The 72,089-nt window shown below is 39.7% G+C and overlaps 1 protein-coding gene across 4 annotated transcripts; it reads left to right on the forward strand.

Moving 5' to 3' along the window:
- The first annotated feature begins 16,340 nt into the window (after nt 1-16,340).
- Nucleotides 16,341-44,049, forward strand: ZDBF2 (zinc finger DBF-type containing 2). Of its 4 annotated transcripts, XM_070770795.1 has the most exons (7): nt 16,341-16,629; nt 19,687-22,743; nt 23,048-23,098; nt 23,431-23,509; nt 25,098-25,202; nt 26,536-26,663; nt 30,403-44,049. In XM_070770795.1, the coding sequence occupies exons 5-7, from the start codon at nt 25,143-25,145 to the stop codon at nt 37,478-37,480; spliced, it is 7,266 nt and encodes a 2,421-aa protein (XP_070626896.1). In that variant the 5' UTR covers nt 16,341-16,629; nt 19,687-22,743; nt 23,048-23,098; nt 23,431-23,509; nt 25,098-25,142; the 3' UTR covers nt 37,481-44,049. The 4 variants fall into 4 exon arrangements, with proteins under 4 accessions (XP_070626896.1, XP_070626894.1, XP_070626904.1 ...); XM_070770793.1 differs by having other exon boundaries at nt 19,687-23,098; XM_070770803.1 differs by lacking the exon at nt 23,048-23,098.
- The last annotated feature ends 28,040 nt before the right edge of the window (nt 44,050-72,089 follow it).

A 72,089-nucleotide genomic window follows, 5' to 3' on the forward strand; every position in this document is an offset into this window, starting at 1 on the left:
CACAACTGAAGCGACTTAGCAGCAGCAGCAGCAGCACACACTAGCAAAGTAATGCTCAAAGTTCTCCAAGCCAGGCTTAAGCGATATGTGAAGTGTGAACTTCCAGATGTTCAAGCTGGTTTTAGAAAAGGCAGAGGAACCAGAGATCAAATTGCCAACATCCGTTGGATTATTGAAAAAGCAAGAGGGTTCCAGAAAAACATCTATTTCTACTTTATTGACTATGCCAAAGCCTTTGACTTCGTGGATCACCACAAACTGTGGAAAATTCTTCAAGAGGTGGAATACCAGACCACCTGACCTGCCTCTTGAGAAATCTGTATGCAGGTCAGGAAGCAACAGTTAGTGGGACAACAGACTGGTTCCAAATCGGGAAAGGAGTATGTCAAGGCTGTATGTTGTCACCCTGCTTATTTAACTTATATGCAGAGTAAAATGCTGGGCTGGATGAAGCACAAGCTGGAATCAAGATTACTGGGAGAAATATCAATAACCTCAGATATGCAGATGACACCACCCTTCTGGCAGAAAGCAAAGAAGACCTAAAGAGCCTTTTCATGAAAGTGAAAGAGGAGAGTGAAAAAGTTGGCTTAAAGCTCAACATTCAGAAAACGAAGATCATGGCATCTGGTCCCATCACTTCATGGCAAATACAGGAGGAAACAGTGAAAACAGTGACAGACTTTATTTTCTTAGGCTCCAAAATCGCTGCAGATGGTGACTGCAGCCATAAAATTAAAAGATGCTTGCTCCTTAGAAGAAAAGTTATGGCCAACCTAGATAGCATATTAAAAAGCAGAGACATTACTTTGCTAACAAAGGTCTGTCTAGTCAAGGCTATGGTTTTTCCAGTAGTCATGTATGGATGTGAGAGTCTGACTCTAAAGAAAGCTGAATACCAAAGAATTGATGCTTTTGAACTGTGGTGTTGGAGAAAACTCTTGAGAGTCCCTTGGACTGCAAGGAGATCCAACCAGTCCATCTTAAAGGAAATTAGTCCTGAATATTCACTGGAAGGACTGGTGTTGAAGCTGAAACTCCAATACTTTGTCCACCTGACTCATTGGAAAAGACCCTGATGCTGGGAAAGATTGAAGGCAGGAGGAGAAGGGGACGACATAGGATGAGATGTTTGGATGCAATCACCAACTTGATGGACATGAGTTTGAATAAACTCCAGGAGTTGGTGATGGATAGGGAGTCCTGACATGCTGCAGTCCATGGGGTGGCAGAGTTGGACACGACTGAGCAACTGAAATGAACTGATTCCACAGCTGCCAGGGTAAGCAGAGAAGTTCAAACCCTCACACCTTCCCAGTGGTGCTGGGTTTTCCACAGCCTCAGGCCTGGTTTTCCACGGTGGCCAAAAGCCTGAAGAGGACCCTGGCAGGCTTCCCCTTCACCTGCCCACTTCCCCGCGGTACTTCACGACAGCCAGGAGCCCAAAGTGTGTCTGAGCCCCAGAAAAAGGGCCCAGGGGATTACCCCACCACCTGCCCAGTTCCACCGGATCTCTCACGGCACAGGCCCCACAGTGGCTCAGTGGTCTTAACCCCCTATCACAACTTCCCCAGTTCCCCACAGTCTTCCACATTGGCCATAATCCCACAGAGGAGCTCAGAGGTCTTCTCCCCTTCACCTGCCCAGTGCTACCCAGTCTTCCATGGTGGCCTGGAGCCCAAAGAGGGGTCAGCGGGTTTCCCTCAAGTGTCCCATGCCAGCGTGTCCTCCACATTAGCCAATGCAATATCATGTTTGTTTCAGATGTTTCTAATAGTGATTCAGTATTTTTACAGATTATACTCCTTTCTTCCATGTAATCTTTTATAAATTGGTCCACCTCTTGGGGAGTTTTGTGGCTAACTTGAACCAGTTACTCCTTCCCCTTCTTTTCATTAGCTTAAGTCTCCAAAGATGCAATCCCTCAATCTCACTGAGTTGGGTGACGATCACAATAGCAGCAAGGCAGAGAACAAGTTTCACAGCATTTGTTCAGATCCCTTATGCTTAAAGTGGTGTGTGACGACTCTGTGTGTCTCTGGGACCAAAAGTGATAGAGATTGAGTAGGATGATCAAAATAGTTAACTTAGAAACCCCATGAGGGAAGCTCCCATTGGCGATAGAGAGAGGGCTTTGGGGTATCCCAAAAATTCTGAAACAGTGTATGCTTGCTTGACTCATAAAGCGGAACAAATTGCTGAGCACCAAAGCCAGATTGGCTTGCTTAATTAATCAAGCTAACTTGCTTAGAAACTGCCGACTAAAAGATACAGTCATAACCTGAACGTAGAGAGTCATTTTATTTGGTGATAATGTTTAGGACTCAAGCGCAGGAGACAATATCTCAGAAGCTCTGAGAAAACTGCTCCAAGGACACAGGAGGGGAAGTCAGGCTGTCTGCAACAAAGGGAGCAGGCAGTCAAAACATCAAAGGTCAGGTATTAAGATAAGGAATTTAGCATCCTTTGTATGGGAAGATTCAAGCCTCTGGGCTCACTGAATTCATTCCTTTCATATGCACCTCAGCTACCTGGTCAGGGCGAATCCTATTTCCTTATTCACCTTGTTTCTTGCATTCCCTCCGCTCCTCAACAGTCACTGTGGGGAGTGGCAGCAGGCACTGGATTGCAGTTTTGGGAGCCCTCATTCACTTTTGGAGGCCGGAAATCACGATGGCTGTGACATTTCTTGTTTATTAATATGGCGGGTGCGTGCTAAGTCGCTTCAGTCATGTCTGACTATTTTTGACCCGATGGACTATAGCCCTCCAGGCTCCTCTGTCCATGGGATTCTCTAGGCAAGAATACTGGAGTGGGTTTCCATGCCCTCCTCCAGGGGATCTTCCTGACCCAGGGACCGAACCTGTGTCTCTTATCTCTCCTGCATTGGCAGCCAGGTTCTTTACCACTAACATTTTCATTTCACACAACCAAACTATGCAACAGAGTAGGAAAGATGCCCCCAAACAATAAAAAGATGCTGGCATGAGCCATCCTGTCCAGTAGCCTCACCAAGTTAATGAACCCCAAAACATGCTATGTGCACACAGAAGAACAATCATTTATGGAAAGATGACTTTTAAAAATGAAAGACCCTCATTGTACAGAGACCTGAAAATATTTTTCCAAAGTGTTATCTATGACAGTCGTGACCTGACCATATAGGGACAAGTAAACTTTCCTGCCTTACCTGAGGGAGGGCCTGATGAGGAAACATGATGTCTACTCGAGAAATACAAAAAAGATCTTCTCTCCCTCCCCTCCCTTCCTTTGATTATAAAAACGTAACCCACTGAGAACTTGGGAAGCGCAAACCTTGCTTGCATCCTTGTGAATTCTACAGAGGTGCTATTCTAATAAGTCACTTTTTATCTATCACTTTGTCTCTTGCTGAATTCCTTTCTGTGTTGAGATATAAAGGACTGTGGTGCCATGAAAACTACACCAAATGGTTTCAGGTGGCGACCACGGCAGGACCATGGTAAGATAAAAAGGTTGGAGTCAGGTCCTAGAAGGGTCGTGGGTCGCCACAGGCCAGGAACATCAAGGAAGATGCTCTGCCACAGCTGACTGCAGTTTTCAGCCTCAAATGCTTTGGGGCTCTGATTGGATACGGACAGGCCAGAGGAATGATTATACGGATATGGATATTTAAGATAGGAAACTGGAAGAATGGTGGCAGTCAGCATGGGTTGCCATAGAACGGTGGTGTGGAGATGTGGAAGGGATCTTATTACTGGATCAGGAGATGCAGGAGAAGGTATATGAAGAGGAAGGAATTTCACTCCCCGGGTTGCTTTGGCCAGGTTCAAGTCCTGGCAGCACACAAACATAAAAAGACTTTGCAAAAGGATGCTGTGCATATCCAACCGCCAAGTCTGGAATAAAGTCAGATGCTACATGATGTTATAGGATTTAGCAATCTATCTCTTTTCCTCTGAGGTTTTCCTGCTATGCTTTATAGCTGTTTCTGTTCCATTTCTTTTCTTTTAACTCCAAAAGACCTGTATGATCACTGAGATATAATAATTCATCCTTCTCTGTCAGTTTATGTGACAGGGAACTAGCTTACAAGACTTAGAGTACTTTTCCTTGATTACTAGGAATGCCCAACGGAGGACCTACCGGGTCCTGATGTCAGTCATTTTCCTCCCTCTGGCTCTTGAAAATGTTAACCCTTTTATTTCTGACTTGCCGCTAGACTGGTTCCAAGTTGTCGTCTGAGGACCACTGGGGACCTCTTCCCTACTATGCCTTTGTGGCAATTTCTTGGCCACTAACATCTGGTTGGGAGACTGTTTTGGAAGCTATACCATCTACCACTTACGTACTTTGTAAGTGCAAATCTTGATCATATTGCTTGAGAACAAAGCTTGTGGAGACTCAGAATCAGAGAGGTTTCCTCAGGTGATGGGTCAAACTCAATCACTCTATGTTGATACCCCTCTGGGATGCATACTCCAGTATTGGAAAAAACCTGAACAACAAGATTTGAAGGAAAAAAAAAAAGCATATTAGGCTACATAACCACTTTTGGCTGCAACATAAGTTAGAGAGCCAAGAAAAGTGGCCAGAATGGGTCTCTAAGTTATAATACTGTATTGCAATTGGACTTATACCATAGAAGGGAATCAAAATGGAGTGAAATATCCTATGTTCAAGTTTTTATGACCTTGTTTCTGTAAAATATAACTGGAAGGGAATCTAGTATATGTGTAACCCAGATGGCTAATTTAAGGAAGGAACCAGAGGACATTTTAGCTGACCCAATGTATGGGCTGTGCAAAGACCAGATCCCCAACAGGAAGAAGCTGCTGCTCCTACCAAAGCTGCCTGCCCAGTGGGAGCTGTTCCCCACCCTCCTGGAGGAGATATTGTGCCAGCAGAGGCTCCTTGCTTCTGCAAGAGCTGCTGCTCCAGCTGAGGCCAAATCCCAGGGGAAACTGTACCCAAGGCTGAGGAGAGGTCACCACCATATTCTGGAACTCCTGAGTTACACAAGGGACCCTAATCTTAGCCCAGGGCATTGGCAGAGCAGATGCCCCAGACACCAGTGAGCTACATGGGCCCCTTAGTCATCTTGTCACTGCAGGTTTCACAATCAGAAGATTGATAGGGCCAAGACCTGAAGAGGCTCTGCCTAGAGATGTCATCTACATAACTAGTGCCAAGTCTTGAGTGATCATTGAAGTGGCAGGTCACTTAATAGAATTTCTTATAGACACTGATGCCACCTTCTCTGTCTTAACCCAAAGAAATGGAAATCTTAGCAGTCATAAAGACTATGTTATGATCATATCAGGAAAAAGACAGGGACATACTTTCCTGGAACTCCTTATACGTAACATTAATGGCCAACTACTTTTACATTCCTTTTTGTTTATGCCTGATTGCCTTATCCCTTTAATGGGAAGAGATTTATTAACCAAGTTGGGAGCACTCTGTTTCTCAAGGGACAAATGGAACAGACTGAATCTGCAGTTGAGATAGAAGCCCTAGCAAACCCTGAAGTTTGTACATTGAGGTTTGGGCTTAGTCAAAGGCATACAGCCGGTAGTTATCAGGCTAAGTGCTTGATGATGATATCCTTGTAAAAAACAATAGCTCCTGAAGCTAGAAGCCTAGAGAGGAATTTCTCCTGTAGTGAAGAAGTATTTTTCATATGGATTATTGGTATCTGTCAGTTACCATGTAATACTCTAATATTGTTGTTTAGTCACTTAGGTCATGTCTGATGCTTTGTGACCCCATGAATTGCAGCACGCCAGGCTTCCCTATCCTTCACTATCTCCTGGAGTTTGCTCAAACTCATGTCCATTGAGTCAGTGATGCAATCCAACCATCTCATCCTCTGCCGCCATCTTATCCTTTTTTATTCAGTCTTTCCCAGCATCAGGGTCTTTTCCAGTGAGTCGGCTCTTCACATCAGGTGGCCAAAGTATTAGCGCTTCACCTGCAACATCAGTACTTCCAATGCATATTCAGGGTTGATTTCCTTTGGGATTGACTGGTTTGGTCTTACTGTCCAAGGACTCTCAAGAGTCTTCTCCAGGACCACAGTTTGAAAGTATCGATTCTTTGGCACTCAGTCTTCTTTCTGGCCCAACTCTCACATCCATCCATAACTACTGGTAAAACCACAGCTTTGAATATATATACCTTTGTCAGCAAAGTGATGTCTTTGCTTTTTAATATGCTATCTAGGTTTGTCATAATTTTCCTTCCAAGGAGTAAAGTCTTGTAATTTTAGTCACCATCTGCAGTGATTTTGGAGGCCAAGAAAATAAAATCTGCCACTGCACCTAGTTTTGCCCCATCTATTTGCCATGAAATGACGGGACCATATGCCATGCTCTTAGTTTTTTGAATGTTGAGTTTTAAGCTAGATTTTTCCAATCTCCTCTTTCACGCTCATTAAGAGGCTCTTTGGTTCCTCTTCGATTTCTGCCATTAGATTGATATTATATGCATATCTGAGGTCGTTGATATTTCTCCCAACAATGTTGATTTCAGCTTGTGCTTCATGAAGCTCAGCATTTAGCATGATGTACTCTGTGTTCTTGCCTGGAGAATCCCAGGGACGGCGGGGCCTGGTGGGCTGCCGTCTATGGGGTCGCACAGAGTCGGACACAACTGAAGCGACTTAGCAGTAGCAGCAGCACTCTGCATGGAAGTTAAATAAACAGGGTGACAATATACACCCTTGCTGTACTCCTTTCCTAATTTTGAACCAGTCAGTTGTTCCAAGTACAGTTCTAATGGTTGCCTCTTGACCTGCATACAGATTTCTCAGGGGGCAGATAAGGTGGTTTGGTATTCCCATCTCTTTAAGAATTTTCCACAGTTTGTTGTGATGCATAGTCAAAGGCTTTAGTGTAGTTGATGAAGCTGAAGTAGATGTTTTTCTGAAATTCCCTTGTTTTTTCTATGATCCGATAAATGTTGGCAATTTGATCTCTGGTTTCTCTGTCTTTTCTAAACAAGCTTGTATATCAGGAAGTTCTCAGTTCACATACTGTTGAAGTTTACCTTGAAGAATTTTGAGCATAATCTTTCTGGCATGTGATATAAGAGCAATTATACAGTAGTCTGAACATTTTTGGCATTGCCTTTCTTTGGGATTGGAATGAAAACTGACCTTTTCCAGTTCTGTGGCCACTGCTGAGTTTTCCAAATTTGCTGGCATATTGAGTACAGCACTTTAACAGCATCATCTGTTAGGATTTGAAATAGTTCAACTGGAATTCCATCACCTCCACTAGCTTTTGTGTATAGAACCTCCTCACACAAAAATGCCAGGAGTCTCGCACCCAGTCCCACAGTGATTAGGGCAGGGGATAGAGTCCTAGACGCAGAGGTCTGGTAAAAAAATCCACCTGGGTAGGGGGTATGCATGGACTCTGAATTGGTTTGCTTGCATATCAAAGTTTAGCTGGCAGGCATGTTGTTAGCAACACTGATTCAAAGGACTTGAGTTTGAACAAACTCTGGAAGATAGTGGAGGACAAAGGAGCCTATCGAGCTGCAGTCCATGGGGTCACAGAGTTGACACGACTTAGCGACTGAACAACAACTAAGTTTTTTGTCTCCGATTTAGTTAACCCTGGACAGTGGGTTCCCACCGTCCACAAATGGATCAAGAGTACATTAAATAAGATAGTACAGTTAATACAATTGACTCTGTTGTACTCAAGCATTTCTTAGAGTTTTGGCTGTAAGGATACAAAAAATGAACAAGTTTTAGAGACCTGGTGGGCAACACTGTGCCTACAAATAAAAATGTAGTATTGTATATTGGTTAAGGGGCTTCCCTGCTGGTTCAAACTACTGCACAATTGCATTCGTCTCACACGCTAGTAAAGTAATGCTCAGAATTCTCCAAGCCAGGCTTCAACAGCACGTGAATTGTGAACTTCCAGATGTTCAAGCTGGATTTAGAAAAGGCAGAGGAACCAGAGATCAAATTGCCAACATCTGTTGGATCATAGAAAAAGTGAGAGAGTTCCAGAAAACATCTACTTCTGGTTTATTGACTATGCCAAAGCCTTGGACTATGTGGATTACCACAAACTGGAAATTTCTGAAAGAGATGGGAATACCAGACCACCTGACCTGCCCCCTGAGAAATCTGTATGCAGGTCAAGAGGCAACAGTTAGAACTGGACATGGAACAACACACTGGTTCCAAATTGGGAAAGGAGTACATCAAGGCTGTATATTGTCACCCTGCTTATTTAACTTCTATGCAGAGAGAAGGTCATTTCCACTCTTGCCTGGAAAAAATCCCATAGACGGAGGAGCCTGGTGGGCTGCAGTCCATGGGGTTGCTAAGAGTCGGACACGACTGAGCGACTTCACGTTCACTTTTTACTTTCATGCATTGGAGAAGGAAATGGCAACCCACGCCAGTGTTCTTGCCTGGAGAATCCCAGGGACGGGGAAGCCCAGTGGGCTGCTGTCTATGTCTATGGGGTCGCACAGAGTCGGACACGACTGAAGCGACTTAGCAGCAGCAGCAGCAGAGAGTGGGTTTCCCTTATAGCTCAGTCGGTAAAGAATCTGCCTGCAATGCAAGAGACCCGGGTTCGATTCCTAGGTCAGGAAGATCCCCTGGAGAAGGAAATGGCAACCTACTCCAGTACTCTTGCCTGGAGAATCCCATGGACAGAGGAGCCTGGCAGGCTACAGTCCATGGGGTCACAAGAGTCAGACACGACTTAGCGACTTAACTACTACTATTACTATGCAGAGCTTACCATGTGAAATGCCGGGCTGGATGAAGCACAAGCTGGAATCAAGATTGCTGGGAGAAATATCAATAACCTCAGATATGCAGATGACACCACCCTTCTGGCAGAAAGCAAAGAAGAACTAAAGAGCCTTTTGATGAAAGTGAAAGAGGAGAGTGAAAAAGCTGGCTTACAACTAACTCAACATTCATAAAAAGGAAGATCATGGCATCTTGTCCCATCACTTCATGGCACATGGGGAAACAATGGAAACAGTGAGAGACTTTATTTTCTTGGGCTTCAAAAATCACTGCAGATGGTGACTGCAGCCATAAAATTAAAAGATGCTTGCTCCTTGGAGGAAAAGTTATGACCAACCTAGACAGCATATTAAAAAGCAGAGACATTACTTTGCGAACAAAGGTCATTTAGTCAAAGCTATGGTTTTTCCAGTAGTCATGTATGGATGCGAGAGTTGGACTATAAAGAAAGCTGAGCACCGAATAATTGATGCTTTTGAACTGTGGTGTTGGAGAAGACTCTTGAGAATCTCTTGGACAGCAAGGAGATCCAACCAGCCCATCCTAAAGGAAGTCAATCCTGAATATTCATTGGAAGGACTGATGCTGAAGCTGAAACTCCAATACTTTGGCCACCTGATGTGAAGAACTGACTCCTTTGAAAAGACCCTGATTCTGGGAAGGATTGATGGCAGGAGGAAAAGGGGATGACAGAGGATGAGATAGTTGGATGGCATCACCGACTCGATGGACATCAGTTTGAATAAGGTCTGGGAGTTGGTGATGGACAGGGAAGCCTGGAGTTGGACACGAATGAGGAACTGAACTGAACGGAACTGATGCTGGGAAACACTGAAGGCAGGAGGAGAAGGCCACGACAGAGGATGGTATGGTTGGATGGCATCATGGACCTGATGGACATGAGTTTGGGTAAACTCTGGGATTTGGTGATGGAAAGGGAAGCCTGGCATACTGGGATTCATGGGGTTGTAGAGTCGGACACAACTGAGCGACTGAACTGACTGAACTGAACTGAGCAACTGAACTGACTGACTCGTACGTAGTTCAGCTGGTAAAGAATCAGCTTGAAACAGAAATAATAATTTTAAAACCCCCTTATTTCTTAATTTTCTATTTTTATTTGTGCCGCGCTGCGCGGCAACAAGTTTAAATTTAGCTGATATTTTATTTTTATATTTATTTATAATTTTTCTTTCTTTACTTTTGGCTGCATCGAGTCTAAGTTTCAGCGTTTGGAATCTTCCTGCAGCACTAGGGGTGGTGCACAGGCTCTGTAGCTTGTGGTAAGAAGGCTTAGTTGCCCAGAGCCCTGTGTGTGTGTGCTCTGACACAAAGTGTCTTAACTCTTTGTGACTCCTTGGTCTGTAACCCGCCAAACTTCTCTGTCCTTGGGATTCTCCAGGCAAGAATACTGAAGCAGGTTGCCATCTCCTCTTCTGAGGGATCTTCCCCATTGAAGGGTTAAGCTCCACCTCCTGCACCTCCCACACTGGCGGGCAGATTCTTTACCACTGTGCCACCGCGGAAGCCCCTGGCTAATATTTTAAACAGAAAAAAATTCAGATGACTCATAAACCAGAACACAACGAGCACCATCGAAACATTTCAATCTCTAAACATTCATTTTTCCTGTTTAAAACAACGTCAACTCTGGCACAGAGGATTCTATTCATATCCTGAGTTTCATTTGAGTGTCATTGTGAAAATACAATTACTGTGTAACTTTATATTCCTAGTTCTTTGTTTCTAATTTAGACTTTTTATACGTTGCTTTTTTCTCTTACAATATTCTGGGGCTCTTTTTCAAATAATAGTCAACTGTCACCAGGAAAGTTTTTAAAAATAGGGCTTATGGAATTCATATTAGACTTTAAATTTTTCCGTATAGCAACTGTATTCCCTGGAGAAGGAAATGGCAACCCACTCCAGTGTTCTTGCCTGGAGAATCCCAGGGACGGGGGAACCTGGTGGGCTGCTGTCTATGGGGTTGCACAGTCGGATACGACTGAAGCGACTTAGCAGCAGCAGCAGCAACTGTATTCCAATGAAATCCTTCTATATTGTTGCAGGTCAATCAATGAAAACACCTGGGAGCTTAAATAGAGGAAAAATCTCAAGAATATAGTTCTCATATTAATAACTTTATCATATATAAAGGCCATTGTCGGGAGCCGGTGAGGCATTCCACTCGTGAAAAAGGTCATGAGGAAGGAGGCTCGGCATACGCAAAGGCGGGATCGAGCCTTAGGAGTCCCCCTGGATATTCTCGAGCATCTACCCCCAAAAAACCAGAGTCTGCCTACTTTATTGCTTTGTGCTCTCACCTCTGACTTTACTGGGGGCTGTCCCCTACCACCATCTCGCTCTCTCTGTCAAAGAGTTAACTTACAGCTCCAATTAATAAAGTTCCTGGGCAATTAGGACTGTTTAAATCCAAACCCCTCAGAAAGCTCTCTAACTCGCCTGACAAATTTACCCGGACTCCTACAGCTATGCATACGATTGTTTACAGTCTCCCAGCCTCGAGAGGCACGGGAAGCTTAAGATAGTCAAATAGCTTAGAGCCTCTCAGAGAGTTAGAAACTGTCAGAATAAAACTAGTAAAAGATTTCATTGATGAGCCAATGCTTGCTGCCAAGTTTCCACATCCCCTGAATTGTATCCTTGAATGTGTATTAATTAATATAGTTGGTACATAGAAAAAATAAGTAGTGGCCTTGGTGTTAGTAACTTTAGACCCTTAAGGTAATAAATTCTTTCCTTTGTTGTAAACCCATTACACATCCGCCCTATAGGAATGCAATTTTATCTTGGGAAGATGGCGCCAAACCTTAAAATAATTACTCTTAGAGAAAATAAGTCTTTGTTGATAAGTCCTTGTCAAGAGTCATAAAATGTTAATAGGCCTTCTGGCCAGAAGATGATGTAAAGCACCTAAACCATTTGTATACGATGAATTTGCAGGAAAGAAACCCTGGTTTTTGATAAGGATCAAAAACTGCTGACTTTGCATCCCCTATTATCCTCTATGTTTAACTTAGGGTATAAAAGCCCCTGTTGAAAATAAAGCTACGGGCCTTGCTCACCAGAGCTTGGTCTCCCCATGTCATTCTTCCCCTTAACTTCCAGCTGAGTATCCATTTGGAGTGTGGATATCCTCTGCAACCATTTATTTGCCTGGGCTTCTAAGACCCACTTGAGAAAGTGTCTAAGGTGGGGCACCTTCCGCTATTCGAGAGAGCGCCTGTGGCCTCCGTGGTCAGAGCTAACTTGGTGTCACAGGTTATATTGATTTTCCGCGTAAACCAAGCTACTCAGCCTCTTTTCTCCACTGAATTTTCCCACTGAGCTATCCTCATTCTATTACTCTTTATATCTCTAATTAACATTTGAATAGGTCGCCGACACCGTCTCCCCTTCGAATACCCTGGATCAGCCGGGGCTGGACCTCAGCAGGCCATAGTAATTATTATTATTTTTTTAATTTAAACACCAGAGAACATGAGCTTTGCAATGACATTTGAGTTAAAGGAAGGGAAAAGTGTTAAGTAATGACATTTTCAGTCCTTATCAGTGCCTGAAGTTGAAAGCACTGTTTTTGAGGAGTACAACCTGTTTCTGTGCAAGAAAAAAGGAAGGAAAAGAAAAATGGGCAGGCAGAAGCAAAAGAGGGGAAGAAGAGAAAGGAAAAAAGAGAAAGGAATAGAATATAGTAAAAATTAGTCAAGAATTCTTGCGAACTAAACAGACTGGTTCCAAGTAGGAAAAGGAGTACGTCAAGGTTGTATATTATCACCCTGCTTATTTAACTTATATGCAGAGTACATCATGAGAAACGCTGGACTGGAAGAAACACAAGCTGGAATCAAGATTGCTGGGTGAAATATCAATAACCTCAGATATGCAGATGATACCACCCTTATGGCAGAAAGTGAAGAGGAACTAAAAAGCTTCTTGATGAAAGTGAAAGTGGAGAGTCAAAAAGTTGGCTTAAAGCTCAACATTCAGAAAACGAAGATCATGACATCTGGTCCCATCACTTCATGGGAAATAGATGGGGAAACAGTGGAAACAGTGTCAGACTTAATTTTTTTGGGCTCCAAAATCACTACAGATGGTGACTGCAGCCATGAAATTAAAAGACACTTACTCCTTGGAAGGAAAGTTATGACCAACCTAGATAGCAAATTCAAAAGCAGGGACGTTACTTTGCCAACAAAGGTCCGTCTGGTCAAGGCTATGGTTTTTCCTGTGGTCATGTATGGATGTGAGAGTTGGACTGTGAAGAAAACTGAGCGCCGAAGAATTGATGCTTTTGAACTGTAGTGTTGGAGAAGACTCTTGAGTCCCTTGGACTGCAAGGAGATCCAACCAGTCTATTCTGAAGGAGATCAGCCCTGGGATTTCTTTGGAGGGAATGATGCTGAAACTGAAACTCCAGTACTTTGGCCACCTCACGCGAAGAGTTGACTCATTGGAAAAGCCTCTGATGCTGGGAGGGATTGGGGGCACGAGGAGAAGGGGACGACAGAGGATGAGATGGCTGGATGGCATCACTGACTCGATGGACGTGAGTCTGAGTGAACTCTGGGAGTTGGTGATGGACAGGGAGGCCTGGCGTGCTGCGATTCATGGGGTCGCAAAGAGTCAGACACGACTGAGCGACTGAACTGAACTGAACTGATGCCAAACATGTCCCAAACTTGTCTTGGTATGAAGGCATGTTACAGGTGTTTCCACAGGATGTAAAAGTGGAATAGAGTTGATCTGATTAGAATGAAGGAAGAAAATAGGATGGGAAGGCTATAACAGAGAAGTTAAACCTTACTGTACATAATTTTAAATTGCTTTGGGGGAAAACGCTATGATGTTAAAAGTGTAGTCATTTGCCCTGCTGCTATGCCTTTGCCTACGTCCACTCCTGACGAGCAGAAGTAACCAGCAAAAAATGTTTTTGGTCCTCATTTCTGAAGGATAATCTGTAAGTCTTCTTAGAAATAGGTTTACATTGCTATTTGGTGATATGCCAACTTCAGACATTATGCAGGGGTTAGAGGTACTGACTCTTCTCCTCCAACAGTTCAAATCTGTGTTGTCTGAGAGTCAAATCTGAGGGTCAATTGTGTATTAAATTCTTACACGATAAACGAAGACTTAACTCATCTGCACAATCTCTCCTGAGCTCTCCTCCCCAGGGTTTATACTGCGATTTTCCTAGGTCCACCATAGGAAAGCTATATACTTTGAAGCTATATACTTTAACTTTCATTTCTTTTCTCAAATCTCTTTGTTCTTTCTTGTTCCAACAATCAGAAAGATGAAGACGTCAGCACTATTCTTCTTTCCTTATCCCTCCTTCTTTTGGATGAAACTTTTGTCAAAGATGGGAAATATAAGAGGGGATCAAGAAGCAGATGAAATGGGAGGTATTTTTTTTTACCATTCTCATTAATTCTTAAATAGTCATTTGGATGAGGCATGTGAATGAATTCTTTTCCCTTAAAGATGACATTATACCCTTTAAAGAGGTAAAATGCCAAGCTAATGATCAAAAGCTTCATAATGATCTGAACTAACTGTAAATAGGTAGGTAGGCACAACAACAGAACTTGGGGGAAATGTAATTCAAACTCTAGATGGATGGAATCTTAATTCTTTTATGACTTAGGAATGAGATCTAGGTTTTCCCTGTAGCCATCTCCCTTAAGACACTAGTCTAATGTTAGCTTACACGGCTTACAAAGTACAGGTATTTGTGGACACAGAAGAACAGCTTTTTTACTTCCTTTGAAGAAAGAAGATTATGAAATTATATATATATATATATATAGTCATTTTCTCCCTGAGTAGGGAGTGAAATGCATACAATTGGAACCTTGATTCTTAACATCTTTTAAACAAGTATTTGCTGAATGTATGGGTTTATATCTATAATGGGTTAATAAAGGATTGGGAGGAAATTATTACTTCTGAGCTTAATCTTAAAAATAATTAAGTTCTATTGAAAATGCACCCAGTGCCACTAGACCGAATCTTGTCTGGAAGGACTGCTAGTAAGTAAAATTGGTTACAGTGTTCCTCAATTTTCTTTACATTCCAACTTTTCTAAATCACTTTCTGAATCAGTTGTTGATGGCTGCAATTTTCCACACAGTACTTTGTGTGTGTGTGTGTGTGTGCAAAAGTGTTAGTGGTGTACATCCTTCCTCTTAGGGTTGCGAGTTTTATTAAACAATGCACTTAACTCAGTTGAAGTAAGGACAATGTGAACAGCTACATTCAAGTTTCTATGTATGGAGGGAATGAAAACTTGGTTAATATAACCAGCTGGCCAATAATATTGAGACCAGTTTGTAAAATGCACCCCAATTTCAGAGATGTTAAACAGTGGAAAATGTGTGTCGTAGCATCTGCAAAATACATCATGTTATGGTGGCTGGGTTAATGTGTAAAGGGTTTTCTTTCATCATTTCCAAGGTTAGGATTTGGAAAGGGTTTGCCTCAAAGGAGCACTTTTTGGTGTGTCAAAAAAATCTAAACGGGTTTTAAACGAACAGTTGCAATAATCCCAAGTTTAAAGCGGGAGAAAGATGTAGTGGGGGAGGCAAGAGCTGAGAAATACAAAAAGAAAGGAAACTATGGACGCCACTTCAGTGGATACTTGAAAAAAAAAAGGGGGGGGGGTTTGCAATGTCACAAGTTTACCAAAAAGTGTAATGACAGTTATAGCAGCAACTAAAGAGAAGAGTAGCTCATGCCAAGGTTATTTTTATATAAGACATGCTCTCCAATTGGAGACCCTCTCCATTTTGGGTATGATGATTTTCCTCCTCACAAATTATTATGATATATTCAATACTGTGGTTGATTTAGGTTTGCATTTCTCATACACAAAACTATAGTGTTTTTTCCACTCCACTATATTCGTAGTGAGTAGCAGTGCCGTATGACGAAGTGGATTCTGGTTAGTTTTCATAACCTTTTCATGTGCAGTGCAGGTCTCCAAATATCTAACTTTAAATCTCACTTTTCTTATTTGTCAACTGAAAGTTGTTCAGTCCTGTTGGACTCTTTGCGATCCCATGGGCCACAGCCCACGCTCCTCTGTCCATGGGATTCTCCAGGCAATAATACTGGAGTGGGTTGCCATTTCCTTCTCATTTGTCAAAGCAGGTATTAATAGGATTCGTCTTAAGATCCTATAAAGGGGTGCCTTGAGTATACATTGCAAGAATACACAAATAAACCTTGAACAGCTCCATTTTCTTTTCTACAGTTGCTCTGCGGCTTTGAATAGGCAAGCAGCTTCTATGGGGGTCCTCAAAAGCTAAAACCTCATAGTCCATCCTGCGCTGGGAGTCTAGTCGCTCGGTTTAGAACAGGTTTGATCTCACAAGCTCCGGACTGGGGCCCTGACCCTGGAGGAAGTATTCCTTCGGAAGATGTGGGGAGGGGACACTAGGGCGGGAGGAAGGGGCATTCCAGCAACAGGGGCGAGGGGTGGGCAGGGGGCGGTCCCGCGGCTCCTGCGTCAGTGGGGCTCCTGTTCTCGCACCTTCCTTGACGTCAAACCTCAATGAGAGCCGCGAGGCTGCATTCCCCCGGGATGTCTACGTGGGCTCAGTGGTGATGCGGGACGGGGGACCTGCGAGTGACGCTCCCGCTCTGCTTTTCCTCCCGCACAGGCGGGAGAGACGGCGACTCCTATTTCTGGCTCCGCGGGCGGCGGGCAGCGGCTGCTGTCTGGCCGACCTTGGGGTCCGGACGCCGCGGTAGAACCGAAGTAGAAGGGAGCGCAGTTCCCCAGGTCCTGAGCCTTCACCCCAGGCCGGGAAGGAATTGGGGAATCTTTCACCGAGGTGAGAACGGCTGCGGGGCGGAGTGGGGGCGGAGCGGGCGCGGGCCGGGCGGAGCCGGGCGACACCGGCGGGCTCGGGCCGGGCGCCTTCTTCCTCTCGACGGACGCGCAGACGGCTCGCCAGTCTCCGGCGCCTACCGCGCAGGTCCTCGGCTTCCCCTCGCCCCGAGTTCCCTTCTGCCCCTCCTGCGGGAGCCGGGCCGGCATCTCCGGGCCGGGATCCAGGGGGCCTGGGTCGTGGGTGGAGGTGGCGAGCTGGCTGCCTTGCGCTTCTGTCGGGGGCCCTGGATCAGAGGGGCTCCGGGACGAGGCCTGAGAGTGGGGCTGGGGAGGGGCTACCTGTGGAGGTCGGATTTAGGGCTTTGTGCCCGCGGGGAAGTGCAGAGGCGCCTGTAGAGCCGAGACCCGGAGCCACCTGTCCACAGATGCCAGTGTCCACTCTCTCTTAGTGTCCCGCGTTGTGTGCAACTGTCCCCAAATCTAGGCCTTCAGCGGCCTCTGGCGATCAGAATTTGCTTTGAAAACGTTAGATTTTTGTGTTAATGATCGTTTTACTATTACCGTGCAACGGTTGTGTAAATCTGGCCAGATCACGGCGTCATTTTCACGAGCTCCTAAGGCCCTTTCCAGTTCCTAACATGATTCTGGCAGCGCGTGGAAGAGATACCAGCTCTCATGGAACGAAAACACTTTTTTTTGCCCCCTCAAATTGAAATTTTGTGTACTTTTTTTTTTTTTTGCAGGAATTATGTACTATCAGGGAGGGAAAAACGTTGAAAAAAGCTATAAAACCCTTATTCTCAAAAGAGAGTCACTATTAACTGTTTGAGACACAAAACATATATTCGTGTTACATGAATGGGTTGCTAATATGATGTTTTTTAATACAAGAAAGACTTTTCCTATATTAATGTGTGAACATCTTTCTACTGCCTTCCCAAATTGCACTGATTTGGACCCAAAGCCTGAACAGCAAAAATTTTCTTCTTCAATCTTGACCAGTGACTAACCTTAGTAGAGAAACTATTAAAAAGCTTAATAAATGTCACTGCAGTGGCCAAGATGTTGGATGGAAATAAACTGAATTCAGAGTACCAGTCATTTTCTATAAAATATTGTTAGCTTTGTTTAATCACTTGAGATAATGTTTTTTAAAATGGCAGCTTTCAAACCATTAGTGAATTGTGAAATGAATTTAGTAGATCATAACTACTAAATTAATTTCATAAGCCAAAATAAGATAACATAGAAATACCAGAGCTCATTACATGTAATGAAGGTATTGTTTTGTTAAGCTGTTCTAATGTGTGTGTGGTGTGTACATATGTGTTTACATATACTGGGTTATGATATAAAATGTGTTGCTTCCCGTGTGCCATGCTAATTAAATTTGGAAATCACTAATCCAAGGTCCTGTCAGCACTCATCTCTGAATGGGAGGGGAAAAAAATGAAAAAGAAAAAAGAATGGGCGAAATGATGCAATTAAGATTAACAGTAGTTTTACTCTTTTCTTTGGTCTATGTGACCTTGTGTTTTGTAGCACATTAGATTCTTAATTACGTGTTTTCACGTAATATTAAAACAATCAATTAGCATTCCTGAAAATACAGAGAGAAAGCCTTTGAAAGAAGTTCACAGATTAAGAGCACATAAACTGCTCAGATTGACAGAGTCATTTCGGAGCTACACTGGTTATTGGTGAGTGACTGGAATAAGATAGTGCTTCTCTCTGAACTTCCTGATTTGTAATGTGGGAGTTATTGGAACACCAACCTTTTAAGGGTGTTTGATATTCACATGCAGTAATGCATGTGAAACTTGATTTAGTGCCTGGAACATATTTGATTAAGTATTCACTAGAAGTTATCTATTAAGACTGAGTGAAGTTATCCAGGATAATTCTTGTCATCAGAGGTAAACCTCTATAAGGCAGATAATGCAAAAAAGTGGGAAATTGAAAATTAGTTAATAATGTTATAAAGAAAGGTACCCTGAATTAAGATGGTCTTTTAATATCATTTGGTCATTATTTTGTGATTGCTCCCCTATTGTTTTCCTATTGCTAGAAAAATATTTTAGATTTTCTTATTCAGTAGACCAAATGCCCTTGATAGCTCAGTTGGTAAAGAATCCGCCCACAATGCAGGAGACCCCTGTTCAATTCCTGGGTCAGGAAGATCCCCTGGAGAAGGGATAGGCTACTCACTCCAGTATTCTTGGACTTACCTTGTGGCTTAGCTGGTAAAGAATCCAAATGCCTTGCGTGAGACCTGGGTTTGATCCCTGAGTTGGGAAGATCCCCTGGAGAAGGGAAAGGCTACCCACTCCAGTATTCTGGCCTGGAGAATTCATGGACTCTGTGGTCCACGGGGTCGAAAAGAGTCGGTCGAGACTTTCACTTATTAATTTATTTATTTTGGCCCCTCTGTAGGGCATGTAGGATCTTACTTTTGTTACCAGGGATCAAACCTGTGCCTCCTGCATTGAGAGCGCAGAGTCTTAACCACTGGACCATCAGAAAAAGTCCCAGTCTTTCCTTATTTGCTGTTGAGCTGATGTCTCTGTTGTCGGGCAATTGAAAAATATTTCTCACAGGGATTCTGGATTTGGTTCTTATTCAGTGTCACAGCTTGAGAAACTTACATGCTTCTAACTCAAGGCATTTCAGCAATGTGTTTATTTATCTCTGCAGTAGGTACAGATCTTAGATATGCAAGAAATAGTTCTGGGGAAAAAAAAAAAGCACAACTTTACTTCTGTTTTGAGTTAGTTCTGCTGGTTATCTCAAGCACTTCAGAGATCTCTATTCCCTGCCCCAGATTGTTTTTTGCAGTTTTAAATATTACATAAATCAATGAAAAAAGAGTGTAAGCACTGTCATTTTTTTGTAGCATTGTTATTTTTATGAAAAATAAATGCTTTGGCCTCAAAAAAAGGCTGTTGCAAAAGTACTTAATTGGGTATCACAACTGTAAAAGGTTTGGGAAATTCTTAAGCATTAATCGTTATAGTGCTTTCGGTTTTGAAAATGTCTTTAAGTTCTTATTCTGTTTTAGAGGAACCAAAATGGAAATGTTACCGAACCGAACTTGGGTCTGCTCGCCTGCTGCACAGCAAAGCCAGTCTACTGACACCAGGTTGTAAAGGAAAGTACAGCGTTTATTTGCAGGGTGCCAACCAAGGAAAAAAGGCAATTCGTGTTCAAAAGAACCAAACTCCCTGATGACTTTCAGGAAGTGTCTTTTAAGGACAACATTTGGGATGAGGGTTGATGGACTTTTTTCTGATTGGTTTGTGGTGAGATAATTGGGTGATGGCTCAGAACTTTTAATCATTAACCTTCTGGTTCCAGCCAGTCTACCTGCTTTCAGTCTACTTACTTTCAGCATGTAGTCAGCTACACCCATCCCTGGCCTGGGTATGGGAGGGCTCTTAGTTTCTGCAAAAAAAAAAAAAAAAAGCTGGAAGTTATGCTTCAGATTATTATACACACACACACACACACACACACACCCCCCCTACGATTGTTTTATCACTGAAATATTGTTTAAGCTATACTTAGTTTTCTTGACTAACTGCTTTTCCTTTGTTTCTGCATTCTCACTTCCCTCTTTGCTTTTTGGAACTCAGGGAAGGTCTAGGAGACTAAAGCCTTTTTCTACAAACAAGAAATTGGAGACATGGAGAGGCTTTTGCACCTGGGAGGGCCCCTCAGGGTCCTGCTGGGTCTCAGGACCCCCCTTTTCTTTGATACTTACTTCAATCCTAAAGGGAGCAGGGGTGGGATAAGAAAGGGAATAAAGTTTTGGATAGAGAGGTTAATTATAAAAGTCATCTGAGGAACTCAGTTTTAGGGGGACTTGGTTTCAGAAACTCCTTGAGGGTAAATCAAATGTGTTTATGAAAATATGAAAAAAGACTCGGAACTCAAGCTGACTTGTCCACAAAGAGACCTCAGTGAAGCAAAAAAGCCCATCTTGATCTTAAATCAAGCGTGTATTAATTTGTATGTTTTAAGTTGGATAAAATATTAAGGTTATATATGTATGTATTTTACAAATCATCTTATTGACTAATTTTTAAAAAGTTAACTCACCAACTGCTGGGTCTTTTCTTGTTAGGCAAGAGGACTTTTATCTTACACTGATAAAATGAAATAGTATATAGTCTAAATATTCTGTTTTAGAATTATATATATTATCATACAGAGGTATTCATCATCTATGGTTAAAAGAGAGGAGACTATAAAATAGAATGGGTAGTATCATTCCATTTTTGTAAAAACATGTTTGGAACAAGATTATATGGCAAATTGAATGGTGGGTAGTGGGATTATGGCTGATTCCTATGCTTTTTCTTTCTTAATTTTTATAATTGTGCTATAATTTTCTTTTACTTTCATAATAAATAAGTCAATAAATCTCATAATAAAATTAATAAAAGTCATTTCTTAAAAAAAGTTAATGTGTGTTTTCCTAATTTATAAGCATAAATGGGACTAAGTCTTTGCTTTAAGGGATACTGACTCTTTGAACTTAAATGTTTTGGGTATTAACTAATTCTTCAATATTCTAGGAAATGGTGCTGAATAGTTTAAAGCTATATTCCTAATCCTGTGAAAAACATCTTGAGTAGGGAAGAACTGTTTTTCTAGAATTTTCTTAAAGCACTCTCTGAATATACTGCTTTTCAAAAAATTTATATGCTGCCTAAAGATATGGTCTAAATCAGGGGTCCCCAAACTTTTTGGCACCCGGGACAGGTTTCGTGGAAGACAGTTTTTCCACAGACAAAGAAGGGGGTGAGGGAGATGGTTTTGGGATGATTCAAGCACACTGCGTTTATTGTGCACTGATTTCTTTCTTTGATTATTGCATCAACTCCACCTCAAATCATCAGGCATTAGGTCCCAGAGTTTGGGGATCCCTGGTCTAAATCTTCGGTCTGCTTTTAAATCCTATTATGTCAAACTTCAGTCTACTTTTCTTGCTCTAATGCCCCTTAAATTCTTAAGTGAAAACGTAGCTCCAGCTGAACTTGTCGACTTACCATCTCCAAAGGTACCTCGTGCTTTCTTGCTTTTGTACTTTTACCTCTGTGATACTTGGAATATCTTTTCCTGACAATTGTGTCAGCAAATTCTGTGCGGTTCCCAGTGTCCAGTTATAAAATCGTATCTGCTGTGATATCCTGGTTCCTACAGCTAAAACTGAAATTTGCAACTAAACCCATTTGCACGTATTATTTGTGCCTAGACATTTCTCAGATACCACCTCATATTTTTATATTTATTTCCCAGTTCCATTTAAACTTATTACGAGCAAGAAAGCTTGTCTTATATTTCCTTCTACCCCTTCATGCTCCTAGCATGGAGCTTTAACCAGGGTAGGAGCTAAATGTTTATTTCTTGATCAGACAATGGTGTCAGGTGTTGAGTCCAAGTGTTGGAATTTTTTTGCTAACCAGTGATTCTGGATAAGGGATTGGGGGAGGGGGGGGTCAACACTTAGCTCACAACAATGTGGAGGAATAAAACATTGATAATTTGGCTGAATTGTCAATTGATATAGATAGCTGATAGGGAATTGACAGTATTTTTTTAAAAAACTAAAACTAACACAAGAGCTAAGTGTTGGCGTGGTTAGTACAAGACCCAAACTTAAATTTCACATAAATATTTCTTTGAAAAGTTTCTCATAAAGTTCGTTTTGGGTTTGATGGCGTCTTTGTTCTTAACCCTACCAGAGGCACAGTTGTGCCTTGCGTTCTTACAGCTACTGTTCCCAGAACCCAGAGATCTGACGTATTTGACGGTGGGTTCAGTGAACCATCAGAGTTGCTCTGTTCCAGAACGTCTTAAGAGGTCATGTGGGATTCAGTGAGTCATAGTATATAAAGTGCTTTGTGTTCAAAAGTTAATTTTCTTCTGTTATTGAATACATAATTGTGTCACTTTTCAAATTTAAATTGTGACTTCAAGGTGTTTATTTAGTTAATGGTAGACACTTAGAGGGCTTATCTTTTTTTTTTTTGTTAAACAGTTTTATTTTGATTTATAGATGTTTGCCAGGACTAAATATAGCTGATGAAATATCTGATCTTTTCTGCTCAAGGTAAATGATTTGTTACTTTATAAAAATACCAGGTACCAATAGAATTCAGAGTTTGTATAAAAAGAGCCATTTGGTCATTTAATATTATCCCAGGCCCCAAAGAAATGGTACCTTTAAGGATTTTGTTACTACATGAAAAATGACATGTTATTGGTTCAACCTATATCAGAATCATCTTGGAATGTTTTAAATTTGTGTAATATGCATGTGCCTGCTTCCTACTAGGGGATTTTGGTTCCATGTTTTTGGGGTCCTAGCATGTGAATTTTTCAAAATGCCAATGGGTGCTTTTGGTTTATTGTAGGTCTGTTTCATTGTGGCATATATATGGCACTAGAGATAATGGAAATGGCAGGTAATAATGCCTTGGGAGTTACCATAAGGGTTAAAGATAAAATTTAAATTTTGCGCGCATGTGTGTGACATGGTAGACTCATACTTTCATTTTGCCTTTTATTCAATGAATGTTTTAATTATATTTTAAATAAAGCACTAAAAATTTTATTTAACTATCTTCAGAGTTTAGGTTTAAACTCTATAGAGTTATCTCAGCCTGAAAATTGCCATATCTGTGAATGCAACTTAAAATTTCTTTCATTTTGTTGCTTCAGGTTAATAAGTAAAGGAAATTAAAGGAAAAAAGATCAAATTTTAAGTAAATAATTTCTTTAATATTCTTTATTTCAGAGGCTGATTTAATTGGTTTATTTTCCTTATAAGTGAGACGTCAGACACTATCAAAGTTTCTCATAATAAAAAGTAATGGGTAAGTGAATGTTATGATCGAATTTTGATTTAATGAAGCTTTGTTATTCTCATTGGTTTTAAGGTTGTGATTTCAATGTTTGAACACTGATTTTAGTGAATAGACTTTTTCTGTTGCACACAAGCTTATCAGAAATAATATTACAGAGTCATTCTCTTTATATTTTTTGACAGTAAAGAGTGTTTAAAATAATTAGAATTAAAATCTTAATGAAATTATTTCTTAAAAATCCTATTTTCACTTTCACAAAACAGCAAAAAGCTACATTGTATTGGATTTATTACTTAAATTTGTCACATTTTGTATAAATGAGTATGTAAATAAATTTTAAAAATTCTAAATTCTAGGCTCTATTCTCAGATTTACTAAATCAGAATTTTGGAGGATGATTTTTATATTCAGCCTGGCTTGGAAATCACTATATTATGAAGTGTTGAAGGATTATAGTTTTGGGCTTGAGGGTTGAACCTTGGAAACTCTTCTTTATTTGTTTAATAAATAAACTGTTCCTGTTTAACAAATCAACTATTCCTGTGTCTCTTACTGTTTCTCATTAAGAGAAATTTTTGTTGGATTTCCACTAGTTGGAAAAAAATCTTCATGTTTGGTTTATGTAATTGTCAGAAGAGAAATATCTTTTGCTTCAGAAGCTATATTGGTTGCTATTTTGTTTTTTAGCAACTTCGTTGGATAAATTACTTTAAAATCTTCCTCTTTGTGGATTAAGCAGAAAATAAATGTGGTATCTTTACTCTCATGATAGAGAATAAGATGTTATATATGACACTGAGTGTTCACATGATCTGGGATTTTGTGTAGAAGCATGATGGAAAAATTAATGAGCTTCATTAGAGTATAGTAAGTATACTATAGTAACAATTTAGGAATAGTAATTTTTCTTTAAAAATTGAGTACTGTATTCAATACTGAACCACTTCCCAATAATTCTTAACAACTTACCAGGAAATCAGTAAAAATGTAGTCATCTAGGCTTCAAATATTGGCAACACACTATTCTTTTAGAAGATGCATAGGTCTCAGTGAAAGACAAATACTGTATGATATCTCATATATCCGCATACATGAGGAATCTAAAAAATAAACTAGTGAATATAGCAGAAAAGAAACAGACTAGCAGATACAGAGAAGAAACTAGTGGTTACCAGGTGGAAAGGGAAGAAATGAGGGACAAGATAAATGCAGAGAATTAAGAGGTACAAAGAATTGTATATAAAATAGGGAAGCTACATGGATATGTAGTACAACACACAGAATATAGCCAATATTTTATAACAACTATGAATGGAATATAGCCTTTAAAAATTGTGAATTGTGCTGTGTTGCACACCTGAGACATATATTGTGCATCAAATATTCCTCAATTTAAAAAAAAGAAGAAAGGTCTCAGTTAACTGCAGGCTCACTGATTGGTTTGGTAGCACATGGTAGCCCTTTCTATTCTCATAATTATTAGAAATACTAGTGAGTAGGACTCAAGAATGAAGTTCTCTTCTATGGTGTTATCATGGCTATCTTCTTCATGGTAGTAAGGAATTATTGTGTTTTTGTCATTTTTCTTTTCTTACAGTTTGAGTATTCAAGGACAATAGCCATCTGACTTTGGTTTTTCAACATGCAGAACAGATCAGGATATTGCAGTTTTTGTTGTGTATTCTATAATAACCTGGAGCAGGTGAGAAGATCCTATTACTATGGTTATACCACAAAGGACCTACTCATAACTTTCGCTTCTTTTACACAATCAAATTCATTTAACAGACCATATTGAGAATCTACTAATGAGGAGATGTGGCTTGTAGGGATATGGCTGTGAACAAAAGCAGTTTCTTTTATTCATGAAGCTTACAGTTTGATGCACTAAGACAGAAAATAAGTAGTCACATAAATTTAGTACATGGTGTGTCAGACTGTGATAAATGATATGAGGAAAATAAAATAGGGAAGAAGGTGCGGTTTTAGATTGAGTGGCCAGGTGAGGTTACAGAAATGACATTTGAGCTGAGATTTGAATGCAATGTGGGGATCAGGCTTGCTTATATCTTGGGGGGCAGAATTTATAGGTTAGAGGGACAGGATAGCAAGGATAGAGACCCTGAGGCAGAAGGGTGGGATTACATTTCTGATAATAATTTGAAAGTCTCTTAAGTTGATAATGCCTTTAATACACCTAACTTACTGAATTCCCTGGTGGCTCAGACGGTAAAGCGTCTGTCTACAATGCGGGAGACCCAGGTTCGAGCCCTGGGTTGGGAAGATCCCCTGGAGAAGGAAATGGCAATCCACTCCAGTACTATTGCCTGGAAAATCCCATGGACAGAGGAGCCTGGTAGGCTACAGTCTATGGGGTCGCAAAGAGTTGGACACGACTGAGTGACTTCACTCAACCTACTGAATATCACAGCTTACCTAGCCTACCCTAAAAGTACTTGGAATACTTACATCAGTCTACAGTTGAGCAAAATCATTTAATGCAAAGCCTGTTTTATAATGATTGGGTAACATGTAATTTATTGAATACTGTACTGAAAGTGAAAAACAGAATGGTTGTATGGGTCATTTACCCTCCCGAGAGACTGGTCTCCCTTTGCCTTTGAATCCCCTCCCCTAAGCACAGGTACAAACCACTTGCTTGTTTTTCTTCCCTTCGTACCCTTCCTACCCTTCCTGTGTATCTTTCTTACAGCCATGGTTGTGCAGGAGTCCTTTTACTCATTTCCAGTTAGTTTTCAGGAAGAATTGTTTCACATGTAGATGTATTTTTGATATGTTCATGGGGAGAAGTGAGCTGCATGTCCTCTAATATTCTGCATTGATTTGCGCTCCCCTTAAATGGTTTTCAGATGAGTATTTTAGAATTGCTTTATATAAAGGGTATATCAATTTATACTTTTACCAGGAGTATGATGAATCTATATTGTGATGCTCTCACTGCTAATGAGTATTACCCATTAGTATGTTTACCCATTAGAATATTTAGAAACATTCATTTTCTTTTTATTTCCCAGCATCTATCCAGTGACTATCACAGATCCTTGATCACACAGAAAAGACGACGGATGGGTGCTGCTAGTTTGATGGAACGTTTCTTGCAGGATGTACTGCAGCACCACCCGTGTCGTTATCAGGAAAGCAGGTAGAGTAACTGAGTGAAATAATATTAGTATATTCATGTGTGCCAAGTTGCTTCATTTGTGTCCAACTCTGCGCGACCCTGTGGACTGTAGCCCCACCAGCCTCCTCTGTCCGTGGGATTCTCCAGGCAAGAATACTGGAGAGGGGTGCCATGCCCCTCTCTAGGGAATATTAGTACGTAGTTATATATTACAGTGGATGTTTGTGTTAACATCCTAATATTTCCTAAAGTGAATCTTTGAATCAGGGAATATACCGTGAACCTTTATCTAGTAACTTATCCTTGCAGTTGTTTAAACATTTTTCCTAAGTTAAGTAAAAAAAATCTCACTCTAAAAGATATGGACTATACTATGCTTTTTCTAAAGAAAAGTCAGGCCAGTAAATATGTATCATCAAGGATGCCACAGGATTAAGCAGGGTAAAAAGGTGGGAACAAACATAACTTTAACAAGATTAGTAACCAAAAGTTGGTGATAGTAGCTAAGTAAGGATAGTCAAGGTAAAAATTTATTCCACATTAATGGAACTATTTGCTAACTCTGTGCTACTCTGTAAAACGGAATTGATTATTTTTATAATTTGTCAGTATCTTGATAGCTTACTCTTTTATTAATACATTTTGCTTGTTTTAATAAAAAATCTTTTGATAACATTTTAAAAAGTTAATGTCCTATGTTGAAGAAGAACTTTGGTAGAAAATCAGATTATGTACTTGGATGAGTTTGCTGCTACAGCTGTTAAGGTAAAGCAACATAGATCATTAGCACACCTGTACAGTATTAGTTGACTTTAGTCCTAGCAGCAGAATAAAGGGTAAACTTCTTGCACACTTTGCAAGTCACCAACCTAAAACTTAGCAAATGACGAAAAAGTTATGATGGGGAAAAGTTAGGAAAAAATATTTGTTTTCTTAGCTGGTGGAAAGATGGAATTAACCTATCTTGAGGTCAGTATAAATTACCAGTTTATAGTGTATATAAAAAATGCTTCAACAAACATATTTGTACATCCAGCTCTTTCTGTGGGGTAGACTTCTAGACTGTGAACTTTTGGGCTAAAGTTTATGGACATTAAAATAGTTTTTATTTTTTAACTTTTCATTTTAGAATAATTTCAGACTTAAAAAATTTAGTTGCGAACTGGTACAAGGGATTTTTCTTGTGTAATGTTCACCTAGCTTCCCCAAATGTTAAGTCTAAAATAACCACAGTGGACTTCCCTAGTGATAGTGGATAGGAATCTGCCTGCCAGTGCAAGGGTCACGGGTTTGATCCTTGGTCCGGGAAGATTCCGCATGCCATGGAGCAACTAATCCTGTGTGCCACAACTAGAGCCTATGAGCCGCAACTACTGAAGCCCGCGGGTCTAGAGTCTGTGCTCTACCACAAGACAAGCCAGTGCAGTGAGAAGCCCGTGCCCCTCAAGGAGTAGCCTGTTCCCTGAAACTAGAGAAAGGCTGCACACTAGCCAGGAAGACCCAGTGCAGCCAAAAATAAGCAAGAAAAATAAAATAACCACAGTATAGTGATCAAATCCATGAAATCACCATGATACCACACTACTTATAGAACTCATTCAGATTTTGTCAGTTGTGTTTACTAATGTCCTGTTTTGGGGACCAACATTCCATCCAGGACCACTCAGTGCATTGAATTGTCACGTTTCTGTACTTTCCCATAATCTTGAGTTGCTCCTTAGTCTGTCTCTGCTTTTAAGACCTTGACACTTTTTAGAAGAGTACTGACTGGCCGGTTATTTTGTAGGATGTTTTCTAAATTTGAGTATGCTTGATGTCTTTTTATTTTGTTGATGATGTCCTTTGTTGTGCAAAAGTTTTAAAGTTTAATTAGGTCCTGTTCATTAATTTTTGCTTTTATTTCCATTGCTCTATGAGATGGATCCAAAAAAATATTGCTGTGATTTATGTCAGTGTTTTGCCTATGTTTTCCTCTAGGAGTTTTATAGTATCTGGTCTTACATTTAGGGTTTTAATCCATTTTGAGTATATTTTCGTATATGGTGTTAAGAGAAAGTTTTAATTTCATTCTTTTTCATGTAGCTAGCTATTCAGTTTTCCAAGCATCACTTATTAAAGAGACTGTCTTGCCTCCTATGTCATAGATTTGGGCTTCCCTGGTGGCTCAGATGGTAAAGAATCTGCCTGCAGTGCAGAAGACCCAGGTTCGATCCCTGTGTTGGGAAGATCCCCTGGAGAAGGGAATGGCAACCCACTCCAATATTCTTGCCTGGAGAATTCCATGGACAGAGGAACCTGGCCGGCTACAGTCCATGGGGTCCCAAAGAGTCAGACACAACTGGGTGACTTCCACTTGTCATAGATTGAGCATAAGTGTGTAGGTTTGTTTCTGAACACTGTTCTGTTTCATTGATCTATGTATCTATTTTTGTGCCAGAACAATACTGTATAGATGACTGTAGCCTGAAGTCAGGAAGCATGATTCCTCTAGCTCTGTTCTTTCTCAAGATTGTTCTGGCTGTTGAGAGTCTTCTGTGTTTCCATACAACTTTTAAAATTATTTGTTCTAGTTCTGTGAAGAAAACCTTTAGTGTTTAGATAAGGATTACAGTGACTCTGTAGATTGCCTTGGTAGTATGTTCATTTTAACATTGATTCTTCCAGGAACGCAGTGTATCTTTCCATCTGTTTGTACCTCTGTCAGTTTCTTTCATCAGTGTCTTATAGTTTTCTGAGTACAGATCTTTTGTTTTCTTAGGTAGGTGTATTCCTAGGTATTTAATTCTTTTTTGATGTGGTGGTAGATGGGATTGTTACTTTAACTTTTCTGATAGTTTGTTGTTAGTGTATGCAGTAGATTTCTGTATACTAATTTGTATCCTGCAACTTTATCAATTCATTGATGAGTGCTAATTTTTTTTGGTGGTATCTTTAAGATTTTCTATGTATAGTATTATGTCATCTGCAAACAATGACAGTTTTACTTCTTCCTTTGCATTTTGGATTCCTTTTGTTTCTTTTTCTTCTCTAGATTCTGTGACTAAGACTTCTAAAACTGTTCAATAAAAATGGTGAGAGTGGGCATCCTTGTCTTGTTCATCCTTTTCTTGTCTTAGAGGAAATGCTTTAGACTTTTCACTGTTGAGTATGATGTTAGCTGTGGATTTGTCATAAATAGCCTATTTTGTTGAGATATCTTCCCTTTATGCCCTCTTGCTGGAGAGTTTTTTTGAAATCATAAATAGATGTTGAATTTTGTCAAAAGCTTTTTCTGCATCTACTGAGATCATCATATGGTTTTTATTCTTCAGTTTGTTGATGTGGTATACCACAGTGATTGATTCTGCAGATATTAAAAAATCCTTACATCCTTGGGGTAAATCCCACTTGATCATGGTGTGTGATCCATTAATGAATTGTTGGATTTGATTTGCTAATATTTTGTTGAGCATTTTTATGTCTATGTATCAATATAAGTGATACTGACCTGTAATTTTTTTTGTGTGTGTGATATCTTTGTTTGGTATAGCATCAGGGTGATGCTGGTTTCATAGAATCCTTTGGGATTTTCAACTTGTTTGATTTTATGATTCTACCTTCCTTTCTGTCCTTAGCCAAATGTTACAAAATTAATTTATTTTGAAACTCTCTGTTGTAGGAATCTGGCCCAGGATAGAAAGAACATAGAATTTATTATGCATTGAAAAATCTTAAACGGATGTCAAAATATTTTAATGGAATTTTCCCCCTTATTTTTTAGATCAATGCAAAATGAGAGACTTCATATGACTACTGTGTCACCTTCAGAAGTGGTTCCTAATGATGATTTTAGTCCTGAAATAAAGACTGAGGATGCTGCTGGAGTCAGAGAAGAGATATCTACCAAGGCATCTGAACCCATTGAAAAGGTGTATTCTAGGCCTCAGGAATATATGCATAGTGTTTCAGATCGACCATCAGTTATTCAAAAACTGGAAAAAGGACAACAGCATCCCTTGGAGTTCATTCATAAAATTGGGAGCAGTGTGAAAGAGTTTAATCCAGTTGGTATTAGTCACAGTACAAATAATAGACAAAGTGTAATATGTTCGTCAGTGATTTCTAATGCTCCTGTTAGTTGTTCACCTGAAAGTTCTCATGAAAGACCAGTTACAACTGACACTACTTCTGGTTTGTCACTTGGAGTCCATTTGGATTTAGTTAACAAATGTGACCCAAACAAAGCTGACAAATACCTTAAACAGCTAAACAAGGGCTCTAGAAACCCTATGCTACCATCCCATCCAGAAACTTCTTCAATTCCATATCAGAAACCTAAAGAGTTAAACAGAAAGTCTTTATGTGTAAACTCAGATAAGTTGACCTTACGGGAAGATGTAAATTCTCAGACTAAAGCTTTGTCAACTGACTTTAAAGTCCATGAATTTGTGAGTACTGAAAACTCTTTAAAATTGGAATCTCTTTCTAAATTTGCAGTGAATCCAGTAGTCAACCTGAGTAAAACTGACATGCCTTCTAATAAAGGAATCTTTGAAGATGACATTCCAAAGCACCATGAGAAATTCTTTCCTAATATGGATCATAACCAGGAAGGAAAGCATTTGGTTTTTAACAAGTCAGCCTTTTGGGAACAGAAGATCGAAGTGAGTTCTGAAATGAAGTTTGCTGGTGGCTCTCCTCAGTCAGCATCTGATCACTGTGAAGAGGCTGAACCAGACCTTGGCAAGGGGGAGCAAACTGACCAAGATAAGAACTGTGAATCAAGAGATTCTGCAGTAAGTTTTGATGGCAGTTCCTCTTTTTATTCACTGATGGACCAATCCAAAGTGACTGTTGAAGAAATAAACCTTTCAAAGGAAGTACATACTGATTTGCAATATAAGAATAATACATCTTATATTTCTGAAAGAAGCTCTGATTGTGATGACTCCTTTCAGGTGACTACCAGCAAAACTCAAGTGAAAGATGAAAGTGTTCATAAGGTAATGCATATTAGGCTGGTTGATGAAAGCTATGAATCCAGCGATTCTGAGATGAATTTTGATTGTGATGCTTCACTTCAGTCAACTGATGACTGCCGCCAACAGCCTGAGAAAGAAGTAAACCTTCCTAAGGGGGTGCTCGTTGGCTTGGTTGATATGAACTATGGATCTAGTAGCTCTGAAATAAGTGCTGATTCTGTTTTCTTGCTTCAGTCAATGCCTGGCCAATTCCCAGTGACTGTCACAGAAACAGAACTTCAGAAGAAGGTTCACATTAGCTTGGTTGATAAGAACTATGGATCGAGTTGTTCTGAAACAAGTTTTGATTGTGATGTTTCTCTTCAGTCATTCTTCGACCATCCTCACATGGCTGTCAGTGAAAGAAACCTGGAGGATAGGCCTGTCTCTCTAAAAGATAGTCATTATAAACCCAGTAGTGCTAAAGCATATCTTGATTGTGATGTCTCTCTTGAGACCTTGTCTGATGGACCTCAGAAGGATGTTGAAAATATCAATCTTTGGAAAGAAAAGAATGACCTTGTGGATATGAACTGTGAATTTCATGGTCCTGAGATAAAGTTTCATTTGATGAAAACAGATCCTCAGTTGGTGCCTGCCCAATCCCAAGTTGCAGTTAAAGAGGTAAATGCTCAGGAAGTAGCTATTGACCTGGAGAACAAGAGTATTAAGTCTAGCATTTCTAATCTCAGTTTTGATTCTCACCCTATGGGCTCTCGTGGTGAAATAAATCTGAAAGCATTAAATGTTGACATGGAAGTTAAGAGCTATGGATGTTCCAGTTGTAAGTCCACTTTTGACTCCGATTCTTCTTTTATGTCAGTTTCTGAGTATCCTGAGATGGATGTTGAAGAAATAAATAAGAAGCATGTTAACTTGGAAGATGAGAGCTTTGAATCAATTAGTTCTGAAATAACTTTTTATTCTGATAGTCCTCTTCACCCAGTAGTTGACCAATCTCAAGTAACTGTTTATGAGGAGGATCCTATTGATCTGGAAAATAAGAGTAATGAATCTCGTGTTTCTGAAATAACTTTTGATTCTGGTGTGCCTCTTCATTCAGGGACTTATCAACCTGAAGTAGCGGTGAAAGAAACATTCATTCAGAAAGAAGTGTGTACACACTTAGGAGAGAAAGATGATGCACCCACCAGTTCTGAAATAAGTTTGACTTCTTATATCCCTTTTCACTCAGTGATTAAGCAGCCAGAAGAAGCTGTTAAAAACCTAAATCCTCAAAATGAAGAGTGGCTACACTTAGAAAATAAGGGAAATGAATCTAGTGATTCTGAAATGTTTGATTATGATATTTTTCGTTCAATGACTGGACATTCTGAAGATCCTATTAAAGAAAGAAACCTTCAGAAAGGGGAGAATATACACTTAGAAAATAAGGATAATGTACCTGTTGTTTCTGAAAACAGTTTGAAATCTGGTATTCCTTTTCATTTAGTGACTGGTCATCTTTCCATAGCTATTAAAGAAATAAACCAAAAAGAAGAACATGTAAATTTAACAGATAAGAGTAATAAGTTAAAAGTTTCTGAAACAAGTTTGGATACTGATATCCCTGTTCAGTCAGTGACTCACAAACCGGAACTGATTGTGAAAGAACTAGGGCTTCAAAAAGAAAAGCATGCTAAGTTAAAAGGTCAAAGTGCTGAATATAGTGGTTCTGAAATAAGTTTAGATTCTGATTATTCAATGACGGAACCTCAAATAACTGATAAAGAAGTAAGTGTTCAGAAAGAAGAACATGTTTTTCTAGAGAACAAGAGTGATAAATACAGTAGTTCTGAAATAATTTTGGACTCTGATGTCCCTCTTCAGTCAATGAATGAAAAACCTCAGACAACTGTTTTGAAGGACGACCATGTTGACCCAAAAGATGAAAGTACTGGACCCAGAGGCTTTGAAAAAAAATTGAATACTAATAACCTTCTTCATTTAGTCATTGACCAACCTCAACTAGGCCTTTTGAAGGAAAAACATGTTCATTTGGAAGATACAAACAATGAATCTAGTTATGGTAAAATGGATTTTGATTCTGCTGACCCTCTTCAGCCATTGACCGAACAATTTCAGGAAGTGGTTGAAGAAACAAAAGTGCAGAAAGAAGAGGATATGAGCCTGAAGAATAAGGTTGATGAACCTAATGATTCTGAATTAATATATAATTCTGATGTTTCTCTTCCATCTGTGTCCAGTCAACCTAAAGTGGCTGTTAAACGAATAAACCTCAAGAATGAAAATCATGTGTACTTGAAAGATAAGAACAGGCAAGATAGTGGTTTTGCAATGAGTTTGAATTCTGATCTCACGGATCAGTCAGTAGTTGATCATCCTCAGATAACTATTTTGGAGCAAAAGCATACTGAACTAGGAGATAAGCACAATCAATCTTGTGGTTCTGAAATAAATTTTAATTCTAATGACCCCTTTCAATCAGTGGCCAACCAGCTTAGACAAACTGTTAAAGAAATAAGCCCTTGGAGGGATGAAGTTGACATGGAAGATAAGAGAGATGAACCTAAGCATTTTGAAATTGTATCTGACTCTGATGTCTGTTTTCAGTCAGTGGCTGGCCAAACTGAAGTTGTTAAGGAGGTAAACCTTCTGAAGGAGCATGTTGACTTGGAAGATAAGGTTGTCAAACCTAGTGATTCAAAAATAGACTTTGTTTCTGATGGACCTCTTCAATCTGTGGCTAATGAAGTTCAAGAGGCTGTTACAGAAATGAATCTTCTGAGGGAGGGACCTGTTCGTCTGAGTGCTAAGAGCTATGAACCTAATGATTCTGAAATCATTTTTGTTGCAAATACCCCTCTCCAGTCAGTGGTTGAGCCACACCACGATTTGGAAGAGCAACAAACCAGTTTGGAAGACAAAAGCAATGATCCTTGTGGTCCTAAGATAAATTTTGTTTCTGAATATCCTCTTCAGTCAGTGACTGGCCAGCTTCAAAGAAAAGCTGTTAAAGAAATAGGTCTTTGGGAGGAAGACCATATTTACCTGGAAGATAAGAGATACAAACTAGGTGATTTTGAAGTAAGTTATGATTCTGATGTTGACTTTGTAGCTGGTCATTCTGCTGTGGCTGTCAAAGAAATAAACTTGCAAGAGGAGGATCAGAATGACCTAGAAAATAAGAACTGTGAACTTAGTGTTTCTGAAATAAAATGTGATTCTGGTGTTCATCTTCAGTTAGGAGTTGACCAACCTCAGGTGGTTTGCAAAGAGAGAAATCTTCAGATGGAAAAGTATCTTGGCATGGAAGAGGTTAGTGAACCTAGGGATTCTGAAATAATGTGTGGTTCTGATGTTCCTCTTCAAATAGTGATAAACGAACTTGAAGAGTCAGACAGAGAAACAGATAAGATGCTGTTTATGGACCTGACGGCAAGTGATAATGACTGTGAAATGATTTCAGATTCTGATGTCCCTTTTCAGCCAGTGATTGACTCGCCTCAAAGGACTGTCAAAGAAATCAGCTGTATAAATGCAGAAAGTTTTGACCTAGATGAGAACTGTGACTCTTGTGATTCTGAACTAAGATATGTTTGTGAAGCCTCTCCTCAATCAGTGACAAACCATTCCAAAAAGGTCTTCAAAGTAGTAAAGCAGAAGCAAGACTATATTATTCTGGAAGAGACAAGCTCTGAGCCTTATGTTTCTGAACTGAGTTTTCAAATTGATTCCTCTCATCAGTCCATGACTTACCAGTCGCAAGAATCTGAAAAAAAAAAGGCAAAATACAGTGACCCCAAAGACAAGAGCTGTCAATCTAGTGGTCCTAAAAGAAACTTTGAATGGGAGGAGACTTCTCAGCCAGTAACTCGGCAACAGCAGAAGGTTGACAAAGGAGTCAGCCTTTGGGAAGATGTAGAAAATATTGGCCTAAAAGATAAGAACTGTGAATCTGGTGTTTCTGCGATGGATTGTAATGCATCTCCTGGATTGGTGATCCATCAAATGCCTGATCAAGAAAACCTTTTGAAGTTAAAACATACTGATCCAGAAAGTATGAACTGTGAAACTTGTGGTTCTGGGGTGAAGTTTCAGCGTGATCCTTCTCTCCAGTCTGGCAATGGCCGGCCTCAAGAAGCTGTTAATAAGATCAACCTATTTAAGAAGATGTCTTTTGACCAGAAAGAAACAAATCATAATAATTCCCATTCAGACTCTGTTCTTGTGGTTGATTCTATAAGGAACTTGGAAAAAGCAAAGGAGGTCATAGAAGATGATCTTCATGAACTACTTCCTGAAGACTTGCCTCCTGTCCCTCCTTCATTTGTGGGGAAAACGCGGTCTCAGATATTGAAAGAAGATGATGTGCAAATGAGTGCTCTTGTGAAGGAATTTAAGAAAGATCATTTCTACTGTTACTTTGTTAGCGACTGTGAGATGAGAAAAAGGAAAAAAAAATTTTTGAATGAAGAAAAAAAGATGACCTGGACTGACCTCAATCAGGACACCACATCAATTCAAATTCTCTCAGATTGTGATGATAAAGAGGGTGGTACTTCACATATTGATGACTTTTCAGTGGCTTTAGATAAACCTAACCATCATCCTTCAACAGAAAGGAATCATGAACAAACATGGCAAGTGGCCTCTCAAGACCAAGCTATAAAAGATAGGCATGGAACTCAAACCAATCTCACAAGTCAACGAGGGACAAAAAGAATCAGTGGACAAGAGAAAGACTCTCCAGTAAGGAAGTATTTACTTTTACAAAACAACTGGAAAACAAGAGAGAAAGTTAAAAAAAAAGAATTTCCTGAATCATGTATTGGCGTTTTGAAGCCTTTGCAATCAAATACCTTAATTTATATTCTTTCTTCAAATATTAAGTTGGAGAAAGGTGAATCCAACCGCGTCTCTAAAAGGGGGCACTGTAGTAGAAATAATTGGGATATTAACATACAGTACAAATTTAACCAGACTTCCTTTAATTGTTATGACCCATTGAATAAGCACATTGTAATTGATCCTCCTCTGAACATAGAAGTACCAGGGTCTGACAGGAATAATTGTGTTGAAATGCATGTTAGCCACTTAAATTCTAATGCAGAAGATAACGATCCTTATGTACAAAGCTCTGCTTCAGTACCTTTTATGACAGTGTCAGTAGGACATGAACTAAAGTCAGGTCAGGAGGCCAGTGAATCTTCTGTGTTTCCAGAAAAATCCAAGATTTTTAGTTCTAGTGAAATTTCGAGGGAAAGTAATTTCCAGTCAACTTTTTCAAGTCGTGATGTTGCCAAAACCTCATCAAAATCATTTAGAAAAAAGTTTTTGAAAAGTAAAAGCAAAAATCAGAGAAGGAAGGTATCAACTAATAATAAGCCAGATTTTCCCAAAAAAGGTTGTAGATCAGTTATTCCCCAGCAAAATATCAGAATTGCTTCAGAAAAACGGTCGATTTGGATTCAGAGCAAACTAAGTGATATAATTAAAAAGTATATTCCAAAATACTCTGTTTTTTTGCGTCACAAATATCAGTCCAGGAGCACTTTTGTTAGGATGCATATTAAGAAGAAAAAACCTAATGTTAGTAGGTTAAAGAAGGCAAAGAAACCAGCTAATACGCTCTCAAACACCTCAGTTCTGTCAGCAGGAGCTGAAGAGCAGTCACGAGCTATAGCAAGCTCTTCTAGGCAACGTGTGCAGACCTCTTCCAGCGTTGCACGAAGTAAGAAGAATGATAATAAAAAACACCCTAGAAGACAACAGAGAAAGCCGTGTAGACCTATCAGAACATATGATTTGAGAAGTTTGTTTTCTGGTGTACCGTATTCGGATAGAATGAAGACTCGATTCTCTAACAAATTATGAGGTAATGAAGTAAACTAAAGGTGTTTCTGTTAAGGGCTGGTTGAAGAGTCAGTGCTTCAGTTGAAAATACATTCGGCACTTGGTGTACATAGCTTTCCTAACTGGTGGAAAAAATGAACCTTCATCTATTTTGCTATAGCCTTATTTTTCAGGACTTTTAATATTCATTTAAAATTAGTGTTAGGGTGTTTTTTTTTTTTTAATGCCCTTTGTCCCTTTGTTGTGGAAGAGCTTCATCTTAATTTATATTACATAATTTAGCACAATATATATACCCTTTTCTGCCTTCAATCGTGTCCCATTTATTTTTTATGATTGTGTCTCATGTCAGCAGCTTAAAATACTGCAAGGATGAATGTGGCAAACATAAAATGCTATCTTATTATTTACTTTTTAAAAATTGGAACAGATGAATATGAATCGAGTCTTCTGTGTGTTTCAAAGTAGTGTTGTCAATGTCATATTCTAACTGGGTAGTTAAAAAGAAGTTCTAATAGATTATCTCAGCTTTTGAATGGGATTAACCTAAATAATCACACACAAAATACAATTTATCTTTCTTTCAGAAGCGTTACAGAGAATGAGATTTCATTAACTTTAATCCAGTTTTAAAAAAACTGCCTGGTGATTTAAATACATAACAGACTCCTGTTTCTTTTAAACTGTATCTGCAGGCCTTCAACTTTCTTCATTGTATATATACAATATCTGTAGGTTTTTCTTTAGCATTACTAGATCTTATGGGGAAAAGGATCTTGCCAGTGTGATTATGCTTTTCTACCAGCTTGCCTGGTGGCTCAGGTGGTAAAGAATCTGCCTGCAATGCAGGAGACCCAGGCTCGATCCCTGGGTGGGGAAGATTCCCTGGAGAAGGAAATGGCAATCCACTGCAGTATTCTTTCCTGGAGAATTCCATGGACAGAGAAGCCTGGCGGGCTGCAGTCCATGGGGTCGCAAGAGTTGAACACGACTTGGCAACTAAACCACCAACACCAATAAAACTGATAACCTAAGTGTAGCCCCATTTTGCTAGTGAAAAGCTGTATTTGTACATTGGTTTGGCCTTCCTTCAACTTGCTAACTGATTTTAATAGTTCAAATGAAAGATGTCAAGATATGCAGTTTAGGTCTGACATACTCAAAAAATCTTTAGATCTTTTATTCAGGGACACTGGTTGTGCTGATACAGATTCATTCAATTATCCTACTAAGTCAAGGAAACTGGATCCTTTTCTGTCATTGATGCTAAAAGGGAAACATGACTTTTAGCTTCTATATTGTATAAACCATATTTGAAACTTGATCAGTATACCATGATTTCAGAAATAAAAATGTGTTACTTCAGAATTAAGTACAGTGTAACAGTTAGTTCCTAAATGTAGCTTTATTTCAGGGGCCATTATTTAGCCTGTGGGTATGTTATGGACATTGTATTGTATTAATAATTTCTTTTAGTTCTGTTCAGTTGCTCAGTTGTGTCTGACTCTTTGCGACCCCAGCATGCCAGGCTTTCCTGTCCATCACCAACACCCAGAGCTTACTCAAACTCATGTCCATCGAGTCGATGATGCCATCCAACAATGTCATCCTCTGTCCTCCCCTTCACCTCCTGCTTTCAATTTTTCCCAGCATCAGGATCTTTTCCAGTGAGTCAGTTCTTTGCATTAGGTGGCCAAAGTATTCCAGTTTCAGCATCAGTCCTTCCAATGACTATTCATGACTGATTTCCTTTAGGATGGACTGGTTGGATCTCCTTGCTGTCCAAGGAACTCAACGAGAGTCTTCTCCAACACCACAGTTCAAAAGCATCAATTCTTTGGCACTCATCTTTCTTTATAGTCCAACTGACATCCATGCATGACTGCTGGAAAAACCATACCTTTGACTAGACGGACCTTTGTCGGCAGAGTAATGTCTCTGCTTTTTAATATGCTGTCTAGGTTGGTCATAGCTTTTCTTCTAAGGAGCAAGCGTCTTTTAATTTCATGGCTGCAGTCACCATCTGCAGTGATTTTGGAGCCCCCCAAAATAGTCCCTCACTGTTTCCACTGTTTTCCCATCTATTTGCCATGAAGTGATGGTACCATATGCCATGATCTTAGTTTTCTGAATGTTGAGTTTTAAGCCAACTTTTTCACTCTCCTTTTTCACTTTCATCAAGAGGCTCTTTAGTTCTTCTTTGCTTTCTGCCAGAAGGGTGGTGTCATCTGCATATCTGACGTTATTGATATTTCTCCCAGCAATCTTGATTCCAGCCTGTGCTTCATCCAGCCTGGCATTTCGCATGATGTACTCTGCATATTAGTTAAATAAGCAGGGTGACAATGTACAGCCTTAACGTGTTATTTTCCTGATTTGGAACCCATCCGTTGTTCCATGTCCAGTTCTAACTGTTGCTTCTTGACCTGCGTACAGATTTCTCAGGAGCCAGGTCAGGTGGTCAGGTATTCCTCTCTGAGAATTTTCCACAGTTGTTGTGATCCATACAGTCAAAGGCATTGGTGTAGTCAAAGTAGATGTTTTTCTGGAATTCTCTTGCTTATTCTATGATCCAGTGGATGTTGGCAATTTGATTTCTGGTTCCTCTGCCTTTTCTAAATCCAGCTTGAACATCTGGAAGTTCACTATTCATGTGCTGTTGAAGTGGCTTGTTGAAGTACACTATTCATGTGCTGTTGAAGTGGCTTGTTGAAGTACACTATTCATGGCTTAGAGAATTTTGAGCATTACTTTGCTAGCATGTGAGATGAGAGCAATTGTGTGGTAGTTGTACATTCTGGCATTGCCTTTCTTACTGATTGGAATGAAAACTGACCTTTTCTAGTCTTGTGGCCACTGGTGAGTTTTCCAAATAATTTCTTCTAGATTTAAAGCAGTAATTAGATTAAAAAATGGACAAATGTTTATATTTTTAGTTGCAGAGCAACTTCAACTTACCCTATATTCAAATATTTTAATTTCTTTTCTTAAAATATCACTGTCAGCTGCTAATTTGGAATAATCCTGCAATTTTAATTTAGAAAGAAAACTGTCTTACTGATTAGGAAGTAAATAAACTCCAGTACTCTTGCCTGGAAAATCCCATGGACGGAGGAGCCTGGTAGGCTGCAGTCCATGGGGTCGCTAAGAGTCGGACTCGACTGAGCGACTTCATTTTCACTTTTCACTTTCATGCATTGGAGGAGGAAATGGCAACCCACTCCAGTGTTCTTGTCTGGAGAATCCCAGGGACGGTGGGGCCTGGTGGGCTGCCGTCTATGGGGTCGCACAGAGTCGGACATGACTGAAGCGACTTAGCAGCAGCAGCAGCAAGCAATTAATTCATAAAAATATTCTACTTGTGGGTATTGGTGTTTTTTTTCCCCTATGAAGTAGACATGTAATTCTCTTGAGTACTGTTAATAGGCATTCTGCAAGCTTTTAGTGTCAGTTTAAAAGCAAGAGATCATATGGAAAAAAAATGTACCATGTAATTGTGATGTATCATATCTACTGTGATTACATCATTCAGAGAGGAAAGTTCTTATAATTCAACTGATCAAAAACTTGAAGAAAATTTACTACCATTTTTCACATTGGAAACTCTTCTAAGTACCTTTTTTTTTTTTTTTCCTTAAGAAGAAAAGGTTTATATCTAAAGTTTAAAGTATAAAATAGTCCTGATGATTTTAAAAAGCACTTTGAAATGTTTACTGAGTTCCTGTAGTCATTGTTATTTTAGACAGGCTTGAAAAGTTGAAATTGTAAATTTTATAATTTAAATAAGTAGTGAATAACTTTCAGAGTTTGGTAGGATACAAGAGTGTACCTTTGTCAAAATTTGTTTGGGCTTAATTTACATATTAGATAAAAATTGGATTTTTCTGTGTGTATTCAAGTATGCATTAAATTCTTTTAATAGTAAAAAATCAAATGATAACCATAGTGAGTGTTTTATTAATCTTGTCCTTGCATAAATGTTTTCTATAATTATTCCAAATTTTGTAGTATGTAGACAATGTGTAAAGTGTGTTTTGGACTTGTGTGTTTACATTTTTGTGTAACTCAGGCTCTGAGTGACATGATTTTGCTAAAGAGAAACTATATTTAAATACTCAAATGATTATATATTTCCATGTAAAATGAATGTGAAGAGTAATGTATTTTTTATAATGCAATTTAAAGAGTAAATTTGTTTTCAAAACTACCATGATAAAATTTATCAAATATTGAAATTTGCCTCTATTTTCTCTTCACGTTAGGAACTTTATCTGGGAATACTTAAGAAATGATAGAATAAGGAAAACAGAAATTCATTTTATAAACGTCATACAGATAATATAGGGGAATATAAATGTTGATGCCGGTGAGAAAATAATTTAACCAAAGATACATAGGCTATATTCGATGAAGTAGTTATTTCAAAGGAGTAGAATTAAACAACTTTGTCTTTGTCTGCTGGAGTGGTGTGTTAGCAGTTTTTCACTTTGTATACCTGTATGGAAAGAGTCCGTGAACAGATTGAATTCAGGAGGCAGTACCTGTGTCATTATTTGACGCCTACTGGAAGATAACTTGGTGCCTCCAATACCCTAGGGCATGTTTTAAAGAATGAGAAAACATGGAAGAGTGTACGTGTCTATGTCAGTGCCTTTGGCCTCACCAGTATTGGTTTCTAGAGTTTTGGTCCAGGATTATATTGGATTATATAAGGAGAAGTCTCTCTTATATATGTCTCTTAAATAAGAGACTTCTCCTTATATAAAAATGTTAATAAAGTAAAAATGTTAGTTGGAAGCCAATTTTCAATAAAGGACTTTTATGTATAGAAAAAATGTGGAAAACTGTGAAAAATCATGTAATTAAAAAAATCAGGAAATTACCCATCAAAATGTCAAGAAGATGAAAGGCTGAGGAGGAGTCTCAACATTTCCTTATACTTCATTGAGACCAAAAATCTTAGGGAAATAACAGTGTATTTAATAATTTTCATGTGTTCTTATACTTGATTGTACATATTTAAAAAGTTCTCCTAAAGTCTTTTATTTACCTTGATTAGGACGAACTGTACTTTAATGCTGAATCTTTAAAGTATGAACTTGTACTTTTCTCTGTGTTTACCATTTATTACATGCATATTTGTTTACATGCGTTTTATTTTCTGAATTTTTAAGCTGGGCATGTGTATGTACATGTTGAGCCCTAAGTACCAGACTTGTTTGGTACTTTTGACCTAAATTGTTCTAAACTTTTGACCTGTGTTGTCTCATTTGATCTTCAGAGGGCCCTTTTGAGTTAGGAACTGTAATTGTGACTAAATAGCCGATGAGAAAATTAAGGCATTGAGCTTCAGTTTGGGGATTAAAGATGAATTGTTTTCTATAATCAAATGAGGATTACAAATAATCCCTATTCCCTTCCTAATCCCCAATTTCAGGCCACCCCTAATCTATTGTCTGTCTTTATAGTTTAGCTTTTTCTGGACTTTTCATACAAATGGCATCATATAATAAATTGTGTTTTGTGTCTGACTCTTTTTCATTTCCTGTAATGTTTTTTTGGGTTATTCATATAGCATGTAACAGTATTTGTTCTTTTTTAAATTGCTGAGTAGTATTTATAATTAATTTTTGATAAATCTGGTAACAGAACACTGGTCTTCTGATGACAAATACGATAAAAGCTATTAGGTGTGAGGTTAGATGTTCCTTTATGCCTCGTATACCTGTTATCCTCGATTACTACCCCAGATCCACAACAAACTGGATATCTGCCTTTGTGAGTGCTCTTATTCCATACTTGAATGCTTTATACTTCCTCTGTTTTTGACTCTTATTTTTTTTTACTGCTCTTCTTGGCATTCTTTTCATTGTGCTTCGTGAATTCTCATTTTCAGTGTCAACACATTACTTTCATTATGAATTGCTTACAAGTAACTAAACTGAGAATCATATCCAAGTTGCCCGTTTTCCTAATCTTACATGTACGATAAAGCCAGGAAGTGTTGATGATGGTACCGGTCATAGTGAAAGTTTCTTGTTTAAAATGACTATCCTACAGGGACTTCCCTGCCGGTCCGATGGTTAAGACTTCATGCTTCCACTAGAGGGGGTCTGGGTTTGATTCCCTAGTCAGGGAACTAAGATTCTGCATGTCGCTTGGTGCAGCCAAAAAAAAAAAAAAAAAAATTACTCTCCTACATAACCACAGTGTACCTTATCAAAATCCGGAAACCAGTGTTGATATGATTATTACCCTCTACTCCACCGGTCTCACTTGGATTTTACAGACTGCTCCAACGCATCCTCTATAGGTCCAGGATTTAATTCAGGATCACACATTGTCATGATTCTAATTTCCTTCAATATGGAACAGTTCCTCAGCCTTTCTTTGTATCTTATAACTTGACATTTTGAAGTGTACAAACAAGTTTTTTTGTGGAATGTCCCTTAGTTTGAGTTTGTGTGGTGTTTCTTTATAATGCTTTTTCTGTGGGCGGTGGGGTGGGGCAGAAAAATCTGTGGACTTCTCAGTGTATTATAACAAAAGTCATGTGATGTCAATATGAATAAATGTGATGATTGAAAATATCTAATTTTTGTTTTTATTTTAGAGTAAAAGCGTTTAATAATCTGAAATGGGGGCTCTCATATAAAGTAAATTATCAACTTTACTGAAAAAGTTACATTTTTTTCACAGCTCAGCTTAGAGGCAACTGTGACTGTGAATATTTTATCTGTTACATTTATCTAACTGATCATAGATAAGGCAGTTACTTATTAATGTATTTAACAAATATTATTTAGACCTGTACTAAATGGGGAAACAGTGGAAATAGTGTCAGACTTTATTTTTTTGGGCTCCAAAATCACTGCAGATGGTGATTGCAGCCATGAAATTAAAAGACTCTTACTCCTTGGAAGGAAAGTTATGACCAACCTAGACAGCATATTGAAAAGCAGAGACATTACTTTGCCAACTCCGTCTAGTCAAGGCTATGGTTTTTCCAGTGGTCATGTATGGATGTGAGAGTTGGGACTGTGAAGAAAGCTGAGCACCGAATAATTGATGGTTTTGAACTGTGGTGTTGGAGAAGACTCTTGAGAGTCCCTTGGACTGCAAGGAGATCCAACCAGTCCATTCTGAAGGAGATCAGCCCTGGGATTTCTATGGAAGGAATGATGCTAAAGCTGAAACTCCAGTACTTTGGCCACCTCATTCGAAGAGTTGACTCATTGGAAAAGACTCTGATGCTGGGAGGGATTGGGGGCAGGAGGAGAAGGGGACGACAGAGGATGAGATGGCTGGATGGCATCACCGACTCGATGGGCATGAGTCTGAGTGAACTCTGGGAGTTGGTGATGGACAGGGAGGTCTGGTGTGCTGCGATTCATGGGGTCGCAAAGAGTCGGACACGACTGAGCAACTGAACTGAACTGAACTGATGTGCCTAGCCCTATGGTGGGTGCCCAGGATCCAAACATCAATTCAACAGGTCTCTAGTTGATCACTTTCATTATGTATATGAATGAAAGACAATTTCTGTAGTGGTAAGTCTGTGGAATTGCAACATAATTCTTAGGCTTTCAAAAGATCATTAAAAAACCTTATGTTAGATCAAGATAGTGCTCTTTGGCATTAAAGAATTCCTCAACTTTCTACATTGAGGCCCATTGCAAAGAATTTCTCATGATTATCTTGGAAAGATTGTTTTTCTACTTTTGCATTATTATGAATAGTCTCTCCTGTGTTGGTTTGATGCCCCAGGATGAAGTGTTATTTATATAGACTCACTTAGTTACCCATCTTATCACAGCACAAAAATGACTTCCTAAGGAAAAGTTTGTATTTTCATCAGATGTTTATTTGAAAAGATTCTAATTGAAGTATAAGACGATTTACAATATTATGTTAGTTCAGTTCAGTTCAGTCACTCAGTCGTGTCTGACTCTTTGCGACCCCATGAACACAGGCCTCCCTGTCTATCACCAACTCCCGGAGTTCACCCAAACCCATGTCCATTGAGTCGGTGATGCCATCCATCCATCTTATCCTCTGTTGTTCCCTTCTCCTCCTGCCCTCAATCTTTCCCAGCATCAGGGTCTTTTCAAATGAGTCAACTCTTCACATGAGGTGGCCAAAGTATTGGAGTTTCAGCTTCAGCATCAGTCCTTCCAATGAACACCCAGGACTGATCTCCTTTAGGATGGACTGGTTGGATCTCCTTGTAGTCCAAGGGACTCTCAAGAGTCTTCTCCAACACCACAGTTCAAAAGCATCAATTCTTTGGCGCTCAGCTTTCTTTATAGTCCAACTCTCACATCCATACATGACCACTGGAAAAACCATAGCATTGACTAGACGGACCTTTGTTGGCAAAGTGATGTGTCTGCTTTTTAATATGCTGTCTAGTTTGGTCATAACTTTCCTTCCAAGGAGTAAGCGTCTTTTAATTTCATGGCAAATAGATGGGGAAAGTGGAAACAGTGGCTGACTTTATTTTTGGGGGCTCCAAAATCGCTGCAGATGGTGATTGCAGCCGTGAAATTAAAATTAAAATGTTAATGTATAGCATATTGATTCAGTATTTTTGCAGATTATATTTCATTATAGGTTGTTAATGAGTATAATTCTCTGTGCTACATGGTATATCCCTGCAGCCTATTTTATTATATAGAAGTTTGTATTTGTTAATCCCATACACCTAATTTATTCCTCCCCATTTTCCTCTCCACTTTGGTAACCATAAGCTTTTTTGGAAAAAATATATGAGTCTGTTTCTCTTTGATACATATATTTGTATTATTTTTTAAATTCCACATATATGATATCATATAATATTTGTTGTTTCAGGCTCCATTTATTTCTCCTCCAATATTTATGATTTCTTTCCTTCTACTAACTTTGGGTTTTATCTGTTCTTTTTTTTCCTAGTTCTTTTAGGTTTAAAGTTGTTTATTTGGTGGGAGTCTTCTCAGCCCAGGTGGGGGGCATGTTTCTCCCTCACCTGGCCATCCCGTGCCTGCTCTGCAGGACTCAGCCCATATACTTTTAAATCTAGATCTTTTTTTATTTCTCCCAGTTACCTTTTAATTTTCAAAACTTTGGTGTGGTGTATGAATCTTTTTTTTTTCCAATTTTGAAATTTAAGTAGAAGATCCTGAGGATAAAGAGGGGTGAATTCATTGCCACACTTGAAGTGGCAGCGTCCTTTTTTTTTCTTTACAATTTGTTTGAAAAAAAGTTGTTTATAACAATATATAAATTATATATTAAAATTCAAACACATAGCATTGGGATTCTGGAAGAGTTAGAATCCCACGGATGGAGGAGCCTGGTGGGCTGTAGTCCATGGGGTCGCTAGGAGTCGGATACGACTGAGTGACTTCGCTTTCACTTTTCACTTTCATCCATTGGAGAAGGAAATGGCAACCCACTCCAGTGTTCTTGCCTGGAGAGTCCCAGGGACGGGGGAGCCTGATGGGCTGCCGTCTATGGGGTCACACAGAGTCGGACACGACTGAAGCGACTTAGCAGCAGCAGCAATCTCTTGTCACTTTCCGAGCAATTTTTGATTTGTTATTATGAATAAGAGGTTCTTTTCCTTCCTTGAATTTTGTTACAAAGTCCTCTCTAATAACTTGCCATTGAAGGATCCTGTGAGTGTGTGTGTGTGCATGCACGTGTGTGTGTTCATATGTATGTTTTTTCTTAACTAGGAGTGGTAGGAGAGAGGGCAAACCTCATATGGGAGAAGACTGTGACATAGGTTAAATCTATTGTAATCAATAATCAATGAATGTTGAAGGAGCATTGTTTTCCTCAGCAGCTAAGTGCCTGTTCTGCATTCTGACCAGAAGCTTCTGGGAACGCTAGTGTTTGGGTAGTAGTTTCCTTTAGGCTAGTTATTTGGCACCACAGGACACTTGCACCTCTTACAGCTACAATGCGATGAGGGAAAGAGCTGTGGCTATCAAAATACTTATCTCTAGGATATCAACTATCTAGAAGTCATTTGTCAGATTTACTTATGGATGTTCAAGTCAGAGATGTTGAGTAATTTTCTTTACAAAAAACAAAAGTGAAAGCAAAACTTTTAGAAATTTAAGATAAGAGAAAAATAAATTTCCTTGTTTGTTGTAGAAAAACTTGAAGCTATGGATAAAGTTAAAATCATCCAGAAATAACAGTTTTGGTATTTTGGTGTATATTTTTCCAGATACATTTTAATGAGATGATTCTGTAAATAGTGTATGGAGGATTGTTTTTTGACTAGTTTTCTCACCACTAAATACATTGTAATCATCTTTTCTTGACACAGTTTTGAATAAGGTACTTTTTTTTTTTTAGGCCTCGATGGGCAGCATGCAGGAGCTTAGTCCCCTGACAGGGATTGAACCTGTGCCCTTACATTAGAAGCGTGGAGTTTTAACCACTAGACCACCAGGGAAGTCCCTGAACAACATTTTCTAATGGTCTTGCTGTACTCCATTGCATACATGGTCACATGTTTATTTAAATAATTCTAGATATATTAGATGGTTTTCAGTTTATTTTTTGCAAGTATGTAAAAACTCTGCAACTACTATTCCTGTGGATAAAGCTTTTGAATATTCATGATTATTTTCTTGAGATAAATTCCTAGAAATACAACTGTTGGAACACAGCCTACGTGCATATTTAATAAGTGCTTTTCCTAATGTAGACAAACTGGTTTTATAATTAGTTGCTCTACCAAAAAGTGCAGCAGAGATTTAACATGGCTTTTTCTTAAATTGTTCCATAATAAAAAGCTGAGGCTAATTTTTGTGCTATCATGTTGTGAAAGGCAATTCTATTGAGGATAAAAGAGCAATATAGTACAGATAGGCTTATTTCTGGCAGTCTGTCTATTATACTGTCTCTCTAACCCCATAGAATATAAGTTCCATGAAAAGAAGGAATTTTTTTCTGGTTTCTTTAATACTGTATTTTCAATGCCTGTATCTAACACAGAGTAGGCATTCAATAAATGTTGAAAAAATAAATTAATAACTCTGGACTTTTTGGGCTTCCCTGATAGCTCAGTTAGTACAGAATCTGCCTGCAATGCAGGAGACCCCAGTTGAATTCCTGGATTGAGAAGATCCACTGGAGAAGGGATAGGCTACCCACGCCAGTATTCCTGGGCTTCCCTTGTGGCTCAGCTGGTAAAGAATCTGCCTGCAATGTGAGAGACGTCAGTTCGATCCCTGGGTTGGGAAGATCCCCTGGAGAAGGGAAAGGCTACCCACTCCAGTATTCTGGCCTGGAGAATTCCATGGATTGTATAGTCCATGGGGTCACAAAAGTCAGACATGACTGAGTGACTTTCACTCACTGGACTTTTTATAGGTACATATTGAAGTCATTGCTGCTGCTGCTAAATCAATTCAGTCGTGTCCGACTCTGTGCGACCCCATAGACGGCAACCCACCAGGCTCTGCAGTCCCTGGGATTCTCCAGGCAAGGACACTGGAGTGGGCTGCCATTTCCTTCTCCAATGCATGAAAGTGAAAAGTGAAAGTGAAGTTGCTCAGTGGTGCCCGACTCTTATCGACCCCATGGACTGCAGCCTACCAGGCTCCTCCATCCGTGGGATTTTCCAGGCAAGAGTACTGGAGTGGGGTGCCATTGTCTTCTTGATTGAGTCATTAACAAGTGCTTAAACTGCATGGGTGTTAAGTAGAGGCCCATTGGCAGGGTAATATTGAGGTAGGAAATGTAAATTATTTAATTGATAAGAAAAATTTAATTATTGCATATATTCCAAGAAAAAACATGAATAGAGTTAGAAATGAAACTAGAGACTTATTGTGAAACATTCCTGTCAAATAAAAATGCCTGTAAAATAGGGAGGGAGCAAGAGTAGGCAGAAAAGTTCTTCAGATGTAGTACATGTCTGATAGCTATGAAAGGAGAAGGGGAAAAGAAAGAGGGTTGGGTGGGGAGAGTCACAGACTTGTACAGTCTGATAAAGTCTTGGCCAGCCAGAAGGGAGCTCCAGTGACCCATAGAAGAGTTCCACATTGGGTGGCAATGGCTCGGTGGTTGGCTGAGGGTTGTCTGAGAGACTCATGGGCTCAGCTCAAATACTTAGTGGATCCTGAAGATTCTGCAGCTAGAGATGATAAGTTAACTGCACTCCTGGTTGCTGACCAGTGAATTCCTCTTAGAGCCAGGAGGTGTATCTCCTTGGTTACCACAGTCCTTACCTTGAGCTGTGCAAATCTTCCTCTTCATGCACATTTTTGAGAACACCTTCATCAAGGTTTGTTATGGACTATTGCCTTTACGCTTACACCTTCATAAGCCATGTCACTGCTGTTTCAGACTCATTGCTGTTTGGATGGTACTGTGTGTGTTATGACCAGTGAATCCCATGGTCATGAGCTCATTACTGTACTTCCTTTGCTGTGAGGTAGGTTGGATGCTATGTTGTGTGTGGTTTTATGGTTGCAGATTGGTCCCTCTAAGCCCTCAGATCAGGGATGTTGGCAGGAAAAGTGGAGGCAGAAAAGACATTCCCTTTACTTGAAACAAGTATCTGTTCTTGAGAGAACGAATCACTGGCTTTTCGAGGACATAGCGGGTCCAGAGTAGTCAACTGGCCACCAAGTGGTTGTTAATAGTTGGTTTCATTAAGAAATAGTGCCCAATCATGGGTTCAACATTGGTCTCTATTGTTGGCAGTTTAGACATTCAGAGATAGCAGAACCTCAATTGGCCTTGGTAAGTAAAAGTTCTTGCTCTTGGGACCATGGGCAGGCTCTGTCCCTGACATGGTGGTTACTCTATTTGTATGTCCATCTTTCCTGTTCTCAAGTGATCAATGATGAAAGCTATCTAATGTCACCATTTTATCTATGCTGTTGTTTATTGCCTCCATGCTTTCTGGTGGACCTTAACATTTGACATAAAAGTTTTTACACTTTGTACCCATCACCATCTGTCCATCCACTTGCCTCTTCTCCAGAACTCTTTACTCCAGTCACTCAGAATTTTCCTCTTAACCCCTTGACCAGCCTATCAGGCCATTCTTTTTTTTTTTTTTTAATTTATTTGGCTGTGCCAGACTTTCACTGTGACATGCAAACTCTTATTTTTGGCATGTGAGATCTATTTCCCTGACTAGGGATGGAGCCTAAGCCCCCTGCACTGGGAGCTTGGAGTCTTAGCCATTGGATTACCACCGAAGTCCCTATCAGGCCATTCTTTACTGCTTATGATTTTGTATGTATTCTCACCTTGGACCATTTCTCCTTCCACACGAGTGATCAGGTGTGCCAGGTGAGGCTCCTGTCATTGTAAAGATTTTTTTTCTCACCACTGTCTTTCAAAGTCACCCCTGGATGGGATGTAATGCAGCTTCCATTTATGTTCAGCTTTCACCAATATTCAGAGCCAATCCATCTATGAACCTAGCTCAGGTTTTCTCCTCGTGATTCAGCTGTTCATGTGGGACCCTCCACATCACCATGACGTGTAAGCTAAAGGAGGAACATTGGTGCAACCAAGGAAGGCAAATCGGAGTCTGGACTACTTCCCCGTGCAGCTCACACATGCTTTCTTGTCTTGCATAAGCTTGATCTCAGGCCTATCTTTTCAATCTTCTGCTCTTGCTGGGCAGTTATGTGCCTGGTCTTTACCATTTCAGGGACCCATTATTGCCACTGCTGTCTCTGAGCCTTTCTGCCTGGCTCTCCTACTGCATTTCCTTTTTTTTTATTTCTTTTTCTTAGGTCTTATGGCTTAATTTCTACATTATTATGCAAGTCCAACCAAGTCAATTTTTTTACATACATTAAAAACTTTACCTTTATGCACCCCACCAAGAAGATATCTAACAGTGAATCACAGACATGGGGCTCAGATTCAAGACAGAAGAAGCTAAGTCACAATATTGAAGAGAAACAGAGGGTCAGAGGAATCTAGGAAAGGTCAGAATCCAAAGGCAAGCAAGCAGTCGACTATAAATCAGGGAGCACTGTTACCTCTGTAAGCGCCCCAGCACTCAGAGATCAGAAATACGTCAGGGGGCTCCTGTGTAGGGTCAGAAGGTTTAATTAAAATCCTGGCTCAGTTAGGTATACCTACATAGCTAGAGGCAAGTAATTAAATCTTTCTCAGGCTCATATTTCTCATATTAAGTAGGGATAATAGCACACCTTTGCAGGTCTTTGTGAAGATTAAGTGAGTAAATGAGTTCTAAGTGCTCCCTACTGCATTTCTGACGGCCCTTGTGAATAGTGTGTCCTCCCGGTTCTCCTGTGGAATATTATTCTCTGGTTGTCTTCTGGCCCCACGCATATATTCATTCCAGCATGTTCAATTCCCTGAGGCTTTAAATGACTTTTACCACTGCTTTTCAGGGCAACTCATGCATTTAAATTTACTTAGGATGGCTCATTGCTTTCTCCAGGTGTTTAAAGTCACCCTACCAGTGAGTTTCTATCATCTCTTTGGGTCCTTGCCAGGGTGCTAAATCTTGTGTTCTGAGACAGTGTCTCTTAAGTCAGTAAACTCTTGCTTGTACGGGAATTGATCAAGCACACTCAAAAATCCAGCCCTTTGACTTCTACCTGTATATCTTAGCTAATCCTTGCTGGTCCTTTAGGTTATGATCTCTTCTTCCCTTATTATTTCCAACATGTTTCCAGGGATTTCACCCTAGTTATTGATCAGACAGCTGAGGAGGTGGAAACAGCTTCTGAGATGGGGTGTTGGTTGACACGCAAAGGGAGACATCTCCATAGTGTCTTTCTCATAGAGGAGGTGCTCACTCAGAAGGGAGCCTCATGGAGGAAATGGTAAGTCTTCATAGGGAGGGATAGGTAGTCTGTGAAGGCTTAGTCTACAGAGCCAAAGTCTTATGGGAGAATTCATTTTTATCCCATATTTTAAAGTCCTGTATTTTCTAGCCAGAGCCCTGATCTTAGTAAAACAGACTTGCCTTGGCTGAGTATTCAATAGTCTTTGAAGACTGGCTATCCTAAATTGGCTCCACAGCTGTGTCTGTTCTCTAATTGTGGGAGATACATCTCTTTGGAAGCTGTTTTTTGTGTCACCTGCTTAGCTTTAAAATAGTGGCTTCAGTTTCTCATTGCCCCTTTATATCCTACAATAATAACCAGCCAGTTCCATTGTCCTTGTGTGTATGGTTCACCCACAAATGCCTGAATTAATGCACTGGCCAGAGAAGTCTCCTGCATCAGAACACTCTCCTGGGTCACCACCAGTAAAAGTTTAGTGAATAGCGCCACCTTTTGCTGGGAACTATCCCTGCCACTGGGACGTAGGGTCCTCATTTGCAGCTGGGCAGTGAGTAACCTAATCCTGAAAGTCCCTTTTGCTATCCACTGTTTTGGACCACTCTCAGGATCAACTGACTGAGTTTGAATCCTCTGGGAAAAAGATGTCAAGTCCAAGTTGGTAGTGAAAGTGATGGGAGTGACTCTGTGAGATATAAACAGAAATAGAAACAGGCAGGTAAAAAGAGGGAGATGAATTAAGTAGGAAAGGGCTAACCCTCAATGGAGGGCTCTGGCATAAGGACTGTGGACCGAGGGGTCCCATGTTGGGAGGTGACCAGTCCCTTGCATACCTGCCATGTGCGGTCATTGGCTTGGGGTTGCCAGGCAGAGTGTGGGAAATCCTGAAGATGTTGTAGTTCGAGGCTGTCAGCTAACTTGAGCTGAGCTTGAGCTGACCGACAAATCCATATGGCACACATCTACAGCTGCCATATTACATCAGTTATTTATATATAAACCCAGGTGTGGTAGATTGATAATAACTCACAAGTGTCCTTATTAGGAAAGAGGAAGATCACACACACACATACGGTAAAGTGACATGAAGAGAGAGTCAGAGTTTGGAGTAATATGACCAAGGAACACCAGCAGCCATCAAGACTAGAAGAGACAAAGATGAATTATCCCCAGAAATCCCAGAGGGACCACAGCCCTACTGACACCTTGATTTCAGACTTTGGGCCCCGAGAATTGTGAGAATAAATTTCTGATGCTTTAAGTTACAATTCTGTGGTTGTTACAGAAGCTCTAGGAAACTAATGCACCAGGTTCATAATTTCTTTTTTAATGTAATTTTTAGTTGAGATTTAATTCACATGCCATAAAATTTCCCTTTTAGAAATATATAATTCAGCGATTTTCTAGTATAATCACAAAGTTGTACAACCTTTATCACTCTCTAATTTTAGAACATTTTCACCATCCCCAAAAGAAACACATACTTGTTAGCAGCAATTTCCCAATTTCCTTTACCCCATTCCTTAGCAGTCACTCATCTATTTTATGAATCTAATAGATTTGCTTGTTCTGAACCTTTCATACAGATGGAATCTTGCAATGTGTGGCCTCTGGCTTCTTTTGATCTGGCTTCTTTTGTTTGGCATCATGTTTTCAAGATTCATCCTTATTGTTGCAATCATCAGTACTTCATTCCTTTTTATGGCCAAATAACATATCTCTTTCAGGACTCAATCTGTGGCTTTGGTTGAATTATGAAAAAAAATGGCCTTAAATAGATGTCAAGTGGAATAAACAAGAAGTATATTAAAAGTCTTGTCAGGTAATTGTGGACATTTGTCTTTGAAATTACATTGAAACTTGACAAGCGGTAGTTTCTCAAAGAATAGTTGCAATGTGAAATCTAAAATCATACCAGTGATCATTTTATACTTTGTTACTTTAAGGTCCCTTGGTTTGTTTTGCATTTTGAATGAATCTTTAACCCTTGCATGATTTTGTAACTTACTATGCATTGATCATTTGGGAAAATGCCATTTCACTGAGATATGCAGATCTTCTAAATGCTGACACATATTATACAATATCAAAAAATTATTTATATTACTGCTAATTGTATCAGAAAGTTCTTAAAGTATTGGCAAACTGTTAAGTTCACAGTGTTGGATACAGTTTTCTAAAATTCTAATTTTCAAGTGAAAAAGCTTGCATTTTATCATTGGTAACAATACTGTCAGTTGTTTTCCTTAAAGTTAAAGGTTCATTTTGTTTATTTTCAATAAAGTGTCTGCCAAACATACAAATCTGAATAAGCATACCTTGCTCTTTTTTGTTTTTTCAAGAAAAATGAGGTTACAGGAAAAAGTCTAGTTCACAAATCAACTGTGCAAATTCTCTTCCTGGAGACTTTAGTTTTAGTTTAGTGCACAATAGTTCTTTTTAATTTTATTTGATTTATTTTTTATTGAGTTATGGTTGGTTTACAATATTACATAAGTTTCAGGTGTAATACTCAGGAGATTTTTGCGTACTTACCATTTCATTTTATGGAATATTTAAAAGACATGTACCTAACCACCCAGGTAGACTATAACTAATAAATTTTACTGATTCATCAAGGGCATTCTTAAATGAACCTGTTCTTCCCCTCAGTAAGCACATTTTGGTAAAGACTATAATAACCATTGGTACAGCACCACTATTTTATTATGTACTTACGTTCCAGCACTTTCAATCACTATCGTTTTGTTCTATCAATAGAAATGTTAACTTGATGAGGCAAGCCCCTCAAATGATGTCTTAGTAATATTGCAAAATTAATTTTTTATCTTATGATCCCCTGAAAGGGTAGGCTTCCCTGGTGGCTCAGATGGTAAAGAATCTGCCCGAAATGTGGGAGACCTGGGTTCAGTCCTTGAATTGGAAAGATCCCCTGGAGAAGGAATGGTTACCTACCCCAGTATTCTGGCCTGGAGAATTTCATGGGCAGAGGAGCCTGGCAGGCTACAGTCCATGGGATTGTGAAGAGTTGGACATGACTGAGTGACTTTCACTTTCCTGGAAGAGTATCCCTGATCCCCAGCAGTCCATGGGTCATGCTGTGAGAACAGCTGACTTAGATCATCTTGAGTTCTGAGTGCAATGCTGCTAGGAGCTTTAAGCACCCCATTATCTCAGCTAAGAAGCCTTGATTAGCAGTGAAAATAGATGCGAAACAAAGAAGCTTTGACTTGTTTAATCTACCAACTGTTTATCATCTGGCTTGTTTGCTTATTTATTTATATCACTTGGCTCATATGATTTTTATTATAAACTATAGCAGTGTACTCATCAATGCAATTTTATAAATATTTATATGGTATTAAATAGGTTGATGAGATAAAATAACCTTTCAGCTTGACAAATGAAGCTGTTCAGTTTCTATAGAGCTCTAAGTCCTCCAAAGATAAAAGTCACTTATAAGAGCAAAGAACAGGGACAGAAATCGATTCTGGTATCTCATGTGGGCAAAATCAATTTTCATGTTTCAAAATTATCGTTACACCAGAATCTAAAAGATGTCATTTTCAATATGAATTCTGTTTCTGTGAGTTGTTCAAAATGGATACCATTTACTGGTTAGTAATTTCACAGAACAAGGAAGTTTCTGTATTTTTTTTTTTTTTTTTTAGCATATGTTTCAATTCAGGTCAGTTTCAGGGTAAAGCATCAACAAGATCAAAAAGCAGTTATGTGGGCAGAAGTTATACTATAAACGTTTTTATTATGGTCATGAAGATATACAAAAGGAGAATTTCAGGGTGTCTTCAAGTGCTACGAAAGGGCTTGCTTTATTTTAGTAGTAGCCAGTTAGAAAAAACTAGAAATCTATAGATAATGATACTTTAAGGGAACTAAGATGTGATATGCAGTTGCCTTGAGAAGAGAAATCAGAAGATTTGACTAAATATCTGCTAGGATTTCTTCTAGATAAAGTGCTCCTTGTCAGGAACTTGTTTGAAATAGTAACCCTAAAAATAGTGATACAGCTCATTGTTTCAGACAACACTTTATTTATTATGTTTTTTTAAATGGGCTTACTATATTACAGGCACAATGCATTTGATCTGATAGAAAATTATGAATGTGTGTCAAATCTGAGTGTTGGAGTAAGCCATAAGTTTGACAGTAGTTCAGTAATATAGAGATATGATACAGGAAAGGGGAAGCATGCTGCAAGCTCGAATGCCCACTTAGTCTTCCACTCCCTATTTATCTACTTTCACTCTGAGTAACTTGCACTTATACTCTTTTAGTCTTCCACCCTCTGAGTAGATCCCAGGTGTTACACATCTCCTTCCATCCCACTTCACTCATTTATCCAACAAATATTTATTAGTCACTGCTTGTGTGCCAGGTGCTCTGCTAAGCACTAAGGATGCAGCCATGAACAAGGCACATGGGCCCATGTGGCACTTAAAGTCTATTTGGAGACAAAATTAGACACACAGTTGGATAACTAACAAGCACAGTTGTGATAAGCAAGAGAACTGACCTAGACATGTGATTTGGGACTTACTTACCCTCTGTCTTGTGTACAGTCAGGCAGCCAGAATCACCAGGATGATGATCAATTGTGCAAATCCAAGGACCGAGGGGTATATGGAGCCATGTTATGGTGACCAGATTTGCCTGGGACTTGACATTTCTGGCACATGGGTCTGTTAGTGTAAACCCAGGTAAACCACGATCATCCCAAGCTATCCCTATCCTGGGACATTTTCTATCAAGTGGAAGGTCAGAGGCTCCTTTGGAATTGATGGACCTTAAAGACAGTGCCTGTAGTGACACAGAATTTCCCCTTCTTGCCATTTAAAGTGGGGGGAGTGGGTGGGATGCAAAGGGTTAGACTGGAAAATGTATAAGCTTGGTCACAGCAGGTGAGTCCCAAGGGCAGGTCTCCTCTGCCAGTGCAGAACATTGTTTAGTGTGACACTGGAAATTTCCAGTAGTTCCAAGCTCAGTAAATATTCTTCAGTTACAGAGGTAAGTGTGCTTAAGTGATTTTACTATGGTTACAGAGCTAGTTGATAGAATAGGTGATGCAAGTCTGGTTTCCATGGAAACAGACTCTGAGATGATGATTCAGTTGCCAATGATTTATTAGAGCTTGCTCTTGGGAGCAAGGAAAGCAGGACTGGGGAGAGATAGGTTGAATTGTGATGTGTTTAGCCAGGAAACTCTAAAGTGGGGATGGGCCTTCAGAGATGTGTGGGTTGAGGCAAGAGGTCTGGGTCCATGGGTCATTGTATGTAGACTGACCCTGGGAAGGAGCATAACCTTTTGACTGAGAGTACTTTCTTTCATTCAGCTGGGGCAGTGAGTACTTAGTTCTAAACACTAGATTGAGTGGCACATATTCTAGATACCAGGTCTTTGAGTTTCTGTTCAATGTTTCCATGATACCATGTGTCAGCACTTAATCAAGAATCGCCTGTTTCTTTCGACTGTTGACTTAGGAGGTAATAAAAAAAATTTCCTGTCTTCAGAAAGAAGCTGATTGATATGTAAAATCATAAAGTTGTTAATAATGAATGAATCTGTAGATGCAAATGGGATACAATTACTGTATTGTGCTTTCAGTGAAAAGACAGTGATTATTTCAGGTGGAAGCTGACTTTTAAAATATAAACTGTGATATACTCATGAACAAATAATCAGAATTTTTTTTACAATTCCAGCATCTACCGAAACAACATGTGAGGTGACATTTTCCTACCAGCTTAGAAAGTATTCTGTGGACATCTAAGAAATTTCAACAGTAAGTTAACAGAAGAAATTGGGGAAATGTGTCTAAAAACTTAATTTTCTTTAAAGATTTTTTTTTTGATGTGAGAAATTTTTAAAGTCTACTGAATTTGTCACAATACTGCTTCTGTTTTATATTTTGGACATATTTTTTGGTTGCAAGGCATGTGTGATCTTAGCTCCCTGGCCAAGGATGGAATCCATGCCCTTACACTGGAAGGCAAAGTCTTACCCACTGGACCACCAAGGAAGTCCCTAAAAACTTAATTTTAAAAGATTCCATCAATTCTTTTTTTAAGTAATAAGTCTTTAAGTCAAGTTTTCAGACTTTATTCAATTTCTTGCTATATGTCAATATTCAGTTCAGTTCAGTCGCTCAGTGTCCGACTCTTTGCGACCCCATGAATCACAGCATGCCAGGCCTCCCTGTCCATCACCAACTCCCAGAGTTCACTCAGACTCACATCCATCGAGTCAGTGATGCCATCCAGCCATCTCAACCTCTGTCGTCCCCTTCTCCTCCTGCCCCCAATCCCTCCCAGCATCAGAGTCTTTTCCAATGAGTCAACTCTTCGCATGAGGTGGCCAAAGTACTGGTGTTTCAGCTTTAGCATCATTCCTTCCATAGAAATCCCAGGGCTGATCTCCTTCAGAATGGACTGGTTGGATCTCCTTGCAGGCCAAGGGACTCTCAAGAGTCTTCTCCAACACCACAGTTCAAAAGCATCAATTCTTCGGCACTCAGCCTTCTTCACAGTCCAACTCTCACATCCATACATGACCACAGGAAAAACCATAGCCTTGACTAGACAGACCTTTGTTGGCAAAGTAATGTCTCTGCTTTTGAATATGCTATCTAGGCTGGACATAACTTTCCTTCCAAGGAGTAAGCGTCTTTTAATTTCATGGCTGCAGTCACCATCTGCAGTGGTTTTGGAGCCCCCCAAAATAAAGTCTGCCACTGTTTCCACTGTTTCCCCATCTATTTCCCATGAAGTGATGGGACCGGATGCCGTGATCTTCATTTTCTGAATGTTGAGCTTTAAGCCAACTTTTTGACTCTCCACTTTCACTTTCATCAAGAAGCTTTTTAGTTCCTCTTCACTTTCTGACATAAGGGTGGCTGCTGTTGCTGCTAAGTCGCTTCAGTCATGTCCGACTCTGTGTGACCCCATAGATGGCAGCCCACCAGGCTCCCCCATCCCTGGGATTCTCCAGGCAAGAACACTGGAGTGGGTTGCCATTTCCTTCTCCAATGTATGAAAGTGAAAAGTGAAAGTGAAGTCGCTCAGTCGTGTCCAACTCCTAGTGACCCCATGCACTGCAGCCCACCAGGCTCCTCTGTCCATGGGATTTTCCAGGCAGGAGTGCTGGAGTGGGGTGCCATTGCCTTCTCCAATAAGGGTGGTGTCATCTGCATATCTGAGGTTATTGATATTTCTCCCAGCAATCTTGATTCCAGCTTGTGTTTCTTCCAGTCCATCGTTTCTCATGATGTACTCCGCATATTAGTTAAATAAGCAGGATGATAATATACAGCTTTGACGTACTCCCTTTCCTATTTGGAACCAGTCTGTTGTTCCATGTCCAGTTCTAACTGTTGCTTCCTGACCTGCATACAGATTTCTCAAGAGGCAGGTCAGGTGGTCTGGTATTCCCATCTCTTTCAGAATTTCCCACAGTTTATTGTGATCCACACAGTCAAAGGCTTTGGCATAGTCAATAAAGCAGAAATAGCATAATGTAAAAAAAAAGATCACCATGTTTCATTATATAAAATCAGTCCATTTAGAGTTGAGTTAATCATGAACAAAAAAGATAGATAAATGTTTTCTTGCCTGTAAATCTGCTATAGTGAAATTGTAGAATGGCAGCCTTTAAACACAGCTACATATTAGAACCACCAGGGGAATATTAAAAAATGCTCAGACTGCATCCCAGACATAATGCATTAGAATCTTGATGTGGTCCTATATATAGCTTGTATTTTGGCCAAGCTCTGAAAGTAATTCAAAATTTACAGTTAACTGGGCACTAGGCCAGTGCCCTGCTTTGCTTTGGGAAGGTTCTGCATGAGCGTACACCTTCAGTTGTGGGTTGTGTTTTGCTGTAGCTGACTTTTTTTTTTTTTTTGTGGTAAAACATATATAACATAAAATTTACCACTTGAACCAATTTTAAGTGTACAGTTCAGGAGCATTAAGTAGATTCTCATGGTTGTGGAGGTACCACCACAATCCATCTGCAGAAAATATTCAACTTCTCCAACTGAAACATGAGACCCATTAAACAATAACTTCCAGTTCTCTTCTATCCCCAGCCCCCTAGCAACCACAGTTCTATTTTCTGTCTCGGTGGATTTGACTGTTCTAGGAACCTCATACCACTGGAATCATACAGTATCCTTTTGTGACGGGCTTAGTGTCTTCAAGGTTTATCCCTCTTATAGCATGTGTCAGAATTTTCCTTCTTTTAAAGGCTAAGTAATATTCTATTGAATCTATATACAGCATCGTAGATGGATACTTGGATTGCTTCCAACTTTTGCTATTGTTAATCATGCTGCTTGAAAATGGGGCAATCTCATCATTTTAGCCAGAAAAGGGCTAATTTTTCCTTATTATCACTAAAACTTATTATTAAAAAAAAAACCATCCTAATGGGTGTATAGTGGGATCTCAATTTGATTTACTTTTCCCTACATGATTTCTATATGATTTGTGATGTAGAGCATTTTTTAAGTGCTTATTAGTTATTTCTCTTTGGAGAAATGTCTATTCCAATCAGTTTATATTTCAATAAATCCCCTAGATTTATTGAAATATAATTGGCATATAAAAATGTACATATAGCACAATGTTTTAAAACATATATACATTGTGAAATGATTACCATAATCAAGCTAATTGACAATTCCATCATTTCTCATAGTTCTCATTGTATGTAGTGAGAACACTGGAAGTTTATTCTCAGCAAATTTCAAGTAGAGATCTTCCTTGACTTACAATGAAGTTAAATCCTGATGGTGAGAGGAATATTAGTATATGCAGTATTTACAGTATATGTCAGTATCTCTTAAAGATCCATATATATAACAATACATATATTCTCTTGGCTTAGTCATTTGTCAGAATCCACAGGCCTAGTCACAGAATTAGCCCAGGCAATTTTGGAAAACTCTAGTCATGACTGATAAAAGTTATCTAGGCAGGAAGGTAACAAGATGGCTTGGCAGTAGGTACCAGACACAGGGGCTTCCTGTAAAGAATGACTCAACAGGCAAAGAATCTGCCTCCAATGCAGGAGACACAGGAGATGTTAGTTCAATCCCTGGGTCAGGAAGATTCCCTGGAGAAGAAAATGGCAACCCACTCCAGGATTCTTGCCTGAAAAATCCCATGGACATAGGAGCTTGACCTGGTGGCTGCTGCTGCTAAGTCGCTTCAGTCATGTCCGACTCTGTGCGATCCCACTGACGGCAGCCCTCCAGGCTCCTGCATCCCTGGGATTCTCCAGGCAAGAACACTGGAGTGGGTTGCCATTTCCTTCTCCAATGCACGAAAGGGAAAAGGGAAAGTGAAGTCGCTCAGTCGTGTCCGACTCCTAGAGACCCCATGGACCGCAGCCTACTAGACTCCTCCATCCATGGGATTTTCCAGGCAAGAGTACTGGAGTGGGGTGCCAGTGCCTTCTCCGTTGACCTGGTGGGCTACAGCCCAAAGGGTCACAAAGAGTCAGAGATGAGCAACTAAGCATGCATCAGACATTAAGTACAAATACTTACATTTTCCCAGGGACCTTCCAGAGAATATCTCATTTAATGGAAGGTTATAATAGTGAGGATTTCAGGTCCTATGTCAAGCCAGAAGTGCAAAAATTTAGGGGCAAATGGACTTGTCTCTCAAATCACACTATCTAGTAGGTGATTGCTAGTTTTGGTTTTATGATAATTAGTCCCAAATCTGAACAACCAATGTCTTCCAGGAAGTTAGACTACTTATTTCTTTATGAGGTACTTTGAATAGAAGAGTTCACTGGGCTGAAGTAAAGCCAGTGAATTGGCAGGTGAGTAGAATTCTGCCTTACACGCAAGCCCCATTTTCTCTGACTAATCTCCCTACCCTCCCCGTTCTGTCCACCCCATTTCTCACTTGTTCTTACATCTGCTGGAACTGTTTTCAGAATTTATTGTTTGGGCGACTTATTTTGACATAACTGGCAGGTTGACTCATGTGAATGAGTTAAATTAATCATGGGTTAAAAATGTGTCATTATGGTAGCACGTTAGAGCTATCATAACTCCAATGTTGTCTTTGCATGAATTTTCCTGCCTTGTCCTCAGCTGAACATCTCATTTTCAATTTAAATGAGAGGATTCTGAATCTGTCTTTCCTATCTTGTTCACTGTTCTGGTTTAATTCACTATCTTCATTGCTAAGCTAATTGCAGTTAGAATGTTATTTCCTCTGTTTTAGAAGAGATAGAAAGTGGCTAGACTATGATTCAGAATTAAATAAGATAGTTTCTGTATCTATTTTACAGTAAACACAATTATAATCTTTTGGGCATATTAAGTGTTCTGTTTCTGGGGGTGTTAGGTTCAGAGCTTAAAGGAGCTCAGTTGTGATTTGTTGAGACAAACCTATAATAATTTGCCACACTGAAGAGCTTCTTAGTAGTGATTTGGAAGCTATCCTCTTCTTTGGGAATAAAACACATTGAGAGGACTTCCTGGTGGGCCACTGGTTAAGAATCTGCTTTTCAATACAAGGCATGCAGGTTCGATCCTCGGTTGGGGAACTAAGATCCCACATGCTGCAGGGCAACTAAAGCCCTGCAACTAGAAAGCTAGTGCACCACAGTGAAGATCCAGCACAGCCAAAAACCCAAACACCCCCTGCCCCCTGCCACACACACACAAACAAACAGAAGCAAATTGAAAATCTGATGGATATATGAGATGAAATATATAAAATGGACATATAAGCGGGACTTACGTTTATTCATCTTTGAATGCCTAGTATGTAAGTACTCACGAAATATTTGGCTGATTTAAAGGTGTTTCCCTTGTTTACCTCCCTTTATTTATCAGTCACCTACATAAATGGCATGATTTACTAGATACTGAAAGGTCCATTTGCTTTCCAGTTTTTGCCATGCTAGTTTGACATGGTATCTGAAATCTTTATTGTAATAACCATTCCCTGGAAGGTTTCTGAGAATATGCAAATATTAGCATTTTCTCTTAGTACTTTCTGCCATTTACCTCCCTAGTAAAATTGCTCACTGTTATTGATGCTACTCTCACTTTGCCTATTCAAACCATTCATATCTCCTTCCAAAGAACTTTCTATAGCACAATATTTAACCAGATGGTGATTGTCTCTACCTCTGATATGATCCCATTTAACCTTGAAGTAGGATTTAGTTATTTTTCACATTTCCTCAAAGACAAAGCTAATCACGGGCTTATTTTAAGGAGTCTTCCAAGATTGTTTCTTTTCAGGTTCTTTTCTAATAGACCCATTTGATACTTAGGTTTGTACCTTATTGGAACTTAGCTACAGGCCGTACCTATCTACGAGGAAGGCTGGGGAACACGGGTCTGTATTTCAGGCAGCAATGTACTTGACTATAGATAAGGATCTCTACCAAAGAAGAAGGTGTGAATAACTATCTGCAGGTAGCCAACTGTCCTTGCCCTTGTGACTCCATACTGTCTTTCTGGTATTCCGTCTCACATAGCCTGTCTAGGAGGTGTACTGATTGGGATGGCCTGATGAGCAGAAAAGCATATGACACGTGTAACTTTTCAGATGCCACATGGAAACCAAAAGCCAGCTGACGTCTCAGCCTTTCAATATGCTCTGCTTCCGTCACAGGGAATTTTCCTGTCCTATTCCTTCCTGCTTGCCATGTTGAGGGCCCTGCCATCGCTGCAGATACCCTTGATGCTTGTTTTCTCCCTGTTCCCCAGCCTTACATCCTGCTTCTTCCTCTTCAAGGGTATGTTTTATTTTGCCACCATTGGCTTGTCCTCAGCTCTCTCTTTTATACTTCCCACAGTTACTTTGAAATTAACACCTCCGAAACAATTTTAGTCTTAGGGGTGGGGGTTGATGATGGGAGAGAGTAGGCAGGTGTGTATGTGGGGATGTTATTAGGTCTTCTTCCAGACTTACCTCCTCCGCCATACCCGTCATGATTATTGTTCTTCTGTAAGAGACTCTCTTTAGTCACAAAACTTGGCTTGAATTCTGCCTAACAGCAATGCCAAACATTACCTTAATTATTGTTAGTTACAATTGAATGAATGAATATTCCCCCATTTACTTTCTAGCATAAATTCTTTATTTCAGATGGTTGGGGTTTTTGACTTTCCCTTCCCTTTCATTTTCCAAGCTCAAAATCAGTAGTTTGTGGAATCTTTTCTACTTTTGTCATTTTTTTCTCTTCCTACTTCCCCACTTATCTGTGTTCATTCTTTCAATCAATATTTTACCTGATTCTCAAATAGTAGCTCAGTAACAACCAAGCACTTTATGCTGTCTTCCCTAACTCTTCAGTTCAGTCACTCAGTCGTGTCCAACTCTACGACCCCATGGGCTGCAGCATGCCAGGTTTCCCTGTCCTTCACCATCTCGTGGAGCTTGCTCAAACTCCTGTCCAACAGTGATATCACCCAACCATCTAATCCTCTGTTGTCCCCTTCTCCTCCCGCCTTCAATCTTTCCCAGCGTCAGGGTCTTTTCCAATGTGTCAGTTCTTCCCATCAAGTGGCCAAAGTCTTGGAGTTTCAGCTTCAGCATCAGTCCTTCCAATGAATATTCAGGACTGATTTCCTTTAGGATTGGTGGTTGGATCTCCTTGCAGTCCAAGGGACTCTCAAGAGTGTTCTCCAATACCACATTTCAAAAGCATCAATTCTTTGGCAGTCAGCTTTCTTTATAGTCCAACTCTCACATCCATACATGACTACTGGAAAAACCATAGCTTTGACTAGACAGAACTTTGCTGGCAAAGTAATGTCTCTGCTGCTTAATATGCTGTTTAATATAGCTTCTCTTCCAAGGAGTAAGCATCTTTTAATTTCATGGCTGTAGTCACCATCTTCAGTGATTTTGGACCCCCCAAAATGATCTCTTTCATATTAGAATACTTTGAACATTGGTAGTTTGTATTACACACTCAAACAGTTGACTGTGTTGTATCATTTATCTAGTTATTTCATGAGAATAATAGCTCCTCAATAACACTGTAAGATTTTAGAGAGTAGGAACTATGTGATTTATCAACCTCCTACCTACCCTGCTACCTTTCTTTCTTTTATCTGTCATCTATCTGTCTATCTATCTTCTATCCATCTGTCTATATTCTACTAAATATTTAGGGTAATATAGGAAAGATAGTTATCATCATATAAACATCAGTCACCTTGACAAACAAAACAGAGTGAAAATAACCTATAAAAGAAGAGATACTACACTTTAATGAATCATCGTGTTCATGCTCAGTTGCTCAGTCATGTCTGACTCTTTGTGACCCCATGGACTATAGACTTCCAGGCTCCTTTGTCCATGGGATTTTTCAAGCAAGAATACTGGAATGGGTTGCTATTTCCTACTCCAGGGGACCTTCCTGACCCTAGGGGATCAAACCCACATCTCCTGCATCTCCTGCATTGGCAAATGGATCCTTTACCATTGAGCCACCTGGGAAGCCCAATGAACATATAGAAGGACTATAATCCTGGTGATGAGATGACCTTTAGTCATCGTGATGCCACAGCAAGGGCAGTATGAGCAGCAGCGGATGAGCATGGCAGCTGTTGTGAAAGTTGCACCTGCTATTCATCACTTCACTGTGGTATAGTGGGGAGGCCCTGGTGCTGGTGCTACAGAAGCAGCAAGAGAACCATCACGGCCTCTCATGAGAAAACACAAGCCGCTAGAGGCTCTGCCTGGCCAACGGAGGAGATTAGAGGCACTTAAGGACCCTGCACATTTATTTGTGATGAGACACTCTGGAGTCTTCTTCATTGGCTCAGAATTTCCAGAAGATTCCAGAGTAATTGAGAAGGAGTAAGACTGATTCACCATTGCCTAATAACAATAATAATCCTGATAATGAGAATAGCTAGCACACTCTGATAATGGTGTGCTAGGTGCTGTTCTAAGGGCTTCACATACACATTAACTCAGGCCTACCACCATCCACTACCCAAACCCCCCAAAGCACCTATTGGCCATTGCTGGCCTCTTGAGACTGGGAGGGTGCTGAAGAGTGTGTGGGGAGCAGAGAGGAGCTGAGAACTGTCTTGGAGAGCAAGCCTGTGGATTAGGTCTTTTTTCTTCTGAATCTACTCTTTCTGCTAAATTTTGAAAATTGCTAAGCAAACCAGTTTTTTTTGTTGTTGTTCAATAGTTCTCTCTCTCTTTATTCTAAATTAGGAAGTAATTTTCATTTGGAAATGCATTTTGGGGTTGCCCTGGAGAGCAAGAAGGATAACAGAGTAGTGGTGGGCAGTTATGACTCATAGGATGCATGATTTGTGCATCAGTGATTTCCAGAAGAGCAACAGGGTTAGACGAGGAACATAACAGGGAGCTGACAGATTTCACTTCTAGGGCTACAGGTAGAGTCTTCAATAGTAGCTGACCATTTCTGCTTCTATTCCTATCTTAGAAAAAACTGTTTATTAAGTAAAGGTTTCTCCACAGGCTACTGGGCAATTATCCATTGCTATCTGGTAAAGTGCAACACTTAGTGTGCTTTGGGGAGCAAAGTAGTTTTTGTATTTCACTATTTTGACACAATATTAAGCATTATCTTCCTGGTATTTGACAAAGAAATAGTCAAAAACCTTATTCTTCATCTAAGTAATTAAAACCAGAGTTGATATTAGAGGAAAGCCAATTAAATTCTGCAGAAAATTAGTTGAAGAAATTGAATGTATTCTTATTTCTACTATTTTAAGTATTTATTGATCTTCCCTGGTGGCTCAGTGGTAAAGAACTTGCCTGCCAATGTAGGAGATGCAAGGGATGCAGGTTCGATTGCTTGGTTGGAAGATCTCCTGGAGAAGGAAATAACAACCCACTCTAATATTCTTTCCTGGAAATCCCACGTACAGAGAAACCTGGCAGGCTATAGTCCACACGGCTGCAAAAGAGTCAAACACGACTTAGCAACTAAACAGCAGCAACAACAAAGTATTTATTATTGTAATCGCTTTTTTATTTTTTATTGGAAGATAATTGCTTTACAACATTTCATGTAGAGGTGGGCATAATAAAGGACAGAAATTGTATGGACCTAACAGAAGCAGAAGATATTAAGAAGAGGTGGCAAGAATACACAGAAGAACTGTACAAAAAAGATCTTCACGACCCAGATAATCACGATGATGTGATCACTGACCTAGAGCCAGACATCCTGGAATGTGAAGTCAAGTGGGTCTTAGGAAGCATCACTACGAACAAAGCTAGTGGAGGTGATGGAATTCCAGCTGAGCTATTTCAAATCCTAAAAGATGATGCTATGAAAGTGCTGCACTCAATATGCCAGCAAATTTGGAAAACTCAGCAGTGGCCACAGGACTGAAAAAGGTCAGTTTTCATTCAAATCCTTAAGAAAGGCAATGCCAAAGAATGCTCAAACTACCGCACAATTGCACTTATCTCACACACTAGCAAAGTAATGCTCAAAATTCTCCAAGCCAGGCTTCAACAATACGTGAACCGTGAACTTCCAGATGTTTAAACTGGTTTTAGAAAAGGCAGAGCAATTGCCAACATCTGCTGGATCATCGAAAAAGCAAGAGAGTTCCAGAAAAACATCTATTTCTGCTTTATTGACTATGCCAAAGCCTTTGACTGTGTGGATCACCACAAACTGTGGAAAATTCTGAAAGAGATGGGAATACCAGACCACCTACCCTGCCTGTTGAGAAATCTGTAGGCAGGTCAGGAAGCAACAGTTAGAAATGGATATGGGACAACAGACTGGTTCCAAATAGGAAAAGGAGTATGTCAAGGCTGTATATTGTCACCCTGCTTATTTAATTTATATGCAGAATACATCATGAGAAACGCTGGGCTGGATGAGCACAAGCTGGAATCAAGATTGCTGGGAGAAATATCAATAACCTCAGATGTGCAGATGACACCACCCTTATGGCAGAAAATGAAGAACTAAAGAGCCTCTTGATGAAAGTGAAAAAGGAGAATGAAAAAGTTGGCTTAAAACTCAACATTCAGAAAACTCAGATCATGGCATCTGATCCCATCCCTTCATGGCAAATAGATGAGGAAACAGTGGAAACAGTGGCAGACTTTATTTTTGGGCTCCAAAATCACTGCAGATGGTGGCTGCAGCCATGAAATTAAAAGATGGTTGTTCCCTGGAAGAAAAGCTATGACCAACCTAAACAGCATATTAAAAAGCAGAGACATTACTTGGCTGACAAAGATCCATCTAGTCAAAGCTATGGTTTTTCCTGTGGTCATGTATGGATGTGAGAGTTGGACTGTGAAGAAAGCTGAGTGCCGAAGAATTGATGCTTTTGAACTGTGGTGTTGGAGAAGACTCTTGAGAGTCCCTTGGACTGCAAGGAGATCCAGCTGTCAATCCTAAAGGAAATCAGCTCTGACTATTCACTGGAAGGACTGATGCTGAAGCTGAAGCTCCAATACTTTGGCCACCTGATGCGAAGAACTGACTCATTGGAAAAGACCCTGATGCTGGGAAAGATTGAAGGCAGGAGGAGAAGGGGATGACAAAAGATGAGATGGTTGGATGGCATCACCAACTCAATGGACATGAATTTGACGGGAGTTGGTGATGGACAGGGAAGCCTGGTGTGCTGCAGTCCATGGGGTTGCAAAGTCAGACACGACTGAGCCCCTGAACTGAACTGAATTGCTTTACAATGTTGTGTTGGTTTCTGCTGTACAACATTGCTAGTCAGTCATGACTATGTATGTATCTCCTCCCTCTTGAACTTCCCTCCCACCTGATTATATTCTTGAAAGTGCCCAGCACTCCATGACTTTTGGTGTATTCTTAAATGAAACTGAAAATTCTAAGTGAATGGACCAGAATTTTTTACAAAAGTAATCATTTACATTTTTTATGTAAAGCATCTCTTACACAAGAACCAATTTAGACAGATGCATAATAAATGGATAGATGGAGTAACATTTAAGATTTTCCTGAAAAAAAAAAATGTTGTGTCATGTTGTCCCCATAGACAGCTTTGAAAATTTTAATTTTTAGGAAAATTTCCAGAGATGTAAAGGAAAGCAAAATTAGGCTACATGAAATAAAAATCTTCTCCTTTTTGATGATTATTATAATTTTGATGATTTTTTTGATGATAATGATAATCATTTTTGGTTAAAATTGTTGCTGTAGTGGTTAGAGTTAATATATCTGAGACCTGAGTTTTAGATCAATATACTTTGTGTAATGGAATTTAATATGCAAGTTTTACTGTCTTTAAAAGAGATTTAAGTTCTGGTTAGTTGCAAGTGGATAATTTAAAATGATGTATAAAAATTATCTTTCTTAGTGACGTAAAAGGGAACTCTAGTGCTATAGCTACTATTTTTAGATTCTAAAGTACTCTTTGAGAAAAGTTATACTGAAGACATTAAATCTCTCTAAAACATGGGAAAATCAGCCTGAAAATTAGAAGTATGAGAGTGAGCATGGCATATTTTACGAATAAGAAATAAAGGAAAGTATTTCAATTGTTTTTAAAAAAATAAAAGGTTGATTAAAAAAATAAAAGCTTGATTGTGTGCTTCTTGCTACTCTGATATCCATGTAGATGGCATTTGCGCACAATATAACTTTATGTGGATAGAAAACATCCTCAAGGGTCCTCAGTTGTGTGCGTGCTGCTAAGCTGCTGGGTCGTGTCAGACTCTTTGTGACCCCATGGACCACAGCCCTCTAGATTCCTCTGTCCATGGAATTCTCCAGGCGAGAATACTGGAATGGGTTGCTGGGCCCTCCTCCAGGGGATCTTCCTGATCCAGGGACCAAATCTCTTACATCTCCTGCACTGGCAGGCGTGTTCTTTACCACTAGCACCACCTGGGGAGCTCAGGGGTCCTCAGGTGCTGCAGTAATTTCCAACCAAATCTGGCAGACACGGCATCACGTCACAATTGTGGTACAAAGTAGGATACTGCTTCAGGCTCTTTTCAGTTTTGTGTTATATTCATGGTGGTTCTAAGGCCAATATGGACCTTACTTTTATCCCAGTTGTCTGGTGGCTGTCTACTTAATGAAGCCTTCCCTCTAGCTTTTACTAGGCCCTTACCATCTACACCTGGATCACCAAAACCCCACCTAACCAGGCCTAGACATGAAGCCAGACATGTTTCTAAAATGCAGTTCTGATCATGCCATTTATTGTTTAAAATTCATTCCCATCCAGTTTTCTGGCAGAGATGCAAGCTTGTACACATCTTTTGGATAAGTGTTGCCAATATTTATCAAGAATTTAACAAATATATCTGTCTTATGATTCAGCAGTTCTATTTATCCATCCTCAGCATCTGTCCTCAGCAGATAGTCCTAAGCAAGGTGTTTTGAATACAGAGATATTTAATGCAGCATTATTTAAGATAATAAAAATTGGAAACAAACAATATACATTTACATGGTGAAGTAGGCCATGGTCAATAAGATTTTTTTCAGCAACTAAAAATACTTAATTACACTATTTTATAGTATGGAAAGATCTCCTATAGAAGGGAATAGCAACCCACTCTGGTATTATTGCCTGGAGAATTCTGTGGACAGAGGAACCTGGCGGGCTACCATCTATAGGATTGCAAAAAGTTGGACACGACTGATTAACACTTTCACTTTTATAGCCTGGGACAGTGCTTATGCAATAATGTTTAGTAAACATCTTAAAATACAAAACTGTATCAAAATCCCAAACCATCAAATATAGAAAAAGAGTTGAAACCTTCTCTTTCCTCTTCTCATTTCTGCAGACGCTGCCCACACCCCAACCACCCAGGGTGAAGTTCAGTTCAGTTCAGTCGCTCAGTCGTGTCCGACCCTGCGACCCCATGAACTGCAGCACGCCAGGCCTCCCTGTCCATCACCATCTCCCGGAGTTCACTCAAACTCACGTCCATTGAGTCAGTGATGCCATCCAGCCATCTCATCCTCTGTCCCCTTCTCCTCCTGCCCCCAATCCCTCCCAGCATCAGAGTCTTCTCCAATGAGTCAGTTCTTCGCAGGAGGTGGCCAAAGTACTGGAGTTTCAGCTTTAGCATCATTTCTTCCAAAGAAATCCCAGGGCTGATCTCCTTTAGAATGTACTGGTTAGATCTCCTTGCAGCCCAAGGGTCTCCAGAGTCTTCTCCAACACCACAGTTCAAAAGCATCAATTCTTCAGCGCTCAGCCTTCTTCACAGTCCAACTCTCACATCCATACATGACCACTGGAAAAACCATAGCCTTGACTAGATGGACCTTTGTTGGCAAAGTAATGTCTCTGCTTTTGAATATGCTATCTAGGTTGGTCATAACTTTTCTTCCAAGGATTAAGTGTCTTTTAATTTCATGGCTGCAGTCACCATCTGCAGTGATTTTGGTGAAGTAGGGAAGAATAACAAACCTCATGTTGCCTTTTACTACTGACAAACCTAGTCTTGGAGATAGATGCCCTATCTACAGCAATGATTTGATATAACAGAAAAGCAAGTGATTTCAACGCCTTGCTATTTCTTTGTGGAGCCAGATGTGGCCACCTCAGATGCTTGAAAAAGATGCAGAAATTACAAACCTGGGAAGGATTTGTGAGCAGGAAGACAGGAAACAGTTGTGGGGTGGTGAGGTGGTTTTGTATGATAAGGTAAAATATTATCTTCGGTATATGTGAGGCCCCTGTTAACTCACATCTAGGAAACTGTTTCTCTAACTCCTTGGTATGAACTGAGACTGAACTCAGAATTTTCTTTGTCTCTGTGTGTGTATGCAGCTGAATCTATCAGGAAGAAAGCTGCCTGTTTTTACCTTACAAT

This window comes from Bos indicus, chromosome 2, assembly GCF_029378745.1.
Source record: "Bos indicus isolate NIAB-ARS_2022 breed Sahiwal x Tharparkar chromosome 2, NIAB-ARS_B.indTharparkar_mat_pri_1.0, whole genome shotgun sequence".
Taxonomy (NCBI): domain Eukaryota; kingdom Metazoa; phylum Chordata; class Mammalia; order Artiodactyla; family Bovidae; genus Bos; species Bos indicus.

Excerpts from the sequence above, each read along its gene's own strand:
- ZDBF2 (XM_070770793.1), top strand. The coding sequence starts at position 25,143 with ATGCAGAACAGATCAGGATATTGCAGTTTTTGTTGTGTATTCTATAAT. Across the intron at positions 25,203-26,535 it reads TCTATAATAACCTGGAGCAG|CATCTATCCAGTGACTATCA; the intron begins GTGAGAAGATCC and ends TTTATTTCCCAG. Across the intron at positions 26,664-30,402 it reads TGTCGTTATCAGGAAAGCAG|ATCAATGCAAAATGAGAGAC; the intron begins GTAGAGTAACTG and ends CTTATTTTTTAG.